Genomic DNA, 70277 nt, shown 5'->3' with positions numbered 1-70277 from the left:
CCCAGACAGGGGTTCATCCCACACACCCCGCAAGGAGGCAGGGACTGGGGCGCTGACACCCCAGCCCCACCAGAAAGCCCTGGGCTGACTCGCAGTGGAAGCGGGGGAGGGTGAGCGGGACGGACCGGGCTGGGCGCCTTCCCCAGCTGTCATCTGGCTCATCTCGTGGCGTCTGCCGTTGACACAGAGCAGTGTCTCAGGAGTGCATCGACCAACGTCCCAGGGCAGGGGAGGGGGTCTGGAGCCCACCCACTGCGCAGAGAAGTAGCTCCGGACACCCCCACCCCGTCACCGGCCAGGAACCGGCTCTGACGAAGCCCAGCGTTCACACCGAGCGCTGGTTCTGGTATTTTCTTAATAACTCAAAGGAACTTAAAGGAGGAAATGTAGGGGAGAATCCAGGGGGTGGGCCTCAACCCAACCATGCCCAGCACCCCGCCCAGGGCCTGTAGCCCTCCCAGACATGGGCAACAGGCCTCCTCGGCCCTGACTTCTGTCCTTCCCCACCCGCCCTCCGTCAGAGCCAGGCAGCCCCACCCCAGCCACATTCAGCCCCTGAGGCGGCAGCCGCCATGCAGGACAGGTGTAGGTCCCTGAGTCGCACCTCTCCTCGCTCAGTTCAGGAGGAATCACTGCATAAAACACCCCTAAAGGAGAAAACCACCAAACAGGGGCCCAAATCCCCCTCCTGCCCTAAGTCCTCGCTGTGTGACCCCAGGCAAGTCACTTAACTTCTCTGGGCCTGTCTTCACTCCCATAAAATGGTCATGAGAGCAGCATTTAGGTTGTTGTAGGAACAGAAGTGGATGCATAGAAATCTACTCGCCTGGTGTCTGGAACATAGTAGCCCTCAGTAATGTGGTATGGATGCGTGAGCAGATGGCAGATGATGGGTGGACGGATGGGTGGACGGATGGGCGGGTCGTCAGATGATGGGTGGACGGATGGGTGGATGGATGAGCGGGTCGTCAGATGATGGGTGGACGGATGGGTGGACGGATGAGCGGGTTGTCAGATGATGGGTGGACGGATGGGTGGACGGATGAGCGGGTTGTCAGATGATGGGTGGACGGGTGGGTGGACGGATGAGCGTGTTGTCAGATGATGGGTGGACGGGTGGGTGGACGGATGGGCGGGTCGTCAGATGATGGGTGGACGGATGGGTGGATGGATGAGCGGGTCGTCAGATGATGGGTGGACGGATGGGTGGACGGATGGGCGGGTCGTCAGATGATGGGTGGACGGATGGGTGGGTAGGTGGATGACAGATGATGGGTACATGGAAGGATGGATGGATGATGGATGAATGAACTGGCAGATGATGGGTGAACGGATGGAAGATGGAAGGATGGATGATGGGTAATGGGTGGATGGATGAGTGTATAGATGGTTGAAGTGATGAATGGAAAGATGTATGGGTGGGCGAATGGATGGATAGATGGGTGGACCAAAGAAAGGACATTTCACACCAAAGTCTCCTCCATCCAGGCACGTCGCCCTCCAAGGAGATGCCCCTTGCTCAGAGGCGAGAGGTCATAGGCACAGGAAAGCCAGAGGCCCTGACGCATCCCCACAGCAGCCTCCCCTGGCCTGGGCCGTCTGCTTCTGTCTTTGGCCCTGGGAGAAGAGGCCAGCATCCCTGCTGAGAGAGGGGAATGTTCAGTTCACGCATGTGCATGTCCGCATCGCCAGGGTAATGAAAAGTGGACAGTATATACGTGCAGGAGTCAGAGAGACGCACAGCTCCTCCCAACTTCTGCCCTTTGTCTTTAAAATTATGGTTAGTAATTAGCAGAGAATTTTGACTTAAAAGAAACAAGAGTAATAAGACAAGTAATAGTTTCCAAACTAATTACAAATATGGCCATAATTGGAACAGCAACTCCATAAAAATGATAACTTGCTCGGGCTGGGGAACGACCGCACCTGCATGGCGCCCGTGGGCACCGGCACCATCTTTAACTTCCAGGTCCCAGAGGCTAAACCTCCTTCAGGTTCGTGCCCTCCTGCCCCTGCCTCCCAGTGGGGTGGTCGGATGAAGGAGCTTTCATTAGTTACCATTTCTGTATTTAATGGCTTTACTGAAGTGCAATTCATACATCATTCAACTCACCCGTTCAAGTGCACGACTCAGTGCACATCTCCCACCACCATCAACTTCAGGGCACCTTCATCACCCCACACACACACTCCCACTCCCCCGGCCCCTGCAACCACCAAGCTGCTTTCTGTCTCTGTCGATCTGTCTGCTGTGGAAGGGTCACATAAATGGGACATTACAATACACGGTCCTTTGAGACTGGCTCCCTTCACTCAGCATCATGTTGTCAAAGTTCGACCCTGCTGAAGCATGTGTCAGTATCTCAGTGCCTTTAACGGCTGAACAACACCCCGCTGTGCGGATACACCGCATTTTGTTTCTTTATTTATCCCGACACACGTTTGGATTGTCTCCGCTTTGGGACTATTGCAAACAATGCTGCTGTGAACACTTGGGTACAAGTTTTGTGTGGACGCGTGTTTCCACTTCTCTCGGGAAACACACACCTCGGAGTGGAACTCCTGAGTCCTCCTGAGTCTACATGTAACCATTTGAGGAGGTGCTAAACTGGTTCCCAAAGTGGCCACATCGCCTGTCTTTCTGACCAGCCGAAGACCGGTACGCCGTCCTTCGGAGCCTAGTCGTCCTACCCGGCATGAGGTGGTGTCTCTGTGGTTCTGGTCTGCATTTTCCTGAGGACTAAGGCTGTTGGTCGTCGTTTCGTGTGTTGATTGGCCATTTGCATATCTTCTTCAGAGAAATAGCTTTCAGATCTTTTGCTCATTTTTTAATAAATTTATCATTGTATTATTGAGTTGTAGTGATACCGTGTATAATTCTTGTATATTGTAGACACAAATCATTACCTGGTGTGATTTGTGAATATTTTCTCAAATTCTCTGGGCCGTCTTCTCACTTTCTTGACAGTGTCCTGTGATGCCCACCTTCTTCATTCTGATGAAGTCCAGCTCCTCAGTTTTTCCCTTTGTTGCTTGTGCTCCAAATTTGTTCTTCTTTTTCAAGATTGTTTTAGCTACTCAGGGTCACTTGAAATCCCATATGAATTTCAGAATGACTTTCCTCTTTCTACAAAGAGATCAGCTTAGATTTTGATAGGGTTTACACTGAATCTGTAGATCAATTTTGGGAGTTTTACTAACTTAACAATATTAAATCTTCGGATCCATGAACATGGGATATCCTTCCATTTACTTAGATCTAATTTAATTTCTTTCAATAATGTTTCGTAGTTTTCAGAGTACCAGTCTGCATTTCTTTTTGTTAAACTTATTCCTAAGTGTTTTATTATTTTTATGTTACTATAAATGTAATCATTTTCCTAATTTTAGTTTAGTTTGCTCAGTGCTACTATATAGAAATGCAATTTGTTTTTGCATATGTATCTTGTAACCTGCAACCATCTTGAACTTGTTTATTAGCTCTAATAGTTTTCAGTAGATTTCTCAGGGTTTTATGTACAAAATCATGTCATCAGCAAATGGCAATAGTTTTACCTCTTCTTGTCCCCATATAGATGCCCTTTATGTCTTTCTTCCCCTCGTGCCCTGGCTAGAACCTCCAGTGTGATGCTGAAAAGACGGCTCGAGTGGACGTTCCCGTCTCATTCCTGGTCTTAGGGAAAAGCATCCGGCCTCTCCCCAGTGGGTCTCACGTAAGCTGCGCCTTTTTCATAGACGCCCTTGACCAGGTTGGAGGACTTCCCTTTTACTCCTAGTCTGGTGTTTCCATCATGAAGGGCTTTGAATTCTGTCGGGTATTTTTCTGCATCTATTGAGATGATCATGGGGTTTTGCCCTTTATTTTACTGACTTCAGATCTTAAACCAACCTCGCTGCCCCCCCAGGGCTGTTGCGTTATTTGCTTTGCGACATGGGCTGGTCACTGCAGTGACGCCCGCTTCCCTCAGTGTGCAGCCTCTGGTGTCACTCCGGGGACTTGGCCATGGGCCTGGGCAGTCACCCTGGATGACAGGGGTCTCGGCAGGGCTCCCACTGCTGGCCTCTCTCCCTGCCTCCCTGTCCAGCTGTGTGCCGCATTTGGCGTCACACCAGCCTGTGAGCGCCACGGGTCCCCTGCGATCGCCCTGCTGTCCCCTGGGCTGGCGCCAGACCGCTCAGCGGGCCGATCCATCCAAGCCCAGGCTCGGGCGCTCTCTGAGGCCGTCTGCAAGGCTCGTCCTGACCCAGGAGGGCTCTTCCCCAGCCTTTCTGGGAGCCCAGCTGCGCAGAGGGCAGCGTGCTGCTGTCAGCCGAGAGGAGCTGCTGTTTCCAAGAGGCCTGAACTTCCGCACGCTCGGTTTCAAACGAAGTCGGCTCCTTCGGGGAGCCGCGGGCACTTTTCTGTGGACCACCTCTCCCTCTGGCAGAGTCTCGGAGCCTCTGCTCAGGGCCAGGCACGCCCTGTGGTCCTCAGTCTTGCCTTGACTTGACTCTCCTCCACGAAAGAGCAGGGGCAGGGTGGTCAGCCCACCACGCCTGGGTAAAGCCTCCACCTGACGGGGGGGCCAGGCGTGGCGGGGGCTTCCGACCTCGGCCACGCTCCCCGGGAACGCAGCGCAGGCCCTCCTGGAGCTGGAAGGGGCGAGGCGTGCTGGCGGGCTGCCCTGGTGTGCTACAGCGGCCACCGGGGCTGCAGGGAGGGCGAGTGCCATCACGGCTGGCTTTGTCTGCCTGGAATTGAGCTTCCATCCAGCTGGGCTGGTGGGCAGGAGGAAAGGAGAGGGTCCTGGCACAAACGCCACGGGGTCTCGGCCTTCTTACCAAGTTTTAGTAGATTTTATTGAATAAATATGTCTTCACTTGCTGTCCGCCCAGAGGACAATTTCCAGAGACTTTAAATGGGTTTTTAAAAAGTGTTTGCACGTCTTCTGGTTTTGCTGATGAGCGGGCTGTGGATCCCCTGCAACTACCACCTTGGAACTGGTACTATCACGCTAAAATTCATGTCTCTAGTCCAGACCACCCGCCGGCACGTGCAGCTGCGCCCTGGCTACCCCCCTCTTTGGTCCCTTAAGTTACCCCCCAAGATAACTGCCCAGGCGCCTGTCTGCAAAACCCCTCCCTCCGCCAGTGACGGCGCCGGGGATGAGGATGGCCCTGCGCTCCGGCCACCCTCGCAGCCCCCCGGCCCCTCCAGGTCCCAGCAGCAGCCTCTCCTGCCTGCCCCACCACCACCACCACCACCACGTGGCAGAGCCTCGCCCTCTCTCTCCTGGGCGGCGAGTCGTCGCCATCCAATAAGTTAATCCACATTTATTGACTGAGGCCAAGCTCTGAGCTCAGCACCTCCGGGAGGCCACGTGACCTTTACCTCCGGGGTGGATGGACCACAGCTGCCCTCACTTCCAGGCACTTGCCTGGGCCTGCTGGATCTGAGAGCTGGTGCCAAGCCACGTCCTCTGAGCTAGAACGCTCTAGAACGAATTTCACATTGGAGAGTCTGAAGGAGAGTTCCCACTCCAGCAAGACGGTGGTCCGGATCTGCTGAAGGCGCCACGCCCAGCTCCAGTTTCAAATTCCTAGAAACGATGGGGAAAGTGCCAGCTGCCCCTGACACTCCGAGCCGTGAGGAGAGGCCCCTGGGACGCAGCCAGCCGGGAGGTGGGCTGGGAGGGCGCAGGCTGCACACACAGGTGTCCTGGGGACCCATTTAGTCTGACTGTGGTGAGGAGTCGTCATGAGGGGGTCGGGCTCGGGGAGGAGCCCCAGGCCTTGTGTGTCTTCGAGGAGGGGACCTGCAACCACAGAGCCGCCTGTCACTTCACATCACCCCAGCAGCCCCCTTGCCAGGGGAGGCACCGCCGGCAAAGCCAGGAGCCCCCCGTCACCTGAAACTGGGCCCTGAGCGGGGTCCAGGCCAGTGTGAGGAACCCCCAGGGGGCTCTACCTGCCTCTTCCAGCCTCTGGAGACCCAGGGCTGCCCCCCCCCAGCCCCAGCCCCCGCTGTGGCCCGCTCCTAGCTGGCCCCACCTCCTCAGAGGGACCTCAGAGGGAGGAGAACAAAGAGTGGGCCGGCCACACCCTCCGGCCTCCTGCTCTGACGCCCTCCCAACTCTTCCAAACAAAGAAAACACTTCTGTCTACGAGGTGCTACGGTGAGCTTTGTCCTCATCTGGGAAACATGTCATCGCCGCCGTGTCCACCGCTAGGGAGTGGCCGGGCCGCAGACGAGCTGTCAAAGGCGCCGAACTAATGAGACCCAGCCTCTCGCGTCCTGGCCCCGCCTAGGGATGAGCCGACCCTCAGCCTGGCGGCTTTGCTGCGGGGCTGAAAGGGGGCTCTGAGTTCCCATTCTCACTCGCCCCCTGCACTGCCCGCCCTCAGGGGCGGCGTCCCAGACACCCAGCCCCTCGCCCCCCACCCCACGCCTGCCTCTGGTGGTCACTCTACGCTCGGAGCCCCATGCCGAGGGCCGCAGTGTGAAGGAAAGGGAAACGTGAATGTCACCTAGAGGTGACCCCTCCCTTGACGTGGGCCCTGAGGTTGCCCTGCAGGGGCCGGGGCGCCTGGGGTCAAGATGAGTGACGAGGAGGAGCCCAGCCGGTCAGCTGGGCCTCCGCCCGCGTCCAGGACGGGCCCTGTGCCCACAGCCTCCGCGTCTGCTCCTTCTCAGCCCGACTGAGTGGGCTCCAGAGGGGGGCCCCCCCACCTCTAGGCTCCAAACCCCCAGATGGGGCTCCCTGCAGGAGGGGCTTCCGGACACCATGGGGGGTGGGCTGGGCTTGGCCGGGCCCAAGCATCACCCTGGGGGCTGCGCCCTGCCCGCTGGGCCGGCAGGGGAGTCTCCGGGTCCACAGCGCCCTCCGCACCCTGGGTGATCAGAAGCCAAACGCAGAACACCCCCAGCCTGGGAGTGAAGCCCCCGCGGGGCCCCGCGCCCATGCCCCACCTACACCCCCGCCCAGGGTCCCAGACGCCCCAGGTCTCGCTGTCCTGGTCGCAAACATGCCCGTGAATTGATACCGGGTACCATTTCAGATCCCAAGGGCGTGTCCCAACTCTGCCCCAAATCATTAAACTTTTCCTTGTTGTATATTTTATGCTTTTCTCCCAAACTTCGGAGTCACAGACATCAGTCTAGTCAGGTTAGTCCTGTCACCGGCACCAGGCCAGCAAAGAGCACGCCTGCCACCTGGTGGCTCTTTAGGGAATGACACCAGCAGTGGGACTGGGCGGGGGTCGCCCAGGAGACGGGGCCCCCGGGAACCCCGGAGACGGGGCCCCCGGGAACCCCGCAGACAGGGCCCCTCCACCAGGGCAGTGGCTGAGAGAATCAACACCAGCTCCTTAGACGCCGTGGAAAATGCCTGCTGCCTGCCACGCCCTCCAAGGGGCCTGGGGGCCAAGTCTGAGGCTGGCCCGCCCTCGGCCTCCCCTGCCCGGCTAAGCCTGGTAAGCTCGGGGCAGATTCGGGAGACGGGACCCCCAGGCTCAGGCACTGGGCGTGCAGGGAGGGCCTGGGCTGCCTGGGAGGCAAAGGGGCTGGAACGGAGAGGCCTTGGGTCCACGTGGGCAGGGCCACTGCCACCCCCACTTCCACCTCCTACTGGACCCGAGTCCCCCAGAGAGGCCCCTCGCAAGGAAAAGGGCAGTGCCACACTGGACAGCCTCTGGGTCCCTTCCGTCCCCAGGCCCAGGAGGCCGGAGCTGACCCCTGGGGGGGCCGTGCTGCCTGGTCAGGTGGCCACCAGGTCAGACCACGCCACAGGGACCCAGGATGGGGAACAGAGCCGGCCCCCACTTCCTGCTCAGGAAAACCCTGTGCTCCCTGCAGACTTCACCCCAACTGCCTCCTCTTGTTTATTTTTAGATCAGCTACTTCACAGAAATTCAAATTCTAAATATCTTTTAAACTATATTCTTGCTTTTAAGCAAAACTAATTTTTATTAATAAAAATCACTGCTTACACTCAACATCGTCAGAAAATCCTCTTCAAATAGACCCTGAGCAATTTTACAACTTTTTCCCGGAAACCCACATCTGATGGCGGAGACGACCCAACAGGCTTTGTGACAAAATAACATTCTCAGATCCCAGGGGGCCCTAAACAGTGTTCACAGAAGCCCTGACCTGCTCACACGCCACGCCTAGCACCCAGCACACAGCAGGCGATGGACGTGCGTCTGCGGATGCAGACGGCCGTGGGGCAGAAGCCACCTCGGCGGTCCCCATGGAGCCCGGGCCTGCCCTGGGAGCAGCGGGCCGGGGCGGCTTCCAGAGGCGGCACTGACCACAAGAGGCCTGGAGGGCAGGGACCCTGGACCCCCCGCCAAGGGACCAGGAGGACAGGGCAGGGGAGGGCCCTGCCGGCCCCAGCTGGACCGCACACGTCCCTCAAGGCCCAAGCCCCCTCTCCAGCTTAGAGGACACTGCCCGCCACGGTCCCAGGCTCAGGACCCGGGGACCCCATGATGCCAGAGCGCCCTGAGTGGGATCCGAGGAGCCCCCCCAACAAGCCCTGAATGCAGGAGTCCCTGGGAGACGGTTATTTGTGTTATTTGTACACTTGTTGGGAAACAGAAATAATGGTTTGTCTACAAAGTCGGAAGGGGACCACTAATTGGAGTTTAATTTATAACTGAGTCAGACACATTTTTCTAAATCTCTTCAAACTGTTTTCTTGGGGACAAGCAAGCTACAGGGCAAGTGCGCCTCCTGGGGCCACCTGCCAGGACACCTGCCGGGGCCACATGTGGTGATGCATCAGAGCTGACCGCTGTGAACCAGAGGAGGAGCAAATGTCACCACGTCCCTGGAGAGTAAGGTCCACAGCAGAGACGTGTCTCCAGAAAGACCCCGAGCCAGGGCCTCGTCAGACCGCTCCAAACGTGAAGTCGAAACTTTGGGCGTTTAGCCTGACAGGTAGTGATGCTGACGATCAGGTGGTGATCAGGGCTCCAGAAGGAAACCGGCCAAAGAGCTGGTGGCCACAGGAGCCAGGCCACGCGCGCCCCCCAGGCCGTCAGGCCCTGTGAGTGAGCTGGCGGGAGCTCCTGGAGAAGCAGACAGGACTCCGGCACACAAACGCCCCCAGCTCACTCACCGCCGTCTCCTGGCTTCTACGGCTTCTGCGGGTAAGTCGGCTGCAGTTTTTGTCTTTGTTCCTCTGTCTGCTCTTGGCGTCTTCTCTGAGCACTCAGTTTAAACAACACACCTTCATGTGCTTAGAACTTCCTCGATACGTGGATGCATGGATGGATCGGTCAGCAGGTGGGTGGATGGATGGATTTTGGATGGATGATGGATGGACAGATGGAGGGACCACTGGGTTTGGGGTGGATGAATGGATGGATGAATAGATGGGTAGATGGATGGATCGGCCAGTGGGTGGGTGGATGGGTGGGTGGATGGATGGATGCATGGGGAGTGGGTGGGTGGATGATGGGCTGACAGATGGAGAGCTAGATGGATGACCCTCAAGATCACCAGGAACTGCCCAGACCTCATTATGCCCCTGCTGAGCTCTAAGCCTCCTCTCGCCTGGAGGTGTGACATAAATGCACCCAGGTAACTCCTTACTCACCCCTGAGGACTCATCCTGTGGGTCGATCACCAACTCCCACCCACCCACCCACCCACCCATCCATCACACAGTGGAGACAACAGCCACTGGGGACCAGCTGACGGTCACTGGCCTGGATTCTGCACACACCTCAGAATGTCCCTCTCAGCCACCCAAGCCACAGCAGTCAGCAGCCTTCTGAACCCTGCCCCTCCCCCCAGATTCAGCTCCTCCCTCCAAAAACCCCTTGAGGGATGGTCTGTCGTGTTGTTTCATCTTTCCTTCAGCGCACGCATCCTGCCTGCAGCCCCCCTGCCAGACTCAGGAACATGAGCCTGCCCTCAGGGAGCTCGCAGGAAGAGGAGCAGCAGACACACGGATGGGCGAGTCACGACGGCAGCAGGGGCTGCGGACCCCGGAGAAGAGGGAGGGAGGAGTCCAGAGGGCTGCCTGGAGGAGGTGGCCCTGCACTGAGCCACCAGACATGAGCGGGAAGGCTTCTGGTCCTAACCCCTGAGCCCCCTGTGGGGGCTCCGCCGATGTTCCAGTTGAAGGAGTTCCCTGCATCCCTGTTTTGCTGAGAGTTGTTACCACGAGTGGGTGTTGGGTTTTGTCAAATGGCTTTTTTGCATCTGTTGATGTAATTGCATAACTTTTTTTCTTCTTTAGCCTGTTGACGTGATGGATTCCTTCACTGATATTTTTGGACATTGAACCAACCTGGCTTACGTGAAACAAACCCCACCTGTTCGCTGTCTCAGTGTATTCTTTTTACACATGGTCAGATTCGTTTTGCTAATATTTTGCTGAGAACGTCTGCATCTCATGCTTATAAAAAGCATTGCTCGATAGTTCTCTTTTCTTGTAATTAATGTCTTTGTCTTGGTGTTAGGGTAATGTAGCTTCTAGAATGTGTTACAAGATGGTCTCTCTGCTTCTATTTTCCAGAACAGACTGTGGAGAATTGGTATAATTTCTCCTTAAAAGTCTGGCAGAGTGCACCAGGGAGGCCATCTGGGTGCTCTCTGTTTGGGAAGGTTCATCGCCAATTCAATTTCTTCGACAGAGGCCTATGAGGATTGTCTGTTTCTCCTTGTGGGACTTCTTGCAAACTGTGTCTTTCAAGAAATCGGTCCGTTTCATCTTGGTTATCAAATCTGTGGGGCACAGTACGCCCTCGCTGTCCGCTCAGCGTCCACGGGATCTGTAGTGGTGACTCATCTCTCCGACATGATCAGTTTGTTATTCTATTCTTCTCAGCTTGGCTAGAGATTTATCAGTTTTATTAATCTTTTCAAAGAACAAACTTTTAGTTTCAATGATCTTGTCTATTGTTTTTCTGTTTCAAATTTCATTAACTTTGACTGTTTTTTATTGTTTATTTCTCCTTCTTAGTTTGGATTTAATTTGCTCTGCTTTCTAGCTTCCTAAGGTGAGACCTTAATCGCCGGTCTCAGATCTTTCCTCCGTCTCATGTGCGCGTTCCTCTGTAAATTTCCTCACAAGCGCCGTGTGTGCCGCGTCCTGCCGGCTTTGGTAACCGGTGTTTTCATTTTCACTTACTTCACAGTATTCTTCAATCTCTCGAGACTTTTCTTTGACGTTTATGTGTTTTATTCTCCAAGTATTTTGGGATCTCCCAGCTACCTTTCTCTTGCTGATTTCTGGTTTAATTCCTCTGTGGTCTGAGAGCATGCCTTTTATGATTTCTGCTTTTTTACATCTGTTAGGGTGTGTTTTATGGCCCAGAATGGGACCTGCTGTGGTGAATGTTCCACACGAGCCTGAGGATAATCTGTTTTCTGCTTTGCTGGATGAAGCAGGCTACCGACGTCAGTTAGGTCCAGTTGATGGATGGGGTTGTCGAGTTCAGCTGCATCTTCATAATTTCCTGCCTGCTGGGTCTGCCCACCACTAACAGGACTGTTGCTGTGTCCATCAGAGAGGAGTTGTCCATTTCTCCTTGCAGTTCTTTTATTTTTTGCCCCACTGTTTAGATGCTCTGTCTCTGGTGCAGACACATCTGCCTTTGCCAGAAGGTCTGGGTGGGCAGGGAGGAGGGGCTTGACGGAGGAGAGGGAGGCTAGGCCCAGGCCAGTTTGGCAAACCCGGCAAGGGGCACCTAGCCTCCCCTGCCCCAGGGCGCACGTGCACATGTGGGGCTCAGACCCCTGGGTGGTAACATTCACCTGAGGGGGCCCAGAAGACAGAAGCTGGCGTGGTCCCATGGCCCCACACCCTGGTGCCCACACTTGGGGTGGCCCCTCCCTTGTGGACAGGACCCGTGACATGCTTTTGGCCAAGAGAACAGGATGCAAGTGTGGGCGCCCACGACCGTGCGCACAGGGTTTCCTCATGCGGGACCGCGGCCACGTCAGGGCCAGCCTCTGGCGGACAGCCAGCAGGAAAGGGCGCTGCAGTCCTACACCCAAAAGAAACAGGGCAGTGTCAACCACCCAGCTGAGCGCAGACACCAAGCGACAACACGCGCACGTGGTAAGAAACGCTGCAGTGGGCAATTGCGCTCTGCAGCAGGGACACTGACGCGACCGCTGGTGCGGCTGGTCTCCGGCCGGGGCTTGAATGCCCAGGAGCCCAGGGGACAATGCTACCAGCGGCCCCACCCCTCAGCACCAGGGCCACTGCATCCTGGGCTGAGCTGGACACTGAGATCCCGTGGGAAGGAAGTGGGGCAGGAATTGTGTCAGGACCACGGCTGTGAGCGGGCGACCCACACGGGTGGGCATCGGGGCCCATGGGGGTCCCGCAGGGCTGTGGTGCGAGGCCCCCTCCCGCCCCCACCGGCCCCCCGGCTCCAGCTCCCAGCTGCTGGCTCAGAGTCCAGTTTCCTGGGGACAGTCACTATAATCAGAAGCAAATTCCATCGACGTGACGTGATTAAGAGACAATGCCAGTGAACCCGAGGGCGGCCGCGGCGGGCGAGGACGGCGCCGGCAGCCGGCGCTAGTGCAGCACGGTGCGCGTTGTCTGGAGGGAACCGCCATGGGTTTCAAATGCCTTCCAACTTTGACTTCCTTCCGCACTCTCCAAGTGCCCCCAGCCCCACTGCAGATTCGTTCCAGCTAAATCTGCCTTCTCTCATCAAAAGAAAAGATCATGCATTTTATTTTCAATTAACTTGCAGGAATCTATCAGGAGCAATCCAGCTGAACCTCATCACTCACAATCCAGTTTCTCAAACTGCCAGGAGCCAGGAGGGGTGACGAGGGCGGTGGCCAGGAGGGGCGCACACACCCCACTCTCCCGGCAGAGCCCCCCTGCCCGGCCAGCCCTGTCCTTCCCCAAGGCTCTCGGTGGACCTCGCTGGCAGGACACGGGCCCTGGCCACCCACTCGGAAGGGCCAGCTCCCAGAACACAGGTGTTTCTGGCCTCGGTGCCCCCAGCAGGACTGGAAGCGGTCTGAGGGGCCAGTGGTCCCATGGCTCCCAGCCCTACGTCCCAGGGGCATCCGATGGGCCCGCCTGTGGGCTGTTGATACATGTGGCCAGTTCTGGCGTGTCTCTGGACAAGACCTTCCCTGCACCCAAGATCCCCGTCTGACCTCACACCTGCGTCCAGCACAGCCACGCAAGAGTGACTGTCTCCCAGAGGCCTCCCTCGCACAAACCGCTTCTCCAGGCTTGCTGGGCCCAGTCCTCACCGGCAGAGATGGGTAAGCGAGGGCAGCTCATTCTGTCCTGAGGACACAAACACCCCCGTCCCTCGGCCGCTGCCCCGTCCCAGCCCAGCTCCTCGGGTGGCTCCCCCTGCCAGCCCGCACCTGTGGTCTCCAGGTCAACTCTGACCCCATCAGTCACCCGCCCTCCACTTCTGGAAGCTTCTCCACTCAGCGTCCAGGAAGCCTCACTCTCTGGCTCTTCCTCAGGCCCAGACCCCAGATCCCTCTGCTCTGAACACATCCCCTTGCTGGGGGCCTTCCCTCTTTCCAGCGAATCCATGCCCACCGCACCCCATCTCCCGCTTTCTCCAGCTCTCAACTTCACTCCCCTCTGGCCTTCCTGAGAACCTGGACTCTCACGTCCAAGACCAGCCACAAGGCCACCCCCAACCTCCCCAGGACCGCCACCCTGGCTGACACCACTCTCTGGCTTCCTGGGGCTCCCGCCACTGCCCACACCCCACCTATCAGCACAACTGAGGCCTACCTGAGCACCCAGCCCGTCCAGCTCCCCCTCAGGGTGCAGCCGCCCAGAGCCCCGGGCCGCCCAGGTGGCCCTGGGGACGCCCGGGGCCCAGGGGGAGGACCACTGCAGGGAGGCTCCTCAGGCCCTTCAGGGATCCGCTGCGGGGAGGGGCGCACACCCAGGCCTGGGGCAGCCCTGGGGGCTCCAGTGCCAGGTGGGAGGCAGAGGGCAGGGAGCCAGCTGCCGCCCCCCAGCCCAGCCCTGCACCAGCCCCCGGAGCCCAGCTCCCGCAGCTGCACCCGCGGCTCTGAGCCTTCTTCCCCGGCTCTGGGCTGTTTAATATTCACAGAGGCTGAGACCCACTCGGGTCGCCGGCAAAGTCGAAGCGTCTGCTACTTATAAATTAAAACAAACGTGCTGCTTCTCTAAGGACATCGGCTTAGAGCACATCACATACCGTGATTCAGGGGCCAAAAGCCTGTGCTCACCATTAACAAGCACCAGGAAGACGCCGCTGCCCCCAGGCAGCGGGCCGGGCCCCGCTGGCCAGGCTGCTCCCCGCGCCGGGGCTGGCTGGGCGCGTGTCTGTCCGGGGAGGGGCACAGCTGCGCAGCCCCCAACCCCGACCGCCAGCCGCAGCCCGGCACCCGGGGCGGAGCAGAAGCACAGACCCCAGGCGCACACCCACGCGTCCACAGCAGCCTCTGCACGGACACTGCCGCCGGGCTCAGCGCGCTCAGCGGGGTGGAAGCACGGACACGGGTGTGTGTGTGCACGTGTATGGCTGGTGTCTGTTCGTCAAGCCACCACTTAGAGCCCAGCCCTCCGCTCCGGGGAGGGGCAGGGGAGACACCTCCGGCCACTTCTCCTGTGGCAGGAGGGCGCCAGGGAGGTGACCCCGCCGCCGGCTCGAACCTGGGGGCTGAGCCACCAGCACAGAGCCCAGCCTGTCCTCAGACTTCATCAGTCACCTGAGGCCCCACGCCCACCGTGGGGACAGGTCACGGAGGCTGGGGTCACAGAGCCAGCGTGGAGCCAGAGGGGGGCAGGGGGAGGGGCCACGGCTGTCACTTGCAAATTTGGGCTGTTTTATCAATAACAGCAGGAGCCTGGCCTGCAGCCCCTCCCCCTCATCCCAGGACCCTTTGCCCACTGCCCCCCACCACCCCTGACCCAGCCACAGCCTCAGACCTCTCTCTCCCTCCACCAGGGGCACCCGTTTCAGGTCAGGCAAGAGGAGTCGGGGCCTGGGGAGGTCTGGGGGCTTCAGGGTGGGAGCTAGCACCACAAGAGATGAGATGTTTTCATTCGTAACGGGAGACACGCTGCAGCGAGGGAGCGCACAGAGCCCCATCGTGCGCAGAGAGGAGCCTCTCGGGTACGCGACTCAGCCCCGTGTGCCCCGCACCGGCCGCCTGGCAGCCGGGGCCCGGGGCCTGCCTGCTGCTGGGAGCGCCCGTCCGCGCCCCTGGGAGGGGGGGCCCGGCCCTCCCGGGCGCCCGTTCCTCACGCTCCCCCACCCAGACGGACCCCCCAGGGAGCCTCTGCTCCCCGCGGTTTCTCCCCAGGTCTGCAGAACAGATCCAAGGCCAGCCCCCTCGGCCTTGACAAATCACTGCCCGTGTCTCAGTGAGCCACCGATGGAGCCTCAGAACACGGATGAATTTTTAATTTTCAATAACTTGGTGTATGTCGCTTTTTAAGACCAAATAAAATAACCCCTCCAGGATATCAAGGCATTTATTTTTAAATACAAGTCTCGTGTGTAAACCGAGAGACAACCATGAAATTGTGCCCACGCTGAGCCTTGTAACTCAGCGGTAAGCAAGGGTGGCGACCACGCTACTACCAAGTTTGTTTTTATTGAATTGATGCACTTTTAAAGTGAGCTTCTGGCTTATAAACAGCCTCGGGTGAGGAGGGGGCAACACAGTGCCCCAAGGGGTCGCCACAGCGCCAGCCCAGTGCGCCCGACCGAAGCCTGACCCCTGCAGCCCCCGCCGCCCAGCCAGTGGGTGGACATGTCTGCCCCCCCGGGGTGCCCGTCCTTTGACACCAGGACCCCAAGCAGCTGGGCAGGCAGCTCTTGGGACCCCAGGCCGGGGCCCAGCCAGCCGCACGCGGAGGGGTCCTCTCGGGCACGCCCGGCTCCGCACACGCTCCCGGGCCGCAGGCCCCACGCCGTCCCCACACAGGCGCCGTTCAGGCTGCAGACTCCAGTTCCCTCTGGGACACAAACGCTCTCCATGCTTTGCTTTGTCCACTTTATTCTTTTTTTCATTTCCAGGGTTTTTTTTTTTTCAGTTTTTTTTATTTAAGTATAGTCAGTTTTCAGTGTTGTGTTAGCCCCCGTGCACAGCAGAGCGATTCAGTTACACACACGCATCCCTTTTCGTATTCTTTCCCAGTATAGGCTGCTGCAGGGCCCTGAATGTTGTCCCTGTGCCGCACAGTAGGGCCTTGCTGTTGGTCTGTTTGTATACAGTAGTGTGTGTCTGCGAATCCCAGACTCCCAGTTTACCCCGCCCCCCCATAACCACAAGTCTGTTTGCTATGTCTGTGAGCCTCTTTGTTTGGTACAGAAGTTCACTTGTGCCGTTTTTTTAGATTCCACATACAAGTGATTTCATGTGATGTCTGTCTGTCTCTGTCTGACTTCACTTGGTATGGTCATCTCTGGGTCCCTCCAGGTTGCTGGACACGGCATTTTTTCATTCTTTCCTATGGCTGAGATATATTCCATTGTATACACACACCACATCTTCTTACCCAGTCATCTGCCAACAGACACTTAGGTTGCTTCCATGTCTTGTGAATACTCTTTACTTTGAAGATTCTCCACATCGGCATGTAAAGCACTTCCTGGTTGTTTGCGAACAGCGGCCTTGGACCACAGGTGTGCCTCCGTGTACCTTAGCCATCCCCTTGGGCTTGACATTTAGGTTGTTTCTAACCTTTTGCTTTGACCAAATTCTGCAACCTCGTAGAGTCATTTCACCCTGGTCAGAAGACACCTGGGGATAAACGCCTCGGAGCTGCAGCACCGGGTCCACGGGCGGGCGGGCGGGCGGGCGGACGGATGGTTCGACTCCTCTCCAGGGGGCCCCCTCGGCCCTGCCCACCAGCAGCGCCTGGGAGGGCTCACCCCTCACCTCCACATTTCCTGTGGTTTTGATTCTTTGCCAACCAATCCTGCAGTTTAGAAATCGCCATTCAGTGCAGCTTGAATTTGCATTTCTATTACTATGAGTGAAAATGAGCATTTTTTAAATATGTTTATTTGCAGCAACATGGATGGAACTACAGACTGTCATTCTAAGTGAAGTAAGCCAGAAGAAGAAAAATACCATATGCTATCACTCCTATGTGGAATCTAAAAAAGAAAAAAAAAAAGGACGCTATGAATTCGTCTACAAAACAGAAACAGACTCGCAGGCATAGTAAACAGTCTTATGGTTACCAGGGGAAAGGGGGTGGGAAGGGATAAATTTGGGAGTTTGAGGTTTGCAAATTTTAGCCACTATACATAAAAATAGATTTTTTAAAAAAATATTTCTTCTGTACAGCACAGGGAGCTATATTCAATATGCTGTAATAATTTGAATGAAGAAGAGTATGAAAATGAATACACGTATGTGTGTGCATGACGGGGACTCTGTGCTGTGCACCGGAGACGGACGCACTGTAACTGACTGCACTTCAATAAAGAAATGTTTGTAATATATTTAGAGCCCGTTGGATTTACTTTTCTGTGAAATGAGTCCATAGTTTGCCCACTTTTTTCTATCCTATTAGTGGTGTTTTAAAACCTGATTTGTAGAACCTTTATATGTCAAGGACATTCTTCTATGGTTTGAGCTGCAAATATTCTTCCTAACTGCTCTTCTGACCTGGTGAATGATGGGGGATTTTTTTTTACCGTGCCTGCACAACTTTTTAAGTTTTACATTGTTAAATATGTTGAGATTCTCTTTTAGGGTTTCTAGAAGCTGCATCACATTTAGAAAATGATCCCCACTCTGTGGTTATTAAAAAAACCACGACATGATTTTTTTTCTGGAATTTTAATTCTTCACTTTGACCCTTTGAAATTTACCTGCTGTAAAGAAAGACAACTGTGGCTTTAAAAGGGGAAAAGTGCCTATTTTTATCACATAAGAAATCTTCAGGACTGGGCGTGCATCAAGGACCTAGCCTCCATCAATCTCGTGGCTCTGTGACTCCCAACACGGTCCAAGGTGGCTGCTCCAGCTCTGTCCACCACACCCACATTCCAGCCCGCAGAAGGAAGAAACTCCTCCCACGCAGAGGACGTTTCCGGGAGTGACACTCCAATCACTTCCCGCTGATCCGGCCTCCCCTAGCCGCAAGGGAGCCTGGAGGCTGTGGTCATTACTGCAAGAGGCTTCATCACAACACAAAGAGATGTGGTGCCGGGAGGTCAGGTGGAGTCTCGGCCACCTCTTCTGCAGCTGGTGCTGAGGGGGGGCTGCTCCCCACACCACGGAATTCGGCTCTGGAAGCATGAGGCCCAAGGACCCCTGCTCTGGGGGTCTCAGCTGCCCACTGCTGGAGCTCTTCTGGGGGTCCTAGGAGGGGCTGGGGTCTGAGCAAGGGTGGCAAGACCTGTCCCCACAAGTCTCCCCAGGCTGGGATCAGCCCCAGTGAGGCAGAGAGGGGTTAACGGTTTTGGTTTCTGGGGAAAAGTGAGGAAAGGGGGAGACCTCTGCCCCCCCTCCCCCAGAGAAGCCCAATGCACCAGGTCCGGGAGCAGAACATCCATCCATCCCACCTGGAAGGGGAGACCCCAAGGGGACACGTCTGGGAGTACATGGCCCTGGAAGGGGGGCCCTGGAGAGGGCACATCGGAGGTGGGGGGACCCCAGAGAGAGCTTGTGGGGGGACAGGAGCTGTCTGCTGTGGGGAAACCCTGGTCACCACCCACAGAACTGGGGAGGGGGCCGCACCACGTGGTCAGACCCTGCCCAGGGGGACAGGGCCAGGAGGCCAGCCACACGGCGAGAACCATCTATACTGTCCTAGGCACGAAACGCCCCAGGCTGGCCATGGCTCTGGCCCTGCACTCACAGCAGCACCAGGTCAGGGGGCACTCTGGATGCCGGGGCCACATGCCCAGACCACAAGGCCCCAGTGTCCACTGGTGTCCCCCCTGGCCCCGAGTTCACAGGGCCAGGGGCCCTGGCAGCAGGTCACATCGGATTAACTACAGGTTTCAAGGAGAAACCGTCAGCCCTCCTGGGGCTGGGGACCCAAGAGCACGCCTAGCCTCCAGCCCCAAAGGGGCCGACACCTCTGCTGGGCCCTGGCCCCCAGCCACACCTAGGGACCCACCTGCACTCTGAAGCCATCCCTTCAGCCCCTCCGCCTCCCCATATAGCCCCTGGGGACCACCCACCCCCACCCACCCCTTGACTGGCCCCCAGGCTGCCCACCCCAGAGGCCTGGGACACCTGCTCACAAGCCAGAGCCAAAGACCCTGAAGCCCGCTGTCCCCACCTCAGCCACCCTGCGAGGGACAGGCCTCCAGAACATCCATGAAATGCCTGAAGTCAGCCTGAGCAGCGGTCAGACGTGAAGAGACACCTGTGCAAAGAGCAAGACGCGGGGAGGCGCCCCTGCCCCGGCCGACACACCACGGGGGCGTGCACCGGCCCCTGCGCCCCTTCCCAGGTCCCGTCCCCCTGTCCTTGCGTTGTGTCTGAAGTTGCTTTTGATAAACCTAAGAAGGATGTGCCAGAAGCAGCAGAGGGAGATGGGCATGTCTGGTCCTGGCAGACTCGACTCCGACGTTCTCTATGCTGTAAAACACCTCAAGGAAAAAGAAGCCGTTGCCAGGAGCCCCGGGGCCCCGTGGTGCTTGACCCAAGCTGGCAGTGGGGCCCAGGAGGTCCCACTAAGACCCAGGGTGCCCGCCGCCCCAGACAGTGTGGTCCACCACCAGCCCCAAGCCCCCGCTCAGGGTTGCGGCCAAGGCACAGCCATGCCCAGTGTGGGGCAGTCAGGGCAGAGCCGAGCTTCTGAGGAGGGGCCTTCTTGGGCTGCCCTGGGCCATCAGAGGAGCCCAGTCCTCAGGGCTGAGTGCTGCCTGGGGAGAGGTCCCAGGGGCAGGGGGCCCAAGGAGGCTCCTGGGATGCTGGGAAGGTCCTGGGCACACAGGGACAAGCTGGACCCCTCCCAGCGGTGCTCGGTGGGAAGCCCAGATGGGGAGTGGCGGCGAGGGCCAGCTCCAGTGGGGTGGGCAGAGCCGGGGCAGGCAGGGGCCCCCAGGCCTCCCCCAGGCCTCCCCCACCACGCCCGGCACATCCAGTTGGCCAGGCTGCGAGGCAGCAGACGGCTCCCGGGGTGGCCGGACCGCGGCGGCACCTCCCTCTGACCCCCGGAGGCTGGGGCGGGGATCTGGGTGTGGAGCCCAAGCTCCGCCCCAACGTGGAGTGGAGACCGCGCCCCCTGCCCCCGCCCCGCCCACAGCTGGGGCCTCGCTGGCAGTGACACAGCCCCCAGGGCCCGGGAGCCACGGCAGAGAAAGCGTCCGTCAGACGGGACAAAATTATCAAAGGAGGGTGCTCTGTTTCCAAGTTTCTGTGGAGATGTTACAAACAGCGGTGACCGAAAAGAAAAAGCACTTTAAAATCTGAACTACCGCTTTAAAATAAAAATTCGATTAGGTAAAATAATAAATAAGACACTGAAGCTTTTGAGAGGAAGGCGTGTCGCGCTCCGCTCACCCTCACCCCCCACCCCCGCAGGGCCGCCAGCACGCACACCCGCCCCGCACTCCAGTGATGCAGGAATGAAAGGGCCACACAGTCCAAATCTTGACTTTATTTTTTAATATAAAAAAGGCAATTTTGGAAACCCACCCTACCTTTTCCCGTAACATAATGCTTTACCTCTTAAAAATAAAAATAAAGTACTAATTCTATATACATCACATGTACCATACAAAAATGTATCCAAAGTTTCTATTGCTACCAAAGTGTCCTAAATTAAAACAAGTTACAGAAAGCCCCGCATTGTAAACAAAAGATTACAAGTTACAAAATCAAAGAACACACAGCCAGAGTCATTTACACAACAAACAACACATCCTGCTCCCAAAGCAAGTTGGATTTGTATGTGCCTGTATAAAAATGCATAGCAATATACTTCTGCAAGTTTATTTCTCCTTATAAAGCAAATGAATACACTTTCTACAATAAATAATCCGCTGGGAGCCACACCCGTGGGAGGCTGGCGGGGGGCCTCCTGGGGGCGGCGGAGTGTTTTTGGTGATTTGCAGGTGATGCACAAGCATAAATTTATCCTCCACCTCTTTCCACAAAGTACCATTCAAAATAATGTCGTTTTCTTTCTTAAAATACGCATTTGTCATTGTAAATTTACATCCCGTCTCATTAAATAAGTGGTACTCTGTGAAAAGGCTATGATTTACAAAATTATTAAACATTCAAAAGTCTTTTTAAAAAAAAAGCTACAGATCAAAGAAAGTGGCACAAGCACGTCCTCCACTGCGACCCGCGGGCACAGCTCCCCCGAGGGCGCACCCGCGCCACCCACCGCGCCCGGCGGGACGGTGTCGTAGAAAACGGCAAGTGAAGCCTCCCCTCCCCGGGAAAGGATTAAACCAACCCTAAAACTCAGAATAAGTTAAGTGGTGAAGCATGTACAGCATGTACAGCGCGCGGACTCCACGCACAGGCGCTCAGTCCACGTCGCTGAGGTCGCTGGCCGGCTCGCCGTGCACACGGCTCAGGTGGGTCATGGCGCGGTCGAAGGCAACGCGCACAGCCTTGCGGATGCTGGAGTTCCTCCCCTCCATCATCTTCAACTTGTCGATCGTCTCGTCCACGCCCAGGGGGACCATCTTGGACTTGGGGAGCCACTGCCTTTTAAAGGGGGAGACGCACGGTGAGGCTGGTGCAGCAGCGTCACCCCCTCCTCGCAACCCCCAACCCCCACGGCAGTGTCAGCCTGGGGCACCGCCTCTCCTCGCCACTGCCCAGGGGCCGCCAGGCCCCTCACCACCCCTACCAAGGGGCACACAGACCGACCACACGAGCACTCACTCAGCGAGGGCGGGGGCAGGGTGGCTCGGGGAGACCCAACAACGCCCCGGCGGTGGGGCAGCCCGAGGACAGGACCAGGCCCGGCCGAGTCGCTGTCTGGGTCTGAGCAGGAGGGGGTCAGGGTGAGGGAGCAGGCGGGCCGGGGTGCTGACAGCCACCACCCAGCAAGATGCACGAAGCCAATCCAGCTGCACGTGCCAATGCGGCCAGCCCCACACACCCAGCAGCCTCAGGCACAGAAAGGGGCACAGAAAGGGCCACAGCTCTGAGGGGCAGAGGAGCCCAGTGCAGGGGGCGTGTGGGGACAGCGCCCACGTGCACTCGGGGTCGGGGCCACGGCACATTTGAGGCCCCCTAGGCGGGGCATCTCCTGGCAGGGTCTGGGAGCCCACACGGACCCACGCAGGACACAGGCAGGAGGGAGTGGAGCTGCGCACCGCGCCCAAGGTCAGGACGACAGGGCTCCTGCGGCATCCACACAACCATCACTCGCACTCACCAGCTTCTCTTGTTGTCGAAAAAGAGGACAAGGAAGAGCTTCTCGTCAGCCTTGGTCTGCATGTGCTCACCTATCTTCAGCACGTCCAGTGGCGGGGCTGGGATGGTGACCCCGTTGTGGTGGCCGGGCACACGTGGCATCTTGGGGTCAATGATCTGCCAAGGGAGGACCCGCGATCACAGCTGCATCCTTGCACCTGCACCCCTGAGGAGTGTCGGGCCCCACCGACACCCCGACACCCGCATGGGGGCCCCAGCACCTGCCCCGCCCCCCAACACACAGCCTCTGCCTGCCCACAGCTCACCAGGGCCGGGTAGGAGGGGTAGCCGCTGCACTTGGCCCACACGACCTTCAGGGGCTCGAGAACGGAGGCTGCCGCGTCGGTTGAAATCCACATGCTGTTCTGACCGACTTCTGGGGGAAGGGGGAGGGGGAGCATCAGCAGAGCCCCCAGGACCTGACACAGCTGCCCAGCCAAGGGCAGCAGAGAGCCCCTGCACCCACATCACCCTGTGTCCTCAGCCCTCCCCAGCTCAAGGGCCTCTGGCCTCCAGGTGCCCAACAAGCTCCCCGCTTCTGAGCCCCTCCTACCAACCTTCAGGGAGGGGCTGGGCCCCCAAAGCATCTCTGTAAACTCAGAACCACTCAGCCTTGGCTCCCCTCAAAGACCAACCCTGGCCCTGCCCTCCCCACACCCCGACTCAGAGGAACCTGCTCGACTTCTCAGCACTTCCCTTAGAAGCCCACCCAGTCGCAGCCCCCTTCTCCACGCAGCCCACGGCGGCGTTGAGCCCTCATGGCTGCATCAGCTCGCTCCACAAGGCACGGCCACTTCTCGCGGCAAGGATGCTCCCGGCCCGACCCCCAGCCTGGCCAGCACCAGCCCAGCACTGAAGCCCAACCCTCCTCTGGGCACTGAAGGTTGGGGAACCGCCCCCCCCCACCACCCCATGTTCCAGGGCAAGTGACAGATAGGCCTGAACGCAGGGAGCCAAGTGTCCCACACAAACTGTCCCCGTCACCTCCAACAGCGGCTACACAGCCCCGCTAGCAGGCCCCTGGAAACACTGGCCAGGGAGGTGGTGCGAGGGAGGCGGGGCAGACTCACCAGCCGCGATCCTGGCCGCCTTGGCGTAGTTCCCGTTCTCAATGCAGGATATCAGCTGGCTGCGGTCCTCCAGCGTGTGCCTGCGGACCAGGGCGGGCTTGCCTCGGCCACACCTGGGTGCGCTGAAACTGCAGTGGAAACAGCGGCGTCACAGGCAGCCCCAGAGCCGGGCGAGGGCCCCAGGAGTCCCGGGGGGGGGGGGCGCGTGTCGCACCCAACAAGCCTGGGGCCACACAGGGGCGCCCACGTGTGCGGGTCGTTCACCTTCTGTGTCAGCCTCCGCACACCTGACCTCTGACCTGGGACACCGCAGTCTCCATGGGCCACAGCAGGGCCTCCCTCCCCACCATCCCGATAAAAGGAAGACTTTAAGACAAAAAAAAGTTTATGAAAGTAACATCTTACAGTCTGCTTCCCTCCTTCTGGTTAAACCCTACCAAGCAGAGCACCAGGTCACACAGGAAGCGGCACGTGGGGCACACCCACCTGGAGTCGCAGAGCGGGCTGCTGCTGGAGATGCTGGACTCGGAGGCGCAGCGGCGGCGGGGCGCGGCCTTCCTCCCCGGGGCGCTGCCCAGCTCCTGCTCGCTCCTCGCACCCCCAAAGCCATTGGTGAGACCTGCAACAGAGGCACCGGGCACCTGAGCTCGGCCCCCCAGCGGGCGGCTCCACACACCCGACCTCTGACCCGGGGCTGGGGGGCGTCGCACAGAAGCGTCCTGCACAGCCTGGCACCCGGCGCGCCCAGAACACGGGGCACGGATGCACCCGTGGGACCAGAGACAAGTGACAGTGAACCCACAGCGGACTGGCTCAGGGAACACTGGTCTAAAGAAGCAGGCTCCTCACGGCGAAGACGGCCCCCACGGTCCCTCCCCAGACAAAGGTCGGACACCGCGCCCTCGTCAACCACACGCCGCCCGGGCATCAGCACGTCCACGTCCCCAACGTCTCAGCGTGAACCTCAGAAACACTCCGGAAACGCTGACACAGAAGGCGAACGACCCGCACACGCGGGCGCCCCGGCTCCAGAAGCTACGAACCATCAGCACCACGGCGCGTGGGTGGGGCCGCGCCACCCGGAGACCACAACTCACTGGGGTCTGAACACCCCAGGAGCCCACAAAACGACATCTTAGCATCTGAGAAGCGTCGAGATCGAAGCGCAACTCGAAGCCAAACCTCAGACCTTGACCTGAGGCCTGGCATCAGGAAGCGGGAACACCTTCCCAGTCCCGACTCTGGCGTCGGCAGGTGCCGTGAGCCGCAGCCCGGGTCCCACGCCGCCAGGCCCACCCTGCTCCCCTGGGGGAGGCGGCAGCTGGAAGGGCCTATTTTCTACCCCAAAAAAGAATCCCATTCCTTGTGCTTCAAAAATTTAAAAATCCACTTCTTGAAAAGTCTCTGAAGCAGGAGGCCAGATCACAGGGTGTTTCCATCTGCTCCGTACACTCTTCTGCAACAAAGGGTGGCGCGTGCACCTCGGCGGCCAAGACGTGGAAACACGGAGACGGACGGGCTTTGCCCCGCAGACGCTGGCGCTCCGCGCTCCCCGGGGGAGCTCCTCAGACGTCTCCCTCCACGTCTACCGGACTCAGCGCCACCAGCTCTAAGAAGAACTTCATATTTTCAATTCTAAACCTCATTCATGTTTATAAGTGGTACCTGCGGATGGTGGGAGGTGTTACACTCACTTCTGGAATTTGGACGTTTTTAAGAGTCGACCAAACCATATTGGAAACGCGGGGCCCGAGCACTGGAGCAACTGGGCTAATGCTGCGGGGTGGGAACTCGAAGAACCCACGCCGACCCACTCACCAGCGGGCAAAGAGCCCACCTCTGAGTCAGGCAAGTCAGAACCTGCATCTGCAGAGGGACCAGTCCCCAGGCGCATGTCCAGTGCCAGCAAGGCTACGAGACCCCCACCTGCACCCTCTGGGGAAGCCCGGGACGTCAGGCACCAGGCCAGGGGACAAGGATGCACAGCCATGAGGCCACCAGGCAAAGCAGCAGGAGGAGCCCTAGAGGGTGGCGGGGAGTCTCACCCCCTGGACAGGCACCTGGCAAGGTCTGGAGCGAGAGGCAGGAGGGGCCAGTGGGCGGCGGGCGGAGGCCAGTCGGGAAGGGCACCAGCACGGAGCACGCCTAGCGGAGGTCAGACGAGGGATGGGCCTCCCGCGTGCAGAGAGGACAGGACCCCGACCCAGCTGCAGAACACGGAGGAGGCCGCACTCCTGACACCCCAGGGGGACAGTACACGCCCACCACCCCCACACCACCACCGCCTGCAGCCAGTTCCCCAAGTGACGCCAGGGGAGAAGGCCCGGAAGCGCGAGTCCTCACGGGGAGACGGATGACGACCACGTGCCCCTTCGTCTCCCTGGGGGCTTGGAGGACTCACCTGCCCCAGGAGACAGGGCAGTCACACAGGGTTTTCCTTCCCGTGAGACCATGGAGCACAGACAAGCCCGAGGGCACAAGGCCACTGTGGTCACACCCACATGGGCCCCGGGGCAGCCCCACCCTCAGCCATGACCCCTCGGGCACAGGCTCACTGTCACCGTCACCAGCTCCCTCCCCAGTTCCCCACGCCGCCAGCTGGCCCGCGGGACCTGCCACCAGGACTTGGGAGGACAGTCAGCTGGCAGGGTCAAAGGTCTGCATGGAAACGTGCCGGAGAGACGCCCGTAAACGACTGGCGTCCCCGCAGCGCCGGAGCCCCGCACCTGGCTGACTGTTACCGGCTGAGGCCCAGGTCAGGCCGCCCTGAGCCAGGCCTTCGGGGACAGGCCAGCCCTCTCCCAGACGCAAGCTGCGCCCCCAGAGCCTCCTCCTCTGCCCTCGAGTCCAGGCACACCAGGCCTCCCGGGACACCGGCCAGCAGTGGCCCGAGTGACCTCCTCCTGAGCACCGCCCGCCCGCCAGGCGGCGAGAAGCCCCCAGGCGCGCCCACAGGCATGCAGGTCAGCCGGGGTCCACGCCCGCCAGGCCCTGGTGACCTCCTGGACGGCAGACAGCCCCGCGAGAGGCAAAGCAAGCAGGGGCACTGCACGCCGCCAGCCCCAGGCGTGGCCACGGGCCTCCCCTCGCAGGATGCACGCTGTCGGCCCAGCAGCACAGCGCCTGCAGCCGGCCCCTGGGAGCAGGGGGTGTGCCTCTCATCTCGTTCACATGGCTTTATTTTACCACTGGCAACAGGATTGCATTTTTTGTGCGTTTTTCCACTTTTCGGTAAGAACACAGAAACAGCAAACATGACCCCAACCAACTGCGTTGCTTGGACCGGCTCCAGGAAGAAGCGGCAGTGGGGAAGGCTTGCCCGGACACCCGCACAAGGCGCCACCAGTCCCGCGGCCAAGACTTCGCTCACGGCAGCCGACTTCAGGCGTGGTGACCAGAGACAGGGCTGCTCAGAGATCCGCGGGACGACCAGGAGGAGCAGTGAGAGGAGAGAGAAGCCGGGGGAGAGAGCCCAGCGGAGACCCCGGGGTGGAGCGCCAGCAGCGCGAGAGTCGGTGTTCACGCACGGTGTCCGGGGGCTGCGGGCAGCCTGCAGTCCTTCTGGGCCTGGGCACCCCAGCCAGACCCCCTGCTCAGCTCAGACCCGGTTCCGTGCCGGCTGGGGCGGGTCAGAATCTCCATCCACGTAAGTCATCCACGGAGGCAGCAGGCTCCCTCTGCACCCCGGCCGGCGGAGGACGGGCGCCTCCCGGGCACGAGCGGGCGGCCAGCTGACTTACAGAAGGGGCGGGCAGGGCAGGCCCGGCTCCTCCAAGTGCTGCTGTTTGTGTTTTGTTTGGAGGACGGCCGGACAGGTGCTCCCAACATCATCCGCAAGAATTACAGGAAAGGCAAGGACGCAGTGACCTCTGCTCCACAGTGACCACTCGCAGAACTCCAGTCCGAGTTGAGCAAGAGAAAATAATTAGGATCCAAAGAGTGAACTACCCGCGTGTTAGTGGTTAAAATGAGAACCTGGAAAACAGCGAAAAAGCCATTTAGTCTGACTGAAGGCACCACCGAGCAGCCTCCAAAACCCTGAGCAGCCTAGGACGCGGAAGACTGGCAGGCGCACACGCACACACACGCACCGACACATGCACACGCACCGTGGGCGCTACGCGGCAGGGCTCTCAGGAGGCCAGGGGCACGAAAGTCCTGGCCCGGCGGGTCACTATCTGGGGGAGACCAGCAGTCCCAGGAGGAAGCCGGGAGACAGCACAGGTCCTGGAGACCGACTCCAGGAACAGTCAGGTGCTAAAGGGTGGGCAGGAGGCCCACGGCACTGCCGGCGAGAGGGCCCGGGGGTCTCGGAATGAACAAGCCGGGTTTGCTCTAACTGCACTGTGGACACCGGGCGACTCCCTGCCAGGCGGGGCACACGGATGAGCACCGGGACGCGTCCCCAGACCGGGAAGACTGCGACTCGGAGCCAGGGGCCAGGCACGCGGAGCCCACAGGAGGCCAAGGCGAGGCACAGCCAACAGCAGCAGGAGAGCACCAGGGCTCATTGCACACACTGCACCCGCCGCCACTCGGGGGTCAGTTCAGTCAGGGTCATAGGCGCTGACACCTCCAGACGCACCCCCAGCAAGGGCTGGGGTAACCCCCCCCCGAGACTCGCCATCACCACCAAAACCTGCAGAATCCCCAGCTCAGGCCCGGAAACTGGAAGGAGGGAGCCCTGTTTTCTACGAGGGGCCCAGGAGGCCCAGAGTCCAGTGGTCAGAGGCCCATGGGCAGCAAGGGAGCCAGAAGGACAGCCAGTCAGTGAGGGTCACGCTGGCCAGGACACAACACCCTTCAACCCTCCCAGTGCTGTCACCGGGACCCCCCGGGTGCTGGAAACAGCAAGAGTCTCAGTAAATGCGGCTGAGAAAGGCCATGGCACAGGAGGAAACCCGAGCACTGGAACGGGGTCCGTCTGCATCGGTGTCCGAGTGCGGTGGGGTATTTCAGCAGCAAGAGCACCAGCTTGACAGCAAGCCACCCAAGGAACAGCACAAGACGTGAGGTTTCCAGGAAACTAACCCGCACGCAAGTTCCCTCCCACGACAAAGAGCACCTGTGCGCTGAGGCGCAGGCGACACACCGCCGCCTACACTGCTGGAGCCCGGCCCCCCACGCAGACGCTCCCGCCAGACGCCAGACGCCAGACTCCAGGACCGACGTGGGAGCGCACGGACCTCGGCCCATCCCGCCTGCTCGAGCGCGGGAGGAGAGAAGCCGCGCTCCTGTGCGGACGTAAAGATGGACCCACAGCGGACACAGGCCAGGCTGTGCCCCCTGAGCAGGACCAGCGGGTGTTGAGACAAACGCCCCCAGGAGAGGCGACGGGGTGCCCCCGGACCAACAGGCACGGCCTCCACTGAGGGAGCTGGGAGGACAGGCGCTAGCTCACGCAGCGCAGGCGCGGGAGGTCAGACAGGCTGGAAGGACAGACTCCGCAATGGGGCCGAAGGCCGACGGGGCGGGGGGTGCTCTCGATAAACGAATCAGACAAGCGTGCGCTATGAAAACTCAGTGGTAAATGAGAAATGCCTCCGAGCGTTATTTCCGCAGGTGCCGATCCCTCGTGTCAGCACCGACCGGGCTGCTCAGGACAGCCAGAAAACGCCAGAATGTCCTGCAAGTGCGCAGACACTGCGCTGGGCACCCCCCCACGCCCCGGAGCCCCTGGTCTCAGACCTCCGCGGGAGAGGACACGCAGGGCCACTGCGCCCACCCCCCACCCCAGCCCGTAGCCGCCCCAGACCTATGACATACGGCTTTCCAAAGAAACACACGTTCTGTCTCCTTTTCTGGAAATTAAGAGAATTCTGGCCAAAAAAGTGCAAAACCAACAGGCGGGCGGCACCTCCCAACACCTGTGCCCCGAGAGCCCCAAGAGGACGCGGCCGAAGGGCGCCCGCGCAGTTACCTGTGTCCAGGCGCTTTCCCGGGGACCCCTCCTCCACCTCGGAGTCGCCGCAGGTGCTTCGCGACCTTTTTCTTGGCTGCAGAAGAGTCTCCAACCTCGGAAGGACTACAGACAAAAAGGTTTTGGTCCCTAGCTGAGGAGAAGTTGGCTGGGTTTCAGTGTTCTTGGCAGACTTTGGGGGGCTTACACTTTTCGATTTGCAGAAGAGAACAGAAGTGCGTCTGTTTACATCGCTTGATGGCTCCGCCACCGCGGAGGCCGCCGCCGGCGCATCGCCACTACTGGCGAGGGAGGGCTCTGGAGGGTGTCCGATTACCAGGGCGCTCTGAGTGCAAGTGCTAAGTGGTGCATTATCAAATGTGACTCTTTTGAATAGTTTACTCTGCTCTGGGTTGAGTTCTACTGGTTTGAGGGTTGGTGGTTCTGAATTAGTCTCCGAGTTTGAAGGAAGAGGTAATGCATCTGATGGTTCAAGTTTAGGGGGAGATTTATCTCCTGAAAAAATTATAAATAAAGTGATTTTTGAAAACTGATAATTATAAAATCTATTATAAAACTTACTATAAATGTGACGTCCACCAAAATACTTATTCAGTTAAGGAAACAAAGCATCACACATAACTGTCTGCAGGCAGTGGGCCCGGGCCGCGGGGCGGCACTGTGCGCCGCCCTCGCACTGAAGACCCAGGCGCCTGGCGCCCACGTGCATAAAGCTACTGTCCGCAAACAACCCTGAAGACTGCTTCACTGGTGCCGACGCTAAGTACATCATTCGCGTTCATGACAGCTCTGCAATCAACCATTCACTTACCTTGCAGAAGAAAAGTATTTCCCGTAACTAAGGGGTCTAAGCGGGCATTCCCACAGTCCTGACCTGGGCCACGAGGTTCGCAAACAGAAGGAAACAAGCATGTAAATCTGATTTCTGACCCGGGTATTCTAAATCCGTGTCAAAAACCAGGCAGTGGTGGTGGGCGGGGAGGAAAGTGGGAACCCCCCACCGGGCTCTCCGGTGCACCGCCCTGTGCCACGCCCTGAATCGCTGCAAGTCCTTTAACTCTGGCTTTGAAGATAAAAATACAGTCTTTGGGAAAAGAGTATTTTAACCTCTTAAGAAAGGCTTGTGAAAGTTACACGGAAACAAGAAGCCTGAAAGCCAGCCCCGGGCCCGGGAGGCCCGTCTGCGGGAGGAGCCCGCGGGGTGGAGAGGGCGGCGGGGAGGGCACCCCTTCGGGCCAGCCTGGGGTTCCTCTCCAAGCTAGAGTGACTCTGGCTACGGGACATGTGACACGAAACAAGGACAAGGAGGATTATGCGTCACCACAAAGTACAGGTCTCACCTTATGACGCCTGCAGACTCCCCAGAACCAGTCAAAGTATGTAAGGTTAAGATCTGAACCCCAAAGTCATTTTGAAAACCAAACGCTACACCACTCCCAAGGTTCGCTTCTGTCTCTGAGCAGATGTTTCAAGAATTCTCCCAGCTCATCGTGAGGAGAACCAGGCCAGGCTCAGACCCCGGGAGTGCGCCACGGGCAGCTGGCTCGGCCCCAAGGTGCCTCTGCTTCCCAAGGCCCCACGGAGCTGGTGACAGCGTGTGACAGGGCCCGAACCCCCGGGGAGAGCCTTTCCTGGACAATAAGCTTCTAGAAAAGTCCATTCAGACTGGAGCATGCGACCCAACGGTGGAAACACGGAGGTGAACCCCATAGATGCGCCCGCCTGCCCTTCAGTCCCCCAAGCACTGGCCAGACGGAAACCAGGGCCTGTTCCTGACGGCAAACTCCCGTGGGCATCTCCCCGGCTAGCCACCGTGCGCCTGGCGTCTGGGAAGCACAGGGTGGCCCCCTACCCAGAGGGCCGGTGTCTGCCTCAGACCAGAGCCTGAGAGCCCCACAGCCCCTGCACCCACCTCCCTCCCCCGGACAGCCACCAAGCGCCCGCCCAGCTACGCAAAGAAGCCCCCAGACCCAGGCCCTCCCGCCCCCACATCCCCCCCAACTCGGCCGCACACTGAGGCCTCCCGACCCTCCTCCCACCCAAAGCGACCCATGGCTTCGGGCCTGCCCCCACCCCCGGCCTGTGGCCTCACAGAGGTCTCTCCGAGAATGAAGGCCAGGAGGGCAAAGCCTGGGCTCAAGACGTCTCACTGCAAAGTCACACACACGCATGAGGATTCTTTTAAAGACACAGACTGTCGACAACTACACATTACTTCAATATTCGTAAAAAATACTCAATTAACCTCTAAACTCTACGCGATTTGAACGCAGAGCCTGTAAAACAGCATCTAAAACTCCACGCGCTGAATGGAACTCATCACACATGCAGAAGAGAAAACGGCGCCACCCTCAGGGGCCCGACCCGACGCAGCTCCTGCAGGAAGCTAACACGGCCCCTCTCCCACCCGCCACACACCTGGTCGCCAACCCAGCACTTCCACACCGAAGTCACAGAAAGCCTGGGGACTCGGGGTGCCGCCCGCCTGGACACTGTCTCCCCCAGCCCCGCCTGGACCACAACCCCGGGTCCCACCGGCTGCAAGCCCCAGCTGCCCTGAGCCTTCGAGGAAGGAGGAAGGGCCAGTCCTGAAACAGCAAAGACAGCTCAGAGCACCACCAAAAACCCAGCCACTGGAGGGCCCCTCAGGGACGCTGACGGCTGTCCTCACCACTCTGCACTCTGCGGGGCGGCGGAACCTAAACTCGGCGGGAAAGTGAAGACCAAGGCCTCTGAGAGCTGCCACCGCGCGCCTCCACCCCACCGGCCCCGCCCCCACCCATCACCTCCTGGGAAGCTTCCAGTGAGAACCACAGGAACGCTGAACTACAGCCCAGATGGCGTATCTGAGGGTAAGGGAGCACCAGTCTCTGGGCTGTGACGGTAACACCGTGGCCCTGAGTGCTCGTCTTCCAGAGGAATCCCGTTTCTGTGCCGTGAGAGTGATCACAGGCTCGCGTTCCTACAAGAGCTCGAATGGCTGTGTTCGGCCTTCTTCACCAGTGCTGTCACCAGATACCACCCCCAGCGCCTGTCTGCAGGCTCCCTCCCTCCCGCCCTGCCTGGTTGCTGGAGCAGTCTTCCCTCCCCCACCCACACCTCAGGCAGCCACAGGTAAAATGCCCTTCCCACACGTTCAGCCACTTTTAACAACAGAGTCCAGGCCGTCTCTGATCTCAAATCTACCTGCGTGCGTAGGGGCCCGCCCGGGGGATGCCCGCCCAGCAAGTGAGACCAGACAAGCCGCTCTGGTGATGGTGAGTCAGCCAGTTGACAAGTTCTTCCCTCAACTCACTCTCTTCTCAACAGAATAGAAACATCCCTCAACCAGAGCACAGCTCAGGCAGCAGGAAGGGACCCAGAGCGGCCCACACCCAGGCCCTGTGGTGTCCGGCCCCCCGGGGCACAAAAGGGGGCCCCGCCCAGAACCCCACGGAGGCCTGGCTTTATGTCAGGGCTCCTGAGAGCAAGTGCTGCTAAGAACCACACCCGAGGGCAGGGGTGGCGCCTGTGGGGCCACGAGGCTCCTCTGGGCTCCCCGGTCACCCAGAAGGGGAGCCCCGAGCCTCCACTCACACTGCAGTCACCTGAACAGAAGGAGCAGGAGGAGGGAAAGGCTGCACGAAGACCCTCCACCGTGCACACAGGGCCTCTTTCTGAGCCCAGGAGAAGCCCAGGGCCCCAGGCCGCCCCCGCCACTGCCTCACAGTCCCCCACGTGGAATCGCACCTGGTCGCCGCCAGGACACGGCAGGGCCACGAGGCTGACGTGCCCACTGCAGACTCCGCTTTTTTTTCAAAAGGCAGACTGTAGAACAACCCTTTGTCCTGCTTTGATGTTTGTTACTCTTAGTTGGACGAGCTGGGAAAAACCCAGGAAGGTCCTAAACCAACTGCTGCCAGCTGTGGGGGAGGGAGTCTCACTCCACCTTCTACTCTGTGCAGCTAAAACGTGCTGATTCTCAAGTCAGAGAAGGAAGGAAGCAGGGGAAGGACTTCCCACCCCGTCCTACAGCTTATCTTCCCCGAGGTCCACCGCCCGGGCCCTTGCTGAACTGGCGTCCACGTTGGGCCCCGCAGCTCCCCGACAGGGGCCGCGGTTCCCGCCCACCAGCAAGCGGGACGTCCCAGGCCGAGGCCCGGCCACCACCAGCCTGAGCCCCCCGCCCGCCCCGCGGCACATCACAGGGAGCCTGGAAGCGAGGGGAGTCCAAACAGCCCCTCCGCCAGACGGCCCCAGCCACCCAGTGGTGGCCACACAACCCCCTCCCCGTCCTGGCCCCGGAGCAGCCGCCTCCCGCCACACCGGCCGCCTCTCCCCCTCCTCCCTCCGGGGGCTGTGTGAGATCTGAGCCACGCTTCTCAGTGTCCCAGAAGCAAGGTGAGGACAACAGCCCGTTCCTCGCCCTACACTTCCTCAGGCGCCAGGATGCGGCACAGCGGCACCAAGGGCTCCATCTCTTGCTCTGAGGTTTCCAGGCACCAAGTCAGAGGTGCCTCCCAGCTCACAGTGAGGGCGGCCCTGGCCCGAGACCCCAGCGTGCTTACCTTCCTCCCCCGTCTCCTGCCCCAGCTGAGCACCGTCCTCTTCCAAGCGGCCAGTACCTGACTCGGCGGGCAGGGGCTGGCTATGCTGCTGGCTCAGCTTGTGTCGAAGGAGAGCAATTTCTTTCTTGAGCAGCTTGGCCCGCTTGCTCCGCGACCCACTGGACTTCATGGAGCATGTGAGGTCCAGCGTGTCCAGCAGCTCCCTCAGCTGCTCCTCCAGGACCATGTGGGCCCTGTTGGCCGGGTTCAGCAACCTGTCCACTGAAGCCAAAGGATGCACCGTCAGTCCTCAACACCAGTGCCACCTTCTAAGACAGCCGTGCCGGCACAGTGGGACAGCCCCAAGCCCCCACCGTGCTCTGAACCCAGGGCCTGTGGCCACAGGAGATGTGTGCCTCACACCACGGGTGTCACAATGCTCCTGAGGAAAGCATTTGAGTCCACGGCCGGCCAGGCCATGGGGCCACATTGCATGGAAGCAGGGACAGCACCCAGGGACACCACCCGCTCTGGGCACACAACCAGGCCAAGCCTTCCTGCCAAGACTGGTGGCCTGTGCCGAGTGAAGGCACAAGGCAGAGCCCGAGGGAGGCGTGGACCTGCCAGAGGCACCAGCTTGGGCGTCTGTACGTCACATCTGGTGTCTGAGCTCCGGTCCAAGGCCCAGGCTGCTGGGGGTGCTTTTTGAAAACTGGGCTGCAAAAATCACCAGTAATTCGGAATCTCAGGCACATTTACTACTACAAAATTCACTAGCAATTTCAATTGCAGCCAAACACCCAAACACATAAAGCATGAGTTACCTAAAACCTGTGAGAAGTGGTTAAGAACCAAAACCGGTCTACGGCGCCCACTGACCATCAAAGTGGGAGCGGGGAGTGGGGAGGGGGCCGAAACGGCAGCATGGCGTCCGGGCCAGGGACCCGCCTCCCTCCACGGACACACCTTTCACCAGAGCACCAGTCTTGTGTGCGAAGGAGACAAGACAGTAGTACAGGGAAGTTAGTAAGAACGCAGATAACGACCTCGAAAGCCACGTCATCTGAAGCCCCAGAGAGACCCTTCCTAACAGCTGCCCTGCCCCTCAGCACAGCAGGAGAAACACGCAGTCACGGGCTCGCCTGCATCCCTATCCAGGTGCGGAGGAAGAAAGGAATCTGGACCCCTCACTCCTAGCCTTCCCCTGAGCCAACACCTGGGTGAGAAGTTCACGCAGGCAACACACATCTTCCGAAGGCCCCTGCCTGCCCAGGGAGGTCCGCGGTGGCCAGAGAGGGGCATCCAGGGCGGGGCAGCCAGTTTCCCAAGAACCAGAACAAGCAAGCAGGCCGCTGAGACGCACCGGGCGCCCGTCCCGAGACCGTCTCCGCCGCCGTGCCAGCCCAGAGTGAAGGTCGGGGGTCCAGGAGCGCCAGGCTTGCCTCCTGTCCACCCCCAACAGCAGCAGCCTCCCTCTGGTCACAGAGCCTCCGGAGAAGTCCACCAGGGCCCACCAGACCACACTGCCTCCCAGTCTGTCTCAGGTGGACCGGGCTGCCCCTCTCGGGGCCCCTGGCCACAAATGTCTTGAGTGGGCACCCGAAATGTGGCTGCTCTGAACAGAGATGTGCTGAGTATGAAACGCACACCATGTGGCAGAGAGAAAATTAACACCAGTGAATAACACCTTCAGTAATTTTTACGTCGATCACAAGCTAAAATCATGCCGCCTAGATTTACGAAGTTGAAGACATTAAACTTCGCCTGTCTCTCTTTTTCCCGAGGCCACCAGGGAACATCAAGTTGGCATGTGGTCCCTGGGCTCCCCCTCCCAGACAAGCCCTCACGGAGTCTGCGGGCCACACTCACCCTCATCCCAGGAGAAAGGTCGCCGGGGGGCTGCAGCAGGCCGCTCGGGAAGGTGCATTCCCGAGGCCTCCTCGAAGCCAACGCTGTCCACCTGGCGCCTGGCCTGCCTGAGCACCACGCCGCCCTGGTCCCGCAGCCGCACGGCGGCCCGGTAGAACACTGTGTCCTTGGCGTTGTACTTCATGCAGTTGTCCACGATGAGATCAAAGTCCTCCTCCAGCTCCCGCAGGGTCCCGTACCCCTGTGCCTCCAGCCGCTTCCTCATTGTGGCGAAGTCCATGGGGCGTTCAATGTGGTCCAGGTAGTCTGGCACCTGGGCTCAGGGAGAAGATGCTCACTTGCAGACAAGCCAGGGTTCACTCCCTCTGCACAGCCAGCACGCGTGCTGCCTAGGGGCCGCACGTGCACACACGCATCCCAACTCCCCCTGCACAGCCAGCACGCCTGCTGTCTAAGGGCCACGCGCGCACTCATGCACCCCACCCAGTGCCGGGCGGCAGCACTGAGACACTCCAAACTGAGTCCCTCTACGGGCCCTCCCAGGACTCAAGGCCCTCAGTTAAAAACACAGGGCCTGGTCGGGGCACACACACCCGGAAGAGCTTTTTCCTAGGCAGGCACATTCACCTAGTGTATCTCCCGTGTTCTACAGCGAAGCGTCACTTTTGTGATCGCAGACTCAAGGCAGGATGAGGGACCCGGGAGCAGCAGACCCACCTCCTTCAGGCTCACAGGCTGGGCGAATATCCGGGCAGGGTCCTTCTCCTGCAGCTGGTCCAGCACAGAGCGCAGCAGCACCGTAAGCGGGGTCAGCCGCAGCTCCAGGGCCATCTGCTCCACCTTCACCTGGGGGCCGGCACATGGGTCTCAGCACCCTAGGCCACCCTCCCTCTGAGAAGCTACCTTCTGCTTGAGTGCTCAGGGCCACCCAGGCGGATCAGAGTGCCCACTTCAAAGGCCACAAGCACCAACTGGCCCGAGTTCACGCGGCACACGCGGCACACGCATCCCCTTTCCCACCCACTGCCTCCCAGGACACCGCGCCAGACACCACACTGCCCCCACCCTAACCAACCTCCTTCACTACGGGGGTCAGCGTCCCCTCCACAAAGCCGCGTGCGTCTGGGCCAGGGGTCACCCGGCCTGCACTCCTCACGAGGACTTGAAGGAAGCAGGGGGCCAGAACCGCTGCCCCTAGGACACAGCTCCCCCTCGCCTCCCCAATCCCAAGAGCCCTCGCCAGCCCCCATCCCTACTCCCCGACTCTGACCCACCACACCTGCTCCCCGCCCCTCCGCACCTGCTCCACACCCTCTGACCCCCCGCCACCTGCCCCTGACCCCACCCCTCTGCACTTGCTCCCCGCCCCTGACCCCGCCCCGCCCCGCCCCTCTGACCCCGCCCCGCCGCACCTGCTCCCGCTTGAGCTTCTCGCGCTTGCGCAGGAGCTCGATGAGCAGGCGCGCGCGCTCCAGGTCGTGCCGCAGCCGCTGCCAGTACTTGAGCTTCTCCTTGGCGGCTTGAATCTCCTCGTCGTTCTCCCTCTGAGAAAAAGAATGGGAGTCGGCCTTGCACCCTTCACAGGCCGCAAGGACGGACCGGCAGAGGCCAAAGGCACAGGGCTCGACGGGGATGCGCACTCAGGGCGCGCGGCCGGCCCAGGGAGGGCCGGGGACCAGGGTCCATGGATGGGGGACCCTGCCAGCACCGGGCAGCGTGCAGTCCAGGTGGGACGACCAGGGGCCTCCCATGGCGCGCTCTGCCCCGCGGGGCCGCCTGACCTGCATCTCCTGCCTCGCCGCCCCAGGCACGTCCTCACCCCCTTTCTGACCCCAGGCTCTGCGCGGACCTGTGATCCTCAGCACGCTTGTCCCAGGCGGCCACCGTCCACTCATGACTGCTGTCTGTCCCCAGCTCCGGAGCCCACTTCTACTCGCCTGCAGCCAACACCACCCGATGCCAGAAAGCCCACATGCCCGACCACAGCTCCCAGGGAGGGGGGTGGGGGGCTCAGACGCAGGAAGGAGCAGTTAGGGCTCCCCTGCTTCCTCCCCAAACCAGCCCAAGACACTCAAATCTGTCCCTGTCAAGGCTTCGGGCCGGTACTGAGGGCCCTCCTCATCCCAGCAGCCGCCGACCCAACCTCACGTGCCATCTCCTGGACGTAAGAGCGGCTCTGCTTCACCACTGCTGGGGACACACATGCACCTACAGCCTTGGCTGAGTCCCTGCCCAGCATCCGTTTCCAGAACATGCTCCACGACTCTCAGACACTGTTCTCTCTGCCCGCCCCTGCTGGACAGAGCTGAGCAGCTCAGCCACCTGGCAGGGTCCCCTCCCCAGCGCTCACCCCAGTCTGAACCCAGGCAGCAGGTAGCTCTCTGCCCAGAGGGTGGGAACTGTGTGGATGGGCCCAGGCCACAGCACTTGGGGCCATCCACAGCGGACCCTGCTTCCTCGGATCTCAGAGCCTGAAGGCGCAGGGCTGGTGGGAGAGCTGCCAGGCATCTTCAGCTCCAGGCGGGGAGGTGCAGCAGAGGCACGGCAGGCCAGGCACAGGGCCGAGGGTGGGCCGGAGTCTCCTCTCCACCAGGCATCCTCTGGTGCAGCCTCAGCGTCCACAGACTGGAATCACCCGGCTAATTTTCATGTTGCTTGAAATCCTCAGGCACTAAACAGGGCTTTACAGAACTGTGTAAACAGGCCCAGCTAGCGCACTGAGAGGCTCAGAAACCAAACTCCCCAAGAGTGTCTGAACATCACCTCGCCCGTCAGTGTGAAATAAGACACTGAAACATCGGCTAAGAGGCTGTAGACGCTACTGAGCAGGAGGAGGCAAAAAAAAAGCAGACAAGCACCTCTGAGCCCTGGGCGGCCGGGTGCTGCCAGTGCTCACTGCCCCGGCTGGGAAACCAGGGGCCACGGGGGGCTGCCCTCCCGGCACATGGCAGCTCGCTGCCAGGACCTGACTGGACTCACACCTCTTCTGCACAAAAGGGCCTGAGTTCCTGACTCTGCTTACAAGGGACCTTTGTTTACAACATAAAACCAATCCCAAAAGTTTCCATAAAGTGGGAGAGTAACCCAGTTATTTCCTGTACCAAAAGGCTACCAGGAAAGAAGGTCTAGAAGACTATTTGCAATCAAACCAACGTCCACCCAACGAATGAGAAAAGGACGCCTACTGCCTGGAAGGGAGAGGACCAGACCCCGCCCATGGTCAGGACCAGCTTGGTCCGGGGGCACAGGGCAGACCAGCTCTGCAGGGTGGTGGCCCCAGCAGGTTCACCTGACTCCCAGGACACTACTGAGGGTGTAAGACCCCAGGACAGCTGCCCCAGCCCCTGGACGCTGTTGACCCCAGCAGCAGCAGACTGGACAGTGAGGGGACCTGTCCGGGCATAGCAGGACAACCACGTCATCCTCACGCCACCAGAGAGCTGACGGGGACACCCTTGCATCAGGGGGAAGCACAGGGCGTGCTCACTCAAGCAGGTCAGGACAGACAGACGGATGGGACCCACCTGCCCTACCCCAGCTGGCTCTGAAGAGGGCCACTGGAGGCCCCCAAGAAGGGGCTGCACGTCCACTGAGCCAGGACCTGCAGGAACCCACGCATGAGGTCAAAACAAGCCCCAGTGGACTCCAAACAGACCACAGCCACAGAGGCAGAGGCACCTCGTATGCCCTCAGACCAGCTCGGCCAGTCGGCCAGTCTGTCTGTCTGTCTGTCTGTCCCCCACGGGAGGGAGGGGCCGCACCTGCCCTCTTCTGGGGCCAAGCTCAGGGCAAGAGCCCAGAAACACAGACAAACAAGCCCTTTAAACTCCAGCATCGAGGACTTTTAAAGTTTGACAAGACCTCAGAATCACCCCAAGACTGAGACATCCAAGTGGAACATGAATGTCTCAGATGCCCCCCGGGAAGTCACCATCCGCCAGGGAGAGGTGGGAGCACTGCTGGCTGCCCCACCCCCACCCCTCCATGAGGCGGAGCTCACCCCCAAGGTGGGTGGCAGCCCCACAGTGAGCTTCCAGCCCGAGTCAGGTTCTCTCTTGATCAGGCCCAGGCACAGCTCAGGGATCAGTGAAGTCACAGGAACCCAAACCTGCGTGGCTCCTCCCGACCCCTCCTGCCAGGACAGCTACTTCCCTCTCCCTGGTGTCCTGTGGGTGAATTTGTTCGAGAAACTTATCTCACCTGGGGCAGGATGTGAATCGGAAGCACCAGGTCTCAAGTCCAAGTGTCAGCCTCCTGAGGGCTCCTGTTCTCCCAGGAGCGGCCCCCAGCCCTCCTGAGGTGCCAGCAAGCCTCTCACGTGCCCATGGCCCCCAATCCCCCAGCTTCTCTGTCCTCAAACCCATCCAAGTCCCATGCACAGACCACACAGGCTCCAAGCTCAGACACTGAGCTGAGCCCCCAGCCCCGCGGCTGGTCCCTGCCCGGCCCCGTGTGCGTGGACGGCCCTCCAGCCCCAAGATGATTCTGTGCCATCACTGGAGCGATGAAGAAGGCCCTGACCTGCCTCACTGCCCCAATCCTCTGACGCCCACTGCTGCACCCACCACCCTCTCCTGCCCCAGAGGTTTCGCAGGCTCTGGCCCAGCCCCCACCCCTCCCCTCCCGGGTCCCCCGAGACCTGGCCCAGGTGAGCCAGGCCACCCTCAGTCCCTACGACTCCAGCTGCACGGCATCCTGGACACCCCCCCACCCTGCAGTCAGCCCTCCCAGCCCACAGGCACGAGTCCTGACTTGGCCCTGACGGGAGGAAGGGCAGGAACATGTGGCATGTCAGTGAAGGACGGAAGGTTTAGGTCAGGGGCCAGGGGCCACCCACAGCCCCCAGGTCAGCAGCAGGACATGACACAGGGGTGTGTCCAAAGCTGTCAGCTGTCCCCATGCTGGAGGGCGCAGTGGGCAGGCGCCGGGCAGCCGAGCACTCACAGGCCAGCAGTGCCTCAGGATGCCTGGCCGCATCCACCACACGTCCAGCGTGGCCGCAAACTTGGGTTAAGGGAGACCCTTCAGTGTGCAGGGCGGGGACACCAGGGCTGAGGACCCTCACAGCTTCCCGGAGTCATGCCCCAACCGAGAGCACAGCGGAAGGGGTGACTCCTCACCAGGGAGCCCCTGGGAACACTAGGGACCTGCTGGGTCCAGAGAGCCCTCGGCCCCCAACCCACAAGCACAGCGGCCCCCAGACCCACTCAGCCACTGCCACTCAGGATGCAAAGGAACAGAGCAGCTGACCTTCCGGACGCAGGTGCGGCGGCCGCACGACAACCCAACTGGAGCTGGGCAGGCGTGAGCCAGGGGAGGGGGGAGAGGAGGGCGCCACCCTGCACCAGTCCGCCCAGCAGCCCCGCCCAGGGCAGGAGGCTGAGCCTGGAGGCCCCTCAGCAGGAAGGGCGATGCCACCAGGGGCCTGGGGCAAAGGTCAGAAGAACCCTCTGTTCCTTTTCCCTCCCGTGGCGTCTTACAGAGCCTGTCCCGCCCTAAGTCCGTGCTTTGGGACCTGCTCCACAGCATCAGGTGGTTCTGTAAACCCAAAGTGGCTACTGAAGTGTGAGAGCGCGTCTGGTTCTGCTCTTTCAAGAAACAAAACTCCGGTTTCCTCTCACTCGTGGTGGCCCCTGTCTCCTCCAGCATGGGGCCCTCGAGGTGACTCCCTCAGGGATGCGTGGCCCACGTCCCTGGCTGGGCCTCACCTCCTGCTGCTCTGCCCCCGGCAAGGACACCCTGCCTGCAACGGGCAGCATCGGAGAGGGAGGCAGAACTCAAAGCACGGAAACACCCGTGACACGGACGGGCCTGACGCTGGCACGAGGTCCTCTGCGCTTCCAGGACCGGCCGAGACCGGGGCTGGGAGTCACCGCGCACCCGGCGCCAGCAGGGCGGGGAGCCAGGCGGGCCACGTACCTGCTGGCTGCTCCTGTGGGACTGCAGGCTGGACTGGAGTCTCCGCAGCAGGGGGGCGCCGTTCCTAGACAGCCTTTTGAGGAGCCAGTAGCTGTGCGCTCGCTCAACAAACTGCTTCTTCCGCTGAATCGCCACCTGATTCGCAATCCTATTTAATCTAGAACACGGAAAAACTCAGAGTTTAGCTGCCAAGCAGGACACACAACAGGTTCTCATCACGGAAACTAGAAACCACAGCATCACTCCTACAAACCCCGTGCTCCCACCACATCTCAGAGCCGGTGCTCAGGCCGCCAGCGCCGCCGCCCTGGCTCTGCGGGAACACAGTCAGCTCCCCCTTGTCACTTCTAACTCATTGCAGCGTCCGGCAGAGCTTTGGGGGTTCCTGCTTCCTTTGAGCCTCACCAGAGTTCGTGTAGGTGTGACCAGACCCCACAGAACCCTTTGTTCTCACAGAGGGTGGGGACGGTCCCACTTGGTCACCTCAGAGGAGGAAAGATGGAACACCCCAAGGCGGAAGCAGCTGGGGGTCGGCCACCTTCACTACAGGGACCATGATGTCCCCAAGCCTCTTGCGAGGAGAGGACGCACAGCGCTTGTGAGCGCCCAGGAGAGCAGTGCCAGCACCCAGCACGCCCACCACGTCCCCCACACCCATCAAGCCCAGCCCAGCGGGCAGCAGGCAGAGGGCAGAGCGACCCTGGGGACGGGCCCGTGGCACCTCGGAGCAGGACCTCTAAGGAGGCCGCAAAGGACTCGTGACTCTGAAACACGCGGGCCACGGTGCCCGGGAAGGAGAGACGGCGAGTCCCTCACGGGTCCTGGGGGCGGGAGGGGTCGCCAAAGGGCGGGTCAGCCCTCCCTTCCCACATGGCGGTGTTACAAGTGTCTGCCCTGCGGTAACCATCAAGCTGCGCGGCTCTGTATTCTGTGTTAAGTGTTTTCTAAGAAACAAGGTATTTGGCAAGAGCACGTTGAGAGGAGGGTCCCAGGCCTCAGACCGGCGCACCCCCAGCCCACCGGCGTGCGGGAGCACCAGGCTCTCCCCAGCTGGCCTTTCCCGCCCACACGCACGGCGGCCAGCGCTCAAGGGCCCCACAGACACCGCGACCTTACAACATCACACGTCAGTGAAATCTCAGTAAAGCTGTGGAAAAGACAGGAAAGGCAAAAAGTACTGAAACGGGAAACAAGCACACACAGGAGTCTCAACAACCAGAGGTGGGCGGGCCTTAAAGAGAAGGGCCCCGGTCAGGACGAGGCAGAGCCCAGGGTGGACCGACCATGCTGGAAACCTTGTGATTCGCGTTCTCAGACTAGTAAACAAACAAATGGAACAGAAGTCAACTAAACCCGTGTATCGTGAAATCTGAGACGCCGGACAAACCTGTAGAAAAACATCACTTTTCAAAACTGACATTAAAAAAGAAAGCCTAAATACATTTATAATGATTGTTCTAGAAACCCAATCAACAGTTTAATGTTTTCCTCCCACCCACAAAAGAAAAAAGAAGAAAGTGGTTTTCAGAAGAGGTTCACAGCTGGAAGCCGAGATCAGCCCAGCCTCGTCCCGATGACCGGAAGGCGCGCAGCGGGGCCGCGTCAGGCCAGACCCCGGGCACACACAGCGCCTGGGCCCAGGTCTGTCCCGGGGGGTGGCCACAGCACAAGAGGTCCACGGACACAGCGCACGCAGCCACAGATTGGAGAGCAAACACGATCACCTCAGAAGTCGTGGGAAAGCAGGGTCCACATGACCCGAGACCCACACGGGGGTGAGGGTCCTGTGAGACGGGCCCAGGGCCTCCATCAGGGCACACCGGGAGCTGCCTCCCGAAATCAGGACAGGACCACGATAGCCACCTTCCCTGCTCCCACGGGAGAGGCAGGAGCCAGCGTCACCCATGAGGTAATAAGGACCCGGTGTGCCCCTCAGTACAGAGGGAAAACGTGGTAAAGTATCTCTGGGTGACCAGGAAGGTCTCGGTGCAGACTAGTGGCGATGCCAGCAAGAGAAAACAAGACACACCAATGCTATGGCATTTCCAAATTCCCAAGAGCGTGTGTCAAGGAGCTGGACAGAACAGCACAGCACGCAGAGAGCAGCGGGGGCCTCCCACCGGGGAGCAGGGGCCCAGGAGCAGCGCCCTGGAAGCGCGGTTCCAACTGTCCAGGTCTCCGGGGAGAGAAATCACTGCGGAGGTTTGCTATCCACCCTGAAAAGAGAGCCATGCCTGAGGGGCCGGGACATCTGGTCCGGGGGCGACTCTCCACAGGGGGTCCGTGCCAAGGCCAAGGGGGCCTCCAGGAGCTTTGAGAAGACCACCACGAGGCTCTCAGGAACGATTAAATATGCCGTAACAAGCACAAGCCATGAAATAAAATGAAGATATGGAATAAAAAGGCAATCCCCGCACGGCGCCCCGGCTGGCGGCCCTGGGAGGGGCTGGCTTTGGGAAGACAGGAAAGCGCCCACCCGCTCGGAGAAGCTGAGGGGGCCGCGGCGAGCTTCCTCGCCCTGCAAACCTGGTCTACACGGAGCGCCAGAAGTGCTAACTTGAAAAAACACTCTTCCTAACACTAAATTTTTTACGGAGGTTTTTATGGAGCCATGAACTTTCAACAAAACAGTAAAGTCCTAGCAAGCACTGAGCGGGGCGAGCTCGTGCCAAGCCAACACGTGCAACGCGCGGCTTCCTGCGGGAGCAGGACCCCGCGGGCGGCTGGGGGCCACGCCCGGGGCTGGGCGGGTGGGCAGAGGTGTGGGCACGGGGACCGGCGTGTGTGGGGCAGACGCGGAGGACACACGGGGGAGCCGAGGACCTGGACAGGACGCACGTGCCAACCAAGCCCGCTTCTTCTCGACAGCAAGCTCCGGGTTCTGTTCTAAGGACCCTCACCTGGGACCCACAAGGACGTGCTGCTGATGAGGTAACACGACTGGGGTCTGCCCCAAAGCATCAAAGGAAGGAACGGGTGAGGCGGACGGGCCACCAGACAGGCGGGCACCCCCTTCTCAGATTTCCAAATTTAAAAAGGTTTCTAAAGACATTAAAAACAACAAGATAAGCTGAGAGGAAGACACAGGAGCACAAACCCCAGGGCTGCTGGCAGAGAGGGACATACCAGGCCGCTGACACCTGACACGCCCGCTGCGGACAGTGTGCCAGGAGGACACCGGCCCTGGGCGCCACCACAGGGACCCGGGGCGCTGACTCTGGGGACAGTGATGCAGCTGCACAGTGGCACCAATGCTGTGTGTGCACGTGTGTGCGACAGCACCGTGTTCAAGGTCTACGCCCAAACCCACACCAGATCGCGTGCCGAGGGCAGAACCACCAGAAAAACAGGCCCTAGCAGAACCCACACCCAATTTACAAGGAGTGGTCACCGTGACGGGGGGTGGCTAACGGAGCTAGAAGGGTCCCCAAAGTGATGTTCTTTAATGTTTTTTTTGGTTATGTTTGATAAATCGATATTAGATTCCAGCTTTCTGTTCTTAAACTTTTTATATGAAGGTCATGAAACACAAAAAAACTGCATTACCAAGCGATCCCCACCTGCACACAGGAGTGCCCGTGATGCCCCAGGGGCCACCTCTGCAGAGCGGGGTGCTAGACCCTACTCACCCTCCTTAAGCCACGCCGAGCCGTCAGCGTCTCTGTAACAGACGCCTCTCACCTTCAGCACTCGGATGCGGGTCGGGGGGCACGAGTGAAAGCCACCCTCCAGACCCCAGCGGCCCAGAATCACCCTCGCAAGGGAAGGGGTTCTGTGCACACCGGCTCCCAGGAGACCCCCTGCCCAGCCCGACGCAGGTCAGGACCACCCACACCCTCCTCGGGGCTCCGACCACACAGACAACAGCCTGGAGCCCCAAGATGCGGGGTTGGGCGTGTCCACACCTCCCAGCCAGGCCTCGCCGTCACCCACAGTCACGGCCATCCCCATGGTCAGGTCGACAGTGACAGCCCGCTGGGCTGAGCCCAGCTCCACGAGAACTCCCACCAAATGCTGGCCTCCCCGAGCCGCCCACCTCAGTGCCCAGTGGGGTGGACCCTCCGCAAACCACACCTATCACCCACATGGCAGGGAAGAGGGGGTGCCTGAGGGAAAGAACTGGAGGGAGCACAGAGGCGGACAGGGACTTCCCGCCCTCAAGGAAAGAAGGCCACGAGACCGAGGGACAGGCCGTCTGGGCTGAAGCGAAGAGGGGCCCCTGGACCCCAGGCAGCTCCAGAAAAATCAAAAGCAGAAACCGTCTGGCGGAGGCACCAGTGACGCCCTGGTCACCAAGGAGCAGGGACACTGCCGCCCCCAGGCGGGGCCACACGGCGCCCGCGGTCCCGGGCGCACCTCCGTCAGCACGCGGACTGCTCTCTCCCGGGGCGGTATGTGGGGTCCTCTTTCAACATGCCCATCTCAGGAGATGAGAGAAGGTGTGGGGACGCCCAGAGCAAAGGGGTGCCCGACCCGTCCTGACTGGAGGCGGGGAGGCTCCAGGGGAGGGTGGCTGCCTTTTGGAACCGCACTCGGGGAAACAGGAGGAATGTCAGCAAGAGGGGACTCTGGGTGAGCAGAGTCTGGGTGCAGTTTTTTCCATTTTTCCAACATTTTGTAAATTTGGAGTTATTTCCAGGTAAAAAAGTAGAAATTGGAATAAAGATAACACCCCAACGCAATTCCAGTCCCTGCCGGGGTCTGCGGAGGAGAGGGAGCCCCACCACAAAGCCTCCTGCCACTTCGAAGCCCCATCGACTCCAGGTGTGACCCCAAGTGTCCATCAGAAGCTCCCCACAGGCCACGCACCTCATTCCCTGAGCTCCCGGCTCCACAGTGTGGTCTCAGAGCTTCCTTTCCACACAGCCGTGGGGCATCCATCTGGGGGGCCAAGCAGCGTCTCTGGTTCCCCCAGGCCCCTGCCATCAAAACTCTCACAAAATGTAACAAAGTTAACTGCCACCAACATGAAAAAAGGCTCCTCCACCCACCGGCCCGGGCCGCTCACCTGGTGTCTCTCGGAGACAGGGCTGCAGCCCTGCGCTCCGTCCTCACCTGCGCCTTCACCACCCTGAGTAACGTGCACGTGGCGGACCCCAGAGAGAACGGCCGAGCCCAGACCAACAAGGCCGGGGGCCTGTGCCTCTGCAGAGACCCCTCCTCCCCGATACAGAGCGACGCCCAGGGTGCAGCTGGAGGGAAGGCTGGCCAGATCTGGCGCCCAGAGGAACGGGCTCACTGCTCAAAGGGCAGCGGGAGGCTCTGACTCCACGCACCCCTCTGCCCAGCTGGTCCCCGCCGTCCCCTGCGAAGCAGCAGGACCTGGGTGCAGGGCCAGGGCGCATCGGACCAGAAGAGCCGCTTCAACAGGGCGGGCTGCCCCAGCGCAGGCCCCGACGGCTCTTCTCGGAAGGGAAGGCAAAGGCGGGAGAAAACAGAACGCTCTCTTTTCTTTACACTTGACTTTTCATATCTTTTCCGTTTCCACGTGTGTTGTTTCCAAGTCAGAAAACGACTTATTTTACTTTGAAAGCAGGTGAGGGAGGGAAAAGGCAGACAGACTTGCACGGCCCCATGCCACCCGGACAGCCACACAGGAGCAGTTCGTCCTTGCCAGGGGACAGGACCCTCAGGGGCAGAGGGACCCCACCAAGACCCGGCCAGCCCACCCAGGGGAGCACAGAGCCCCACTGACAGGCTGGGGCCACCTGGGCCTCGACAGCCCTGGACTCGGGCTGGACCCCTCAGACTTGGAGTTCTCGGAACAGGGCCGGCAAAGCCTCACGACACCCACATCTCTGCTCTGGGCTCTGCTACCGAGACATGTGGAAAACAACCTTGGGAGTTTAAAAATGCTAAAAAGTTTTTAAAAATTAAACCAACATCCTCTCATATGACCTTAAAGCTACTTGGTCTCAGTTCTTTTTCCCTCGAAAACCTAACTTTGAACCACTCAAAATCACAAATGCACTTCTAGTCCCTGCCACCTCCCCAGCCTCCTTGCAGCCAGCCCTCCTCTCTGCGGGGACACAGGCAGATCCTCCTCGGAGATCTCCCAGGCTTGCCTCAGCTCTAGCTGGTCTTGCACCGAAGGCCGTCCAGAGAACCCTGCTTCCTCCTGCAGGCAGCTCACCCGGCTTTCCCCAGCTACACAACCCCGGGGCCTCAGTCCTGAGAAAGGGGCTGCCAGGCCAGCGGCTCCTCGGGCCACAGTTCCATCCCAGTGCCTGTCCCGAGGCTGCACGGGTGGTCTCACACCGGGGTCGCCGACTGGCCAAGGGCAGCCGGGAGCGCTGCGGGCGGTGAGGCGACTCCCAGGCTCTGGGCAACACAGACCGCACAGCCTGCGGCCACAGTCGCTCACCAGGTGCGTCTCTGATCTCTACGCCCAACTGAAGTCAGCGGGTTCCTACCCTGGGAGACGACAAGCTGGAACACGGCCACATTGCTGACCGGCACGCCACCCTGCCGCACCACCTCTGCGCTCTAGTACTTGGGCCCAAAGCAGAAGTTTTCTCATTCAGGCCTGGTCACCCCAGACCCACAAATGGCTGCAGCCCCACGGGCCGGCCTGTGCCCCGCAGCAGTTGCCGGGCCAGGTGGCCGCACGGGGCTGGACACAGGCAAGGGGGCACCTCAGACTGCTGGCCCTGCCATGTGTTGGATCACGGCTGGATTACTTCATTTCAGTAAAGCTGACAATTTAGTGCTCCATACAGACCCTACACTTTGAGCCACAGACAGAAACCCAAGTGAAACTGTCCAAAGAGTCAGGCTGACTAATTCCCAAAAGGACACCCTGGTTTTAACAGAGGCTTTCCCTGGGTAAGAGGGATTATGACCGCCTTTTACAGACTCTGTCTGAATTTACTGATCCCATAATGAGTATGCACTGCTCCATAGAAAGAAAAAAACATCCTTTTGGGAAGTTATACTGCTAACTCTTAGTACAAAGCAAGGACTCACTGCCCCCGGGGTAAAGCAGTATTCTGAGTGGCAGCCCCCATGTCTTAGACGTGCCTCTGTCCCACGAGGCGCTCTGGGGAGCAGACGCACGCACCTTTACCCCAGTCCTGAGGCCCTGCCTCCTCAGCACATTCTGAAGCCCCTCGGCGCGGGCTGCCTCCCCCAGGCTCCGAGCGTGTCCGGAGGCCCTGCTCCCCCAGGCCATACATGGCACCGGCTCCGGTGGGAAACTCCCAGTCACTTACCCGTATTCTGAATGAGAACATTTTTACACCTAACAAGACAAAAGAATGAGTCGGTAGTAGAGGAACCAGCAGAGTTGGAAACGAGTTCAGGGTGGGGAGGGCCTGGGAATGGCACGCAGGAGCAGGAGCGAGGCAGAGCCCGACCCCTCCAGGCAGACTCGCACCCGAAGAAACCACTCAGGAAAGCCAGAAAGGCTCCCAACGCAGCCCCATCAGTCCGGCTCCACTCCCCACCCGGCGCTGGCCTCACTCGGCCACGCTGCCTCACTTTCCAACACGTTACTTTCAAATCCCGACAAGATCCCCAGACTCTGCAGGGGAAGCAGGGCGAGGAACAGCACCTCACTGAGTGGAAGGTGGCAGCAATTCCTGGGGTGCTGGGGGCCTGAGACCTGGCTCATGCGCCCGGGCGCCAGCATGGGAGTTAGGGACACCGCACCCGCCCGCTCACCAATTCGGCCCTCCCGCGACAGCCGCACCCCCGCCAAGTGGCACCTGCACGAGCCAGGCGGTTGGGGGGCCTGGCCACCTCTTACCTCTGCGGGGGGATGTAGGGTGCGCACACGGGCGGCAAGGCCGCGCACGGCTCCCGAAGCGCCTTCTTGGCCTTTTTCGCTTTCTTCCTGACCTTGGACGTGGACCTGACCGTTTTCAGCGAGCCCTCCTTCCGACAGACCCCGTTTTTTGTCTCAACATCCCCGTAAATGTTCAGAGGCCGGCGGGTGCAGCCCGGGGGCGTGTGCGCATCACAGTAGGCGGTCTTCCTGACGGAGAAGGTGGCGGCGCCGCCCGCCAGCTCCCTCACGGGCTCCATCTTCATGTAGAGGCCGGCCCTCTGGGCGCAGGTCACGTGGAAGGCGGTGTAGCAGTTGGCCTTGTGGCACTGGATGCAGGCGCCCACACCCTTCTGCTTGCAGAGGTAGCACGTCAGCTTCCAGCGCGCGGCCGGGATGTTCCGCACGCCGTCGATGGGCTCGATGAACACCGTGTTGGCGAAGCCCACCTCAGGGATCCACAGGGCGCACACCACGTGGCCCCAGCGGTCGTCGTCCGTCTTCTTGAAGGCGCCGCCCTTGTTGGGGCACAGCACGCAGTCGGCGGGCCGGGCCCGGGACTGCAGGCAGTGGCGGCAGAGCCACTGGCCCTCAGGGATGTAGGGCACCCCGTAGCACTCCTGGTGCACAGCCAGGTTGCACATGTCGCAGAAGAGGATGGCGTTGCTGTTCTGGCACTCGCCATCCATGCACACACAGCACACGGCGTCCTCGTCAATCAGGCACTGCTGCCCGCCCTGCTTCTGCTTCTCGCAGTGCGAAGCCTTCTCGAAGCGGTCCATCAGGAACTCAAAGACGCTCTGCGACACGGCGGCCATGCAGTCGCCCCGCCGCCTCTCGTTGACGATCTCCAGCCAGGCGTAGTCCTCCTCGTCCATGTCGTACTCCACCTCGTCGTCCAGCTCCTCGGCCGACTTCTCCACGAACTTGTAGTAGGCAGGTGGCCTCCTGGGCGCGGACGGGGGGCTGTAGTCCAGTACGCGCACCCGGGGCTCCGGCAGCGCGCAGGCCGAGGCCGGCGTGCCGTGGGCGCCAGGCGGGGCTTCGCTCTTCCTCCTGACCCTGCTGCTCTTGTGGCGCTTGGCGCGCAGGCAGGCGGGCGGCCGCTCGCTGTTCTCCTTGTTGCTGTTGCACTCGCTCAGCTCCTGCGCCGTGAGGTCGTCCTCCAGGATGACCTCCAGGGGGTCAGAGATGCTGATCCTGTGCAGGCGCCCCTCGATCTCAATCTCCACCATCCTCTGGGCCTGCGCGTAGGTCAGGGTCTCCCGCGTGGGGCAGTGCTTGGTGCCACTCGGGGAGGAAGGGTGCCTCGCTGCAGCGCGGTGACCTCGTCCTTTCCTCCTCATTTGGTACTGGCTCCCTGAAACAGACACAGAGGACGCGTCAGCTCCCCGCAGGGACCCAAAGTGACAACCCCTGAGCGCGGTGAACCACAGCCAAACTCCTAGCAAGCCCGTCCGTCCATGAGGTCTCCCCACCCACTGCTCCCGGGACTCAGAACAGGACTTCAGCCACCCTCCACAGGGACCCCCGGGACGGGAGGAAAGGGCAGGCTGCAACCCTCCAGAGGCACAGGCAGTGACAAGCCCTTCCCAGGACACTCCGGTTCCCACTGCCCGCCAGTCACCTTCTTAGACCCACAGGTCACACCTGACTGCCACATCCCCATGGTTGGGGGGCTAGCCCAGAGCCCAGGAAAGCCTGCACATAGGGCCGGACTCCAGCAGGCACGGAGGGCAACTCCTAGCCAACGCTGTCACCCAGGAGCGAGCCCTGGGGCCCCGGGCAGCACCCCTGCTGGGGCCACAGCCTCAGCCCACCCACCCTTTCATCCTCTCAGGAATGCTCCCTCCATGCCCAGGGCCAGTGGCCACACCCAGACCCAGGAGGGAAGCCCTGCACCCACCCAGGGCCTTCACCCCAGGAGGCCCCAGCCTGACCACCATGAAACCCCCCGACCCCCGCCAGCCTGGCCCAGCCCTTCCCCTCGGGGCAACTTCTCAGCTGCCACCAGAGACTGCCGCACCACCTGTGGTGCCCCCACTACCGGGGAGCCCACAGGCTCAGCCGCAGAGACTTATGAGAACTGGCTCTTTCCAGACGCCCGCCAGCTGTCCCCACGCAGGTCTGTTTTCTGTCTCCCCCTTGTGAACCCCCAAGTCCGGACCACCGCCTGCCACGCAGTGTGGCCCCTTAGGAGCTGACTCTCAGACCCCTCCCACCAAACCACGTTTCACTGACAGGAAGCAAGTGACTGTAGGGGCCTGGCCAGCAAATGGACATCCCGAGGGGGAGCCCCAGGCCCCGGGCTCCGGGAAGAGCCCCCCACAAGGAAATCCCAGCAGCCTCTACGTGTGCTTTTTAAAACACAGCCTTCAGATTGCAGCTGCTTCTTTTATCAAACAGAAATTCACATTTTATCTTAAATTTTACAGGCATTCCCTATAAAGAAGAGCATGGAGAACACCACAGTCGGCCAAGCCCTAACTCACCTGCATCTCAGGGGCCTCCCGGGGCCCACACAGCCCTGGATTCTGGGGTGCGGTCAGCCAAGCCACCACCCAGCAGGCCCTGGCCCTGCCAGCCCTCCTGAGGGAGGTGGGTGCGCCCCTGGCTGTCAGCACCACAGCCTGCAACAGAGGGACCCCGATGTGTCCCAGTACACCTTCAGGGGTCCCTACTGGGTGAGGGAGGGTGCAGAAGCGACAGTGGCTACTCAACAGATTCAAAAGCAAACGTGGAACTTTCTCCTTGACAGCAGAGTACCAAGGAGCTCCAACTCTAACCAGCCCTTTAAAACCCACAATCTCCCAAAGGGCCTTGAGTTCTTTACATGGCCACTTTGCACGGGAAGAACAGCACTTAACGGTCACAGCCACTCCGTAACGTGAAAGCTTGACTGTGACAGGGAAAGCGGGCATTGGTCGCTCTGCCCGACCACCTCACCAGCCCACCACTTCCCGACACCCACAGGCGCTGAATCTGGTTCCACACTTGGAGCTTCTGCACAGGGACAAGCGTTCCCACCAGGAGGCCATCCGCAGCACAAGAAGCCTCTCCAGAATCACTGTTAAAAGCAGCCCAAAAAGCCACGTGGCCACAGGAGGGGCCGACTGCACACCACGGCCAGCTCCCCTTCTCAAACCAGGGCATCTCCTGCCTAGCTTTGCACAGCCCCTTTAAACTCTAGCGCAGCGGGAACAGCCCGCAGCTCGCAGACCGTGCAGGTGAGTTAACACAGCCACTCGCGGCGGCAGAACAGGTGCAGGCCAGGTAAGAGCATCCATCCATCCACCCACTTCTAGGAGTGCGCTCCACCCTGCCACCCCTTCAGGGCGCTGGGAGTGTTGTTCACCAGGGCGCACGAACTTTTATCAAAACTCCACTGCGCGTTAGCAGTGCGTGCATTTTCCATAGATTATACCTCAATCAATTTACTCCTTCAGAAAGGCCCAGGACGGACAGCCGGGTCCACCGCAGGCGTCTCAGCGCCGCGGGCGGCAGGGTGGAGCGCGGAGGCCGCCCCAGGTCTGCGCGCCCCTCTGGAGTCTTCCAAGCGCGGCCCTGGAACAGGGAGTTTCCCGTCCCGGTTCAATAAACCAAGCGTGTCCGTTACATAATGCGACCCCCTAGCAAACGCTCAGCCGGGGGACCCGAGACGCCGGCCCGCTCCCTTCTCGTTGGGCGGGAGCCGCGGCGGGCAGCACGGGCCCTGACACCCAGACAACTCGGCCTCCCTGCCCGGCCTCCCTGCCCGGCCTCCCAGCCTCCCCGCCTCCCGGCCCGGCCTCCCACCCGACTCTCCAGCCTCCCCGCCTCCCGGCCCGGCCTCCCACCCAGCCTCCCTGCCTCCCCGCCTCCCGGCCCGGCCTCCCTGCCTCCCGGCCCGGCCTCCCACCCGACTCCCCAGCCTCCCCGCCTCCCGGCCCGGCCTCCCACCCGACTCTCCGGCCTCCCCGCCTCCCGGCCCGGCCTCCCACCCGACTCCCCGGCCTCCTCGCCCGACAGCTCGGCCTCCTCGTCGGCCGGCCTCCCTTCCTCCCGGCCCCCCGGCCTCCCCGCCGCCGCCCCGACCCCGCGGCCTCCCTCGGCCCCGCCGCCCGCCCGCCCGCGGACAATGAGCCGCCGCCGCGGCCGCCAAACATGGCGGCGGCACAACCACCGAGAGGCCGGCGGCGGCCGCGGGGCGAGGCGGGCGGCGGGCGGCGGGCGGCGGGCGAAGGCGCCAGCGACCCCGGCCCGCCCCGGCCCTGCGCACTCACCTTCGGGGCCGCGGCCGCGGGAGCCGGGCGGCGGGCGCGGGGGCCGGCGCGGCCGAGGCGGCGCTAATGGCGCCCGCGGCTCCTCCGCCAACGGCCGCGCAGGCCCGGCCCGCCGCCGCTCTGGGCGCGGGCTCCTGTCGGCGGCGGCCCGACCCGGCCCGGCGCGGCGGCCGCGGGCTCGTGGGCAGCGGCTCGCGCGGGCGGCGGGGCCGGACGGAGGCCCGGCGCGGGGGCCCGGCCAGCGGGCGGGCGGCGGCGGTGGCAGCGGCGGCGGCGGCGGCGGCGGCGGCGGAGGGGCGCGGGCGCGGGCGCGGAGCTGCTCGGACGCCCGGGCCGGCTCGCTCGCTCGCTCCCCAGCGAAGCAAACAATGCGGCGAGCGCTCCGCCCGGCGCGCTGCGTGCGAAACGCGCCCCGCCCGCCGCCGCCATGACGCGCGGCCGCTGCCGGGGGGAGGGCCCGCGGGGGAGGGGCGGCCGGGGCCGGGCCGGGCCGGGGACGCCGCGCGCCGGGGCCTGCGGGGCCGCGGGGTTGGGGGAGGGGCGGCGGGGCTGGCAGGCCCCTGAGGGGGCACGGGACTCCCGGGCTGGGGGCGTCGGGGGGGGGGCGCCCGGCGGGCCCGAGGGGAGGCCCAGGGTGGGGATGAAGGGGTGGGGGGCCAGACCAGGAGTGGGGGCACTGGATGGGGCGGCCCCGGCTGAGTGCTGGGGGACCTGGCGGCGCCCGGGCTCTGGGAGGGGACGGCCTGGACCAGACGGGCGGCTGGTGGAGCCTGGGGGACACCAGGCTGGGCAGTGGGCTCTGGACGGAGGCGCCCGGGGGGCTGAGGGGAAGGGGATGCTGGAAGGGGTGCGGGAGCACTGGGGAATGGGGGCTGCGAGGGGCAGCGGGGTTCCAGGGGCTCTGCCCAGCCCCCCCGCCTCCTTTGAGTGCCGTGGTCCTCACACCGGGACAGTTAGTACCTGAGCACCCGCTCTGGGGTCCCCGCGAAGCCGGAAGGCCCCGGAGCAGCAGTGGCTCGGAGCCCAAGCCAGTCTCCCCTGGCAGCTCCCACCTTGGCCTTCGCTTAAACCCGAAAATCAGTGGTTTCATGACAGTTTCCATCCACAGATTAAATCCTAAAATGTTTTCAGAGGAGGAAGAGGCCCAGAATGTTCCCTGGTTTCCACAAGGATTTGAGGTTAGGGCAGTGGCAAGAAGCAGCCCAGCCCCGGGGGAGGGGCGGCAGGAGGCCTTCAGCATGGGGCACGCCCCCAGGGCAGAGGCTGGGCCCTTCTGAGCTGGTAAGGCCTGTCCCCACGTGGACAGGCGGGGCAGGTCCACCGCTTAGGATTCTCCACCATATGCTTTCTTGGGAGTGGGCCGGCCCTGTCCACCCAAGTGTCCTAGGTAGGGGGGCGTCCTGCTAAGCCGCACTGGTGCTCCACTGCACCCAGTGTACAGGTTGAAGAGTGAAGGCTTGGGGTGGATCGGGTAGGACTGCCGCCAAGGTCAGCCAGTGGTCAAGGCCCGGGGTGAGATCCCACCTCTGGACACATGCTTGGATGGAGGTGAGCAGGCCCAGCCCTGGGCCCCAACCACATCAGCACAGAGGCAGGAGCTGCAGCTGTCCACTCTGCTCCCACAGACATCGGCTTTCTGAGTGCAGGTGTGCCAGGGCAGCAGCGGCAGAGGGCTGGCATACAGGGCCTGCACCTTCTCCCCCAGGGCAAGCCAGATGCAAGCCCCCAAGCCGGAGACCATCGGGAGGAGTGGCTTCTCCAATGACCAAGTGACGCCCAGGAGGAGCGAAGGCCTGTTGGAGTGACCTCCTGGAATCCCAAGGATGAAGAGACCAGCTCAAAAAACACAGAGAGGAAAGAATCTTCAGTCAGACTGAACCTGATTGGCAACTGGCGAAGGGGTGCCTGTCAAGATTCTAAGAAAATTGGACCCAGAACACCACACAGTGAAGTCAGCATTCAAGTGAGACAGCAAAGTAAAGGTGTCTTCACAGCCTGTAAACATCCACACACACTGTAAGTCTCTCAAGAAGGACTAAAAGATATAACCTAACAAAATGAGAGGTGAGTCCAAGAGAAAGGATGGACACCAACAAAGAAGCCAGTTCATACTGCGTACAGAACAGAGGGGTAACGAGGCCTTCCCGGAGAACACGGAGCTGTGCTCAGTGGTCTATAGGGACCTGTAATGGAAAGGAATACATGTATACATGTGTGTGACTGAACCACTATGCTGTGCGCCAGAAACTAACGCAGCATTGTATAAAAATAAAAATGGGGGAAAAAAAGAAGCCAGTTTAGACCATCCAAAGAAAGGTAAGTTGAGAGGGAGCCCCACGTGAGCTCCCGTGGCCTATGGCAGGGGAGCAAGGGGCAGGGAGAGAGCATGCTGAGGTCTTCGTGTTGTCCGAGGCTCATAGCGTCTGTGGGGAAAAGTCCAAAATGGTGAGATATCAAGGTTTCCACTAGAAAAATGGAAATAGGATTTATAGATTTCAAAACAGCCTAGGGAGAGCTGAAATGAAGAAAAATTGACAGTGCCTACAAAAAGCAGAAAAGAGGAAAAGATAAATACTTGATAAGTAAGGACCATGGTATGAGATGACAGGAATAAATTCAAACGTTAAGTCTTTGGAGACATGACTGAATTAAGTTCCTCTATTCAAAGATAGAGACTCTCAAATTAGAATGTAAATATTGTTAAATACCGTTTACAAGAAACACACCTAAAATGTCACAGAGATTGAAAATAAAAGGATGGAAAGTATGTACCACACAACTTTTATTCCTCAAAAAACCATGAAGAGAATGAAAAACTAAAAACGAAGGTTTTTGCAACACATATATACCTTGCAAGTGATTAGAATCCAGAATATAGAAAGAACCCTTTCAAGTCCATGAGAAAAAGACAAGCCCGTAGAAGGATGAGCAGATCCCATGACCAGTTTCCTTGTGGAGAACACAGAAAGGGCCAGCAACCTCTAGCAATTTCAGAAATGCAAGCTAAAAACCACATCAGTGAGCACTGCTGTTAAAGTCCAACGAGGCCCAGTGATGGCTACGAGGCAGGTCAGCTGAGACTCGCATGTGGTGCTGGCCAGACGTCAGGTGGCACTGCTGTCTGGGTAGACAGTATGGCCTTCCTCAGAGAAATTGGCCGTGTTCATCAGTTATCTCTTGCTGCGTAACAAACCAGCCCCAAAACTTTGTAGCCCAAAACAAGTCATTCCTTTTGCTCGTGAGTCTGCTGTTTGGGCAAGATTCAGAGGGCTCTACTGGTCTGTGCCATCCTGCCACCCCCGGGGGCACTTCCACCGGGGACTAAAGAGGCCACAGCCAAGACGGTGCCTCATGTGGCTGACAAGCTGGCTCAGACTATTGTCCGAGGACCTTGGGGACCTCCTCGTGGGAGGGTGGCCAGATCCCCAGAGCAAGAGTCCCAGGAGAAGCAGGTGGGTACTGGATCGCATCGTAGCCTCCGAGGTCACAGCGTCCCCGCTGCACAAAGCCGCCCAGACTCGGGAGGTGAGAGACACGCCCTGCTTCCTGTGGAAGAAGAGGCGCCCGTTGCGGGGAGACGTTGCAGCAGTTTGGGAAACACTTGCTCCCTGCTGTAGGGTTCGGCTGATACATACTCCGGGGTACGTCCTATGCCAGGAAACCTGCACTGGTCCATCAGGAGATGTGTCAGGGTGCCAAGCAGCGCTGTTTTTAACAGCAAAAATACTGAGGGGAGACCCTTAAGTGTCCAGGGACAATAAAATGAATAAAGTGAGGTGTGTCCACTTGACGGAATAGCACACAGCCACTGTGATGAATGAATCGCGGCACTTGGAGCCACGGGGCCGCATCTCAGACACGTGACACTAAACAGGAGAAGTGCCCTACAAAGTGAGGTTCCTCGTCCCCTCGGCAGAGCTGGGGGTGTGCGTGTCGGTACATGCACACCAACACACACTTGTACCTTTTCCGCTATCTCTGAATGAACCTCGAGTCCATACTGACAGCCTCAGTTCCAATATGACAGATTTCGCTCTGTCCTCCCCCCTTTCTATGTTTATGACTTTCAACAGTGAGAAGCCGCTGCATTCAGCTCGCAGCTCAATCCCCGTTGTACGTCTGGCTCTCCCAGCCAGAAACTTGGCCCAAGAGGCACCAACCACCAGCCCCCATCAGATGTATCTTCCAGAGGCTCAGCCCTGGGGACACCCCTGCCCCTCCTAGTCCACAGCCCCACGCCCACCTCACCCCAGGGTATCTGTGACTGAGAGCTTCAGACTGATGAAGGACAAAGGTAAGGAGACATTGGTGTTACTCTGTAATGTCCTGTTTTCTGGCAGAAGTAATTTTATAAAATCCTTTTTCTTTCTTCTCAGTTCACATCTAGCCTTTCATTTAGCAGACCAAGCTTTCACAAGCAAACTGAACCTCCTTAAAGTGGCATTTTCTCACTTCAGAATTTGGAAAATATCATGGTTACTGACTATTCACCTCTAATGGAAACCTAGTTATTTGCATAGGTTCAGTGGAAATCGGTCCTATTTTTTTAACCAGGATGTAATTAGACAAAATGATTGTGCTTCCACGCCTTCCATGGGTGTCACACTTGAGAGCGCATCTCCTGGGACCCAGCCTGACCCACCCACCTCGAGAACAAGGGTTGTAGCTTCTGCGCTGAGCCAGGGCCACAGCCCACACCAGGACCTGTACTGTGCGCCAGGTCTGTCTTACAAGCCGCAAGGAGACTTCCCTCCTCGCCCAGCTGCTGCAGGCAGACCGGAGGGAGAGTCCTTTGGCTCGGTTTCCTAACCTAGGAACAGAAGAGCCTGCAAGAGAAATGAAACCTCAGGTGTGAGAGAGGCTCGACCCTACATTTCTGGGGATGACACCTCCAGACAGAAGCTGACTTTCCGGCCTTGGTCGTTGGGTGACCTCACGTGGCTTAGACGTGCCGGCCAGCAGGGAGGTGCAAGCATGTTAATTACTTCTCCCCGCACCCATGGGGGTGAATCAGGTCCAAACACGAGACCAGCCTTCTGCGAGATTATGTAACATCACAGAGGGGGCTAATGAAAATTTTCCAAAACATCAGTGAGCAGAGGGCAGTGGTGGGTCCTTCCGACGGGAGGCTGGGTGTGGTCTGGCAGAGCTGCCAAGGTGGGTTTTAGATTCTCTAGGGTGCGCGGCTGTGTCACTTGCTCTATTTCACTATTGGTGATGCTTTTTACAACTCTGTACGTGTGGCCTTTAGCTTGCAGAGAATGGGTGGCTAGGTCATGTGATTCTTGTCTGATAGCAAGTGAATTTTGCCCAGTGATAAGTGGCAGAAATTATCTCTGTAGAAAAGATTAGTTAGAAGAGGTTGCAGTTGTACGGCCCTGTAGGACATTCACCAGTTTTCAATCTAAATTAGCCAGCTTAGTCAAACAAGCTTTTTTCAGCCACTACAAATTCTTCCCTCTCGCCAGTCTTTTGAACCAGACTCACCAACCGCCAATGCCGGTTTCCTCATGAACAATTTAAATAAATCTTCAACACATCCTCATTTTAGGGCCATAGAGTCATATGTTTAACTTTTTGAAAATGGTGCTTTGGCAGCTCCTGTATCTAGCTGCCTCCCCCAGCATCTCCTCTGCGATGTCTGCTCAGCATACCAAACTCAACATGCCTGGCCTCCATCCCCAAACGTCTCCTCTGCTGCCTTCACCGTCCGTTATGGGTTGAACTGTGTACCCCCCACCCCACCCCAAGAAAAAAGGTACATCAGCATCCTAATCTCTGCACCTGTGAACGGGACCTGACTTGGAAACAGGGTCTTTGCAGATGATCAAGTTAAGGTGAGGTCATTGGGGCGGGCCCTGATCCACAGATGTGTCCCGTAAGAAGAGGGAACTCTGGACACACACCTGGGGAAAGGGCCATGTGACAACAGAGGGAGGGGCTGGGGGTGCACAGCTGCACGCCCAGGAACGCCAAGAAGCCGGAAGAGGCAGGAAGCATCCTCTCCGACGGGTTTCAGAGGGAGGCAGCCCTGGTGGCACCTCCATCTCAGATGTCCAGCCTCCGGGACGGGGAGACAGCGGTCTCTGTGGCTGACACGCCGGGCTGCGGCGCTCTGTCACGGCCGCCCAGGGTACTGATCTACCGCCTGTGTAATGGTGACTCCACGCTTCCAGAGTGAGACAGTCTCCCTACTCACATTTGAGCCATCAGCAAATCCTGTGAGCTCCCCCTTCAAAATGTGTCCAGAACCCGCCCCATGTCACCACCTCCTCTGTCCCTACCCCGGGGCCAGGCACTGTCGTCTCTCACCCGGGTCATCCAGGTGTCCTGGCTAGTCTCTCTGCTTCCCCCTGGCAACTCCATATCTTGTTTCTGCCCAGGAGCCCAAGCCATACGGCCACTACTGTGCTGAGAACCTCCCAGGGCTCCCCATCTCTCTCAGAGCAAAAGCCAAAGTCCTCCAGTCGACAACCAAAAAAATAACTCAATTAAGGAATGGGCAAAGGACTTGAATAGACAGTTCTCTAGAGAAGACATACAGATGGCCAATAAGCACATGAAAAGTTGCTCAACATCATTAGCCACCAGGGAAATGCAAATCAAAACCACACTGGGTTACCACCTCACACCCTCTAGCATGGCTGGAATCAGAAAGTCAGATAGTAACAAGTGTTGGTGAGGATGTGGAGAACCTGGGACCCTCTTGCCTGGCAGGTGGGAATGAAGAGCGGTACAGCAGCTCGGGAAAACTGTTGGGCAGTCCCTCACAATGCTAAACACAGAGCTACCATGTGACCAGCAGTTCCACTTCTAGGTTTAGGCTCAAGAGAAAGGAAAATGCATGTCCTCACAGAACTCGTGCGTGAACACTCATATGCGTGCTAGCCAAAATGTGGAAACAAACCAAATGTCCATCAACTGATGAATGGATAAATAAAATGTGGTCCAGCCATAAATCGAATATTATGTGCCAGTAAAGTGGAATAGAGCACCGCAACGTGCTAGGACAGGGACGAACCTTGAAAATGTTGTGCAAAGTGAAAGAAGCTACGAGGCCACATACTGCCTCGTTCCATTTACGTGAAATGCCCAGAACAGGCAAGTCCATGGAGACAGAAAGCGGATTAGTGGTCGCCAAGGCCTTGGGGGAGGGGAGATGGGGAGTGACTGCAGATGGCTGTGGAGTTTCTTGGGGGATGCTGAAAATGTTCTAAAACTGACTGTGGTAAGGGTTGCACAACCCTGTGCAATTACTAAAAGCCACTGAATTGTACATTTTCAAAGACTGAACTGTAGGGTATGTGAATTATATCTCAATAAAGCTGTTTTTAAAATACATTGAATAAATAATTACATAAATTTAAAAATTAAGAATAACATCAGAGACTTCTTGTTCAGGAGTGGATGATGTAGACTCATCTCTTCCTGTTCCTCTGACTAAAAATAACTTCAAAAATTGAGAAATAATACAGCAGACAAATTACAGGACTCTGGTAGGTAAAGAAAAATAGGACTGAAGGGAAAACACAGCAGCCTGGAATCTCCCACCCCCACCAGAGGCCCAGTGTCCGGGCACCCTCCCACCCCGCACCCTGGGGAAGCCCGGCTGTCCTCCCACGGGGAAACTGAGCAGGAACCATGCTGGCACAAGGTCTCAGGAATCATCCTCCATCCTGTGGGTCAAACCTCTCCCACTCTCCACCCACCAGCTCTGGGCAGCCTGGAGAATCTCCTCTGTCCCCACAGGCAACACCAGCAAAATGCAGTGGAAACTCCAGTGGCACCAGATGAACAAAACATACCAGAATAGACATGCATGGGTTCTGAAAACTAAATTATCGTTGGAACCACAACCCACAAAAGTAGGCCAGGACGTGTTTCACCTAAACAGTAGCAGGATGACTGCCTGCTAAAATAGAAGACTTAAACAGGATTCAGAGTCTCCCAACATGATATCCAAACCATTTAGATTATAATTTTGAAAATCACTTGTCATACTAAGAATGTAAATGAGAGAAAAACAGTCAACAGATACCAACACTGAGATGAATCAGATGTTGGTGTTACCTGATGGGGGTTGTAAAGCAGCCATCACAAAAAATGCTTCAACAAGCAATCACAAGTTATCCTGAAATAAATTTAAAAAAGAAGGAGGAGAAGGAGAAGAAGAATGAAAATCTTACCATAGAAACAAGTTCTTAAAAAAGGGGGGGGGGGAATATAGAACTGAAAAATACACCGAAATTTAAAACTCACTGAGTATGACAGGAAAAAGAGTCCATGAACTAGAAGATACACAGTAGAAATTACTCAGTCTGAACAACTGAGAGAAAATAGACTGAAGTGGGAAAAAAAAAGAACAAAGCTTCAGGAACTTGTGGTTCTATAAACACAAATAAATCTAACATTTGTGTCATTGGATCCCAGAATGAGAGGAGAAAGTGTGAGGCTGAAAAAGTATTTGAAGAACTAATGGGAGAAACATTCCAAATTTGGCAAAAGACATAAACCTACACATTCAAGAAGCTGAGTGAATACCAAACAAGATAAATCCAAAGAAATATACACCACACACACATGATTAAACTCCTAAAAACTAGTGCCAAAGAGAAAATCTTGAAAGCAGAGAGAAATAGCACACTGCATAGAAGGGAAGAACAACTGGAATAACGGTGGGGTTTTTATCAGAAACCACGGAGGCCAGGAGGAAGTGGCGTATTTTTCAAATGCTGAAAGGAAAGGACTGTCAACCATGAATTGTAGATCTAGTGAAAATATGCTTCAGGAATGAAGGGGAAATAAAAACACTCACAGACAAAGAAAACTAAAATAAGTTGTCACTAGCAGAACTACCCTCAAAGAAAAGCTAAAGGAAGTTCTTCAAACAGAAAAGAAGTGATAACAGAAGGCTTGGAACTTCAGAAAGGAAAGAAGAACAATGGAAGGGGTAAGACAGAGGTACATATGATGATAGTTATCCTTCTAGTCATGAGTTGCTGACATCGTACTGGATGGTTGAAGCAAAACTTACAACACTATCTGCTGTGCTGTTAAATGTATGCATCGGAAATACTTCAGATAATATTTTTTAAATGAGGATGGTAAAGGGAGCTAAATGAAAGTAAGGGTTTTACACATCACTCAAAGTGCTAAAATTATATCAATAGGGCCCTCTCTCTCCTCCTTCGGAGACAGCCTGCACTCTGTCTATGGAGTGTGTACCTACTTTTACTTTAATCTGAGCACCCAACCCCCACACTTCGTGGCCTTTCTCTTGTCTTTCAATGTATCTCTCTAAATAAATCTACCTTTACTTAAAAATAAATAAATAAAATTATATCAATAGTCTGTGGTAATTTATTTACAAATACTGTAATACCCAGAGAGCCACTGAGAAAACTAAAACAAAATGTCATACTCAAAAACACTATAAAAATCAAAACGGAATTCTAAAACATGTTCAGTATCCCACAGGAAGGCAAGAGAAGTGAAAGAGAAAAGTGATTAAGAGAGGAAACAAACAGAAAACAAATAATAAAATGGCAGACTTGAGCCTTAAAACAGCAAAGTTTTAAATGGAAATGTCTAAATACACTGATTAAAACACGGGTTGTTAGAGTGGATTTTAAAAAACACAACTCAATTATATGCTGTCTACAGGAAGCTCACTTCAAACATAACGACATAGGTAGAGTAAGAATAAAAGAATGAAAAAAGACTAATCCAAATATTAGCCAAAAATGTAAGACTGGCTATAGTATATTATTTACTACATATTATTATGTACGCTATATACTACATTCATATTTATCATATATTAAAATCAGATAACATAAAGAAAACTACTAGGAACAAAGAGGAGCATTACGTGATGATAAAAGGATCAATCCAGCTGCATGACATAATAACCTTAAATATTTATGCACAAAACAACAGAGCTAAAAATATATAAAGCAACAAAATGATAGAGCTGAAGAAGAAAAAGACAAATCCAAACTTATAGTTAGGGACTGCCACTCCCCACTCTCAGCAACTGATAGGACTTCTAGACAGAAAGTCAACAAAGACATGGAAGAACTCAACACCGTCATCAACCAACAGGATCTAAATGACATTTACAGAACTCCAGCAAACAAAAGCAGAATAAACATCCTTTTCAAAACCCCATATAACATTATCCAACATAGACCATATCCTGGGTCATAAAACAAACCTCAGGAAATTTAAAAGGATAGAAATCATATAGGATATGTTCTCTGATCATAATAGAATCAAACTAGAAATCAACAGCAGAAAGACCACAAGAAAACTCCAGATATTTGGAAACTAAACAATAAACTTCTAAATAAGCCATGGGTCAAAAAGGAATGCTCAAGGAGATTTTTTTAGTATCGAACTGAATAAAACAGAAATACATTATATTAAAATTTCTGAGAGACAACTAAAGCAGCACTGAGAGAAAAATCTATAGCACTAGATATGTATCTGAGAAAGAGGGAAAGATTCAAATCAATCATTTAAGCTCCCATCTTAAGAACCTACACACACATACAATAAAAAGAGCAAAAATAAGGGGGGGAGGTCTAGCTCAGTGGTAGAGCATGTGCGTAGCATGCAGGAGGTCCTGGGTTCAATCCCCAGTACTTCCAATAAAAAATACATAAATAAATGAAACCTAAAAAAAAAGAAAAAGAAAAAAGAAGCACAAAGCAAGCAAAAGGAAGAAGGTTATACAAATTAGAAATCAATGGAACTGAATACAGAAAAACTAGAGACAAAGAATTTTTTAAAAGAGCTGGTTCTTTGAAAAGATCAATGAAATTGACAAATCTCAGGCAAGACTGACAAAGAAGTAAAAGAGGAGAAGACAAGTCACCAATATCAAGAATGAAACAGGAGACATCACTTCAGATCCTATAAACATAGATGAATAAGAGAATTGTGATGGTTAATTTTATGTGTCAACATGGCTGGGCTGCAGTGCCCAGATATTATTCTGGAGATTATTGTGAGGGTGCTTTTGGATGAGATTTAAAATTAAATCAATAGATTTTGAGTAGGTGGGCCTTATCCAATCAGTAGGAGGCCTGAATAGACAAAAGGCTGACCTCCCGCAAACAAGAGGGAATTCCCCAGCAGACTGCCTTCTGCGTTCACCTGCAACATCGGCTCCTCCTGGTTCTATGGCAGACAACCTTTGGACTTGAACTTTGACCCTCTCCTGAGTCTCCAGCCTGCTGGTCGCCTTCATCAGATTTTGAACCCACCAAGCCTCTATGATCTCATGAGCCTGTTGCTTCGTGTGTGTGTGTGTGTGTGTGTGTGTGTGTGTGTGTGTGTCTCCTATTGGTTCTGTTTCTCTGGAAAACTCTCATCATAAAAAGAAAGAAAAAAAAAAAGAAAGACAAATAACCAATATTGGGAAGAAAATAAGGGATGTCACTATGAGCTCTACACGCAGTAAAAAGATAACAAGGAAATACTATGAACAACTCAACAGACACAAATTTGACAACTCAGATGAAATGAACTAATATCTTAAAAAACATAAACTACCACCCAAAATAAAACAGATAATTTGAAGAGCCATATAACTGCTAACAAAGTTGAATTCATAACTTTAAAACTCAAAAGAGAAAAGAAATCTCCAGGCCCAGATGGTTTCAGTGGAGACTTCTCAAATTGTTACACAAGAATCAATACCAATTCTACATAACCTCTTCCAGAAAAAAGAAAAAAAGGGAACACTTCCAAATTAATTTTATGAAGCAAGCATTATCCTGATATGAAAACCAGAGAGACAGTATCAAAAAAAGAAAACTACAGACCAAAGTCCTTCATAATACAAATACAAAATCCAACGAAATATTAGTAAGTGGAATTCGGTGAAGTGTAAAATACATACATGTGCACACACACCATGACCACGTGGGGTTCATGCCAAGGCTGCCAGGATGGTTCAATACTCGAAAATAAATTAATGTGACCCATCATATTAACAGTCTAAAGTAGAAAAATTACATGATATCAGTCAATCCACAAAAGACATCTGACAAAATTCAACACCCATACATGATTAAAGACCCTCAGAAAAGTAGCAATAGAGCGGAATGAGTTCAACTTGGTAAAGATCAACTATAAATAAGCTACAGCTAACATTTTTCATGGTGAAAGCCTGAATGTTTTCCTCCTAAAATCAGAAACAAGGTAAGCATGTTACTCTCACTATCCTTAATCACCACAGTGCTGGACGTACTAGCCAATGCAAGAAGACAAGAAAAGGGGGGAATGCATTTATCTCTGAAAGAAAGAAATAAAACCATCTCTATCTGCAGATGACATGATTCTCTACATGGATATCCCAAAGAATCTACCAGTAAAATTCCTAGAACTAATGTGAGTTCAGCCAGGTCTCAGAATACAATATAAACATTTTTTTTAAAATCAATTGTATTTGTACATACTAGCAATGAATATAAGGACACTGAAATTAAAAATATAACATCATTTACAATGATTCAAAATAAAATGAAAAACTAAGTGTAACTCTAACAAAACATATGCAGAGCTTGTATGCTGGAAACAATAAAATGCTGATGAAAGAAATCAGATCTAAATAAATGGAGACACATAGCATTTTCATGGTTAGAAGATAAACATGATGAAAATGCCAGCTCTCTCCAAATTGACATACAAGTTTAACACAATTCCTATCAAAACCCCAGCCAGGTTTTCTGTAGATACGGACAAGATTATTCCCAGATGTATATGGAATGGCAAAGGAACTATAATGCCTAAAAATTTTTTTGAAAAAGAAAATAAAGTGGGAAGACTCAGTCTACCCAACCTCAAGACTGATTATAGCTCTGGTGATCAAGGCTGTGGTGTCGGCCAAGGGATAGACACACAGATCAATGGAATGAAATAGAGAACCCAGAAACAGACCCACACAAATATGTCCAAATGGCTTTTGACCGACATGTAAAAGCATTGTAACAGAGGGAGGATAGCCTTTCAACAAATCATGCTGAAGAAAGGAGGAGGGAGGGGGAGGGCGGGGGGAGGAGGAGAATGGTTTCATAACTTATTCAATATTTAACTCAAAATGGATCACAAACTTTAATGTAAAGCTATAAAACTTTCAGGGAAAATTATGGGAGAAAATCCTCAAGATCTAGGCAAAACGTTCTTAACTTGACACTAAAAGCAAAAGACATAAAAGAAAATGTTGATAAAGTAGATCTCGTCCAAATGTAAGACTTGTCTGTGAAAGACCCTGTAAAGAGGAGGAAAAGGCAAGCTGCAGACTGGGAAAAATATCTGCCCATCGTCTGACAGCGGACTAGTGTACAGAATACATAAAAACTCTCAAAATTCAAAACTCAGCAGTAAAAAATAAATAAATGAATAATCCAACTTTAAAAATCGGTGAGAGATACGAAGAGACATTTCAAGGAGGAGCATATCCAGATGTCAGTGAAGAACATGCAAACTCGCCACCACAGCAGCAGGAGACACCACACCTGCTGCAATGACAGAAATGCAGAGCTGTGACCACGAGCTGTGCTGGCGGGGATGTGGCAACCCCGGATGGCTCACATGTGCTAGTGCGGACGGCAAATGGCACAGCCTCTCTGGAAAACAGCTTATCCGTTTCCTCAGAAACTAAACCTGCAACTACCGTACAACCCAGTGATTATTCCAGAGAAATGAGACTTCTGTTCACACCAAAACCTGTGCACAAACGGTCGTAGGGGCTTCATCTGTAATCGACCAAAAACTGGAACCAGCCCAGATGTCCTCCAACGGTGATGGCTGAACAAACGGCGGTCCATCCACACCACGGACCACTAACCACTGAGCAACAGAGGGGAACGGGTATCCACACTCACAACAGTGTGGATCAGTGTCTGGGGAATTATGCTGAGCAAAATGGCCAATCCCGAAAGGTTATGTACTATTCGATTCCATCTGTGGGACACTAAAATGACACAACCTTAGGAAGGGAGGACAGATTCGCGGTTGTCTGGGATGAGTGGCGAGGCGGCAGCAGGAGCAGGCTCTGTTGGAACTCTTCAGTTTCTTGACTGTGGAGTCACAAACCAGCCTGGCAGACAAAATTGTACAGAATTTCACACACACACACAAAGTACAAGTAAAACTAGGGAAGCTGGAGCCAGATCAGTGGGTGGCATCAGGGTCACTATCCTGGCTGCCATCTTCTACTTCTGTTCTAAGAAATGTTAGCTACCACTGGGGCAAACGGTCTCCAGTGGACAAGCGATCCTTCTGCATTATTTGTTAGAATTGCATGTAAACCTGTAATTACCTGATTGCAATTTTCAATTTTAAAAAATCTATTGCTAGCAATGTTTTCTGAAGAAATAACTAAAGGGTCTGCAAAGGCACAAGAGGAGACATGCTCCTCTGAGAATCGTTGCTGATGGGGAACCGGACACGTCTGGGATCCGTCCCCAGAGCTGTGTGCTCGCCGTGAAAAATGACCCTGAGCAATCAGTATGTATACTTGCAAGTAGCTATTTTGTTAAGTGGAAACAGCAGATTAGAAACGAGTACATGTACTAAAAATCTCTTTTCTAAAAATCTACAGCTTTGTGTGTGAAGCCTGGGCAAGACACACACCTGTGTTTGAAAGTGTCTTTTGTGGGGCATGATCATAGATAGTTCTCAGGTTTTCTTTATTTTGGTGTTGGCTGGACTGTGTATAGGGGACAGCATTCCTGTTTTGGTTAGGATTGCTAGATAAAATACAGCACACCCAGTTACATTTTAAACTCAGATAAACAACAATTTTTTACTCTGAGGATGTCCCATGCAATATTTATACTTTTGTCTGAAAATCTGGCAACCCTAGTTATGATCATGAACTCCGAAGTCATTTCCACCTTGGAAGATGAAACAGAACCCGCCGTCGCAGGCTGGTGCCCTCCGTGCCTGAAGGCCGGGGGCTTGGGGGACCTGAACCCTCTGGGCGAGTCAGGGCCTGCTAGCACACGGGCATGCCCTCTCCAGGCCCTGGGAGCACGTGCTCTCACCCAGGACGCCTTTGGGGTCTCCTGGGCTCTTTCCAGCAGCTGCCACAGCTCTCCCCTACAGGGGCATTCTGTCACCCACTCTCTTTCTCCCTGGACCCCGTGGCCCTTGGCAGGCCTTCAAGCCCCTTCACAATCCCGCCCCTTACTACCTGGCTCACCATTCCACCACCCACGCAGGTGTTTCCCCCGCCTCAGGGCCTTTGCATCTGAACACTTTCTGCCTGCTCCTTCCAGCGCACCCCAAGCGCCCCATGCCAGCCGCACAGCCTCTCTTTCTCCCGACTGGTGGCACTCACTACTGTTATGTTTCCCTGCCCAGCCCCACCCCAAAAAAACTAAGGTAAGTGCAGCTGTCTTCCCACGTACTCCATCACGGCTGGGGTCCTCCCCACCTGCAATGCACCCCTCCTGCACATTAGTCCCTTACCAGATCCTGTCCTCTCTGAAGGCCCTCTGGGGCGTCTCCCGAAGGTGCTATGCTCCTCCCCGTGGACTGTCACCTCACTGCCTCCCAGCAACCCAAGCTGTCTTCTAACACAGCCATCACCAGTTCACCTTCAAGCCCCATGCACGCCAGGAGTGGGCCAAGCTCCAGCTAAGTGCCCCCAGATTTGTTCCCTGGCCCTTCTGTGTCCTCACCTTCTCAGCCGGCTGGGTGGTTCCACCCTTGAGCCTCCACCTGGGAGGGACCCTGTGGTCCTCTCAGCAGGGGCGCAGGTCTGGAGGGCTGGGAGTCTGGCAGATGCAGCTTTCCCCTGGCCTCTCACTGTCCTCCCACCCGGAGCAGGTGGTGCGACCATCACTCCCACTTCTCAAGTGGAGAACAGAGGGCCCTGGAGATCTTAGCAGCACAGAGGGGCCCCCAGCACACTGCGTGGCCTGTCATGCCGTCAGCTGGGCCACCGGGGTCAGTGCACCCGGTGCCGGGGCCCCTGCACCCGCCTGTTTCTGGCCACCACTCCCCAGGCTGGCAGCACCAGCACATGGACGTCACCTCCTGCACGGAGACAAGGACCATGTGGTGCCCCTGTGAGGTCCCAGGGCCGGAGGCAGGCTTTCCAGAAGTGGTTAAGTGCAGGCCTTCGCAGCTCCTCTGCCCCAGCCGGGCCCTGAGCTCCCTCCACCCAGAGAAAAGCCACAATGACATCGTCACACCTCTACCACGGGGGCTGGAGTTCTCCCGCCTCTGACAGCGCAGTGACACGAACAGGCTCAAAAGTGGAAGCCGCAGAGGCACTTCCTCTTTGCTGGTCCCAGGGAGGAGGGAGGCCCTGGAGGGCCCATTCTAGGCCCCACCCACCCCAGGAGGCTTGGGAGGGTCTTCCGAGATACCTGGATGGGGGAAGACTTGGGTGGGGGTGGTATCTGGGCTCCCCCCCTCCCCCGCCCTGCCTCCTCAGGCTGGCTTCCTGGGGCAGAGCTGGAAGCAGGGCAGGAGAGGCCCTGGAAAGATGGGTGGGCAGGCTCCAGAGGGTGGGCGAGTAGGTGTAAGTTCTGTGGCCTTGAGGAGTGGGGGGTCCTCCCCTCATCCCCGTGCCTATCCCCATGGCCCAA

At 57.6% G+C, this 70277-nt stretch overlaps 1 protein-coding gene across 8 annotated transcripts; it reads right to left on the bottom strand.

Moving 5' to 3' along the window:
* Positions 1 to 20532: 20532 nt before the first annotated feature.
* Positions 20533 to 69835, bottom strand: BRD1 (bromodomain containing 1). Of its 8 annotated transcripts, none has more exons than XM_064491348.1 (13): positions 69363 to 69835; positions 49385 to 50762; positions 41638 to 41794; positions 37131 to 37262; positions 36436 to 36564; positions 35719 to 36031; positions 33871 to 34131; positions 29324 to 29818; positions 23890 to 24022; positions 23404 to 23531; positions 22600 to 22709; positions 22296 to 22450; positions 20533 to 21616 (listed from the first exon to the last, which is right to left on the bottom strand). In XM_064491348.1, exons 2-13 carry the CDS (start codon positions 50746 to 50748, stop codon positions 21433 to 21435), a joined length of 3561 nt encoding a protein of 1186 aa, XP_064347418.1. In that variant the 5' UTR covers positions 50749 to 50762; positions 69363 to 69835; the 3' UTR covers positions 20533 to 21432. The 8 variants fall into 8 exon arrangements, 6 of the variants coding, with proteins under 6 accessions (XP_064347418.1, XP_031319344.1, XP_064347419.1 ...); XM_031463484.2 differs by lacking the exon at positions 69363 to 69835 and adding an exon at positions 53665 to 53708; XM_064491349.1 differs by lacking the exon at positions 69363 to 69835 and adding an exon at positions 53665 to 53708 and having other exon boundaries at positions 29324 to 29428.
* Positions 69836 to 70277: the final 442 nt, after the last annotated feature.

Source organism: Camelus dromedarius, chromosome 11, assembly GCF_036321535.1.
Source record: "Camelus dromedarius isolate mCamDro1 chromosome 11, mCamDro1.pat, whole genome shotgun sequence".
In the NCBI taxonomy this organism is placed as follows: domain Eukaryota; kingdom Metazoa; phylum Chordata; class Mammalia; order Artiodactyla; family Camelidae; genus Camelus; species Camelus dromedarius.
Note: the sequence above shows the minus strand (reverse complement) of the source record. Positions and strands in the feature narration are given on the sequence as shown.

Coding starts and splice junctions, on each gene's coding strand:
- BRD1 (XM_064491348.1), bottom strand. CDS start 50,748: ATGAGGAGGAAAGGACGAGGTCACCGCGCTGCAGCGAGGCACCCTTCC. Junction 29,819..33,870: donor GCAGGAGACGGGGGAGGAAG/GTAAGCACGCTG, acceptor TAATTTTTTCAG/GAGATAAATCTCCCCCTAAA. Junction 22,451..22,599: donor ACCCCTCCTACCCGGCCCTG/GTGAGCTGTGGG, acceptor CTCCCTTGGCAG/ATCATTGACCCCAAGATGCC.